The sequence below is a fragment of the Callorhinchus milii genome, unplaced genomic scaffold (genome assembly GCF_018977255.1).
Source record: "Callorhinchus milii isolate IMCB2004 unplaced genomic scaffold, IMCB_Cmil_1.0 Scaffold14, whole genome shotgun sequence".
In the NCBI taxonomy this organism is placed as follows: Eukaryota; Metazoa; Chordata; class Chondrichthyes; order Chimaeriformes; family Callorhinchidae; genus Callorhinchus; species Callorhinchus milii.
This window is the reverse complement of record NW_024704755.1, coordinates 17,884,182-17,956,270: the sequence shown is the minus strand read 5'-3', so window position 1 is coordinate 17,956,270 and position 72,089 is coordinate 17,884,182. Positions and strand designations below refer to the sequence as shown.

General features: G+C 50.0%; 2 protein-coding genes across 2 annotated transcripts in view; one reads left to right on the top strand and one right to left on the bottom strand.

The window, feature by feature from the left end:
* The window catches only part of ccdc102a (coiled-coil domain containing 102A), a 75,853-nt gene extending 57,587 nt beyond the window's left edge, over positions 1-18,266 (bottom strand). Inside the window, exon 1 of the mRNA XM_042340436.1 lies at positions 18,105-18,266. Coding sequence (XP_042196370.1) covers positions 18,105-18,221 — 117 coding nt within the window. The 5' untranslated portion in view covers positions 18,222-18,266. The remainder of the gene's footprint in view (positions 1-18,104) is intronic.
* Positions 18,267-32,702: 14,436 nt separating this feature from the next.
* LOC103190640 (adhesion G-protein coupled receptor G5-like) lies at positions 32,703-54,455 on the top strand. Its single transcript, XM_007911497.1, has 13 exons — positions 32,703-32,808; positions 36,684-37,115; positions 37,796-37,952; positions 39,135-39,300; positions 41,873-41,998; positions 46,921-47,034; positions 47,116-47,155; positions 47,296-47,402; positions 47,855-47,973; positions 50,178-50,449; positions 50,574-50,661; positions 53,013-53,296; positions 54,120-54,455. Exons 1-13 carry the CDS (start codon positions 32,703-32,705, stop codon positions 54,197-54,199), a joined length of 2,091 nt encoding a protein of 696 aa, XP_007909688.1. The 3' UTR covers positions 54,200-54,455.
* Positions 54,456-72,089: the final 17,634 nt, after the last annotated feature.

The following is a 72,089-nucleotide window of genomic DNA, read 5'->3' as shown; positions in this document are numbered from 1 at the left end:
TGGAGCTTTTCTACACCAGGACTCAGAAAACACGAAGCCAGCATAGGCTTCAACAAAATTATGGCCTGGAACATCTGCTGGCATTTTTCACAACTGCACTAAGCAACAAGTAGGAAAGGAATTAACAATAATACACTTCTCAAACTAGTCTGTGATAGCTGGCGAGATGGAAACATAAGGTTTTCATCAGTTTGAAACAATGAACTCTCCAAACTTGTCAGCTGTGTGGGGGCCAGCAGGCCCACTAACCAGAAAGAGAACGGAAATGTTGAAACGGCACAGCTGTAAAATCTATTTATGAACGTGAATCTGGTTCCTTTTTCTTTTGTGGGGCTTTTTCACATAATTTATCACAAACCCTTATTTAAATGATCAGAAATCAGATCCAAATCCTGCTTTCCAGCTCCTGGGAGAGGAGTGTGACAAACATTTTGCTCTATCCTCAGGGAAAGCCAGTGTCTGCTCAGCAAGAAACAATTTCCAATTAGGATCTGAGACCAGAAAATTCTCAATTTGAATCCAAGTGGGTCCATTCATGTCAATAAGTATGTTCCACATGTAAAAGCACATCCTGCTGCGGCAGAGGGCACAGAGGCAACCCGCAGTAATCCAAAGTTTAACTGCTCATCAATTGGCAGTGCACACACACACTTCCTCAAATCGGTAAGCCAAAGTCAGTGATCCAATAAAAGATCCTGTGGAAATTCATAAACTGTTTCCATTAATTTTAAATAAAAATTATCTCACTAAGATGCACTAAGAGGTTATCAGGCAGTTTCTGTAATTTTTCAGTTCCCAGATTTGGAAATAATAATTCTTTGATTTGTTACAGTGCTTTCCATGTTGGCGGACATCTGATAGCGCTTCACACAATTTCACAAGGTATACTCACCTATTTGTGGGTGAACACAGAAGCCAATTTGCACAGAGCGATGTCCCCACAATGACCATAAATGTAGTGACCGACTTTATCTGGGGGATTGTTGGCGTAGACATCGGGAAAGAGAAACTCTAGAACACCGGGAGAAACTCCCTTATCTTTTTGAATAGTACCATGGTGTTTTTAATGCCCATCTGAACAGGCAGATGGAATAATATCTCTTCCAAAGAACAGCCTCCAATAACACAGTGACTTCCCAGCACTGTGCTGGACTGTCACCTTGACATGGGGCTTGAACCCAAACCTTCCGGAGGTGAGAGTGCCACTGACTGAGTGAGGCTGAGCTCTAAATTTTCCAGAGGTAAGAATCCTTTAAACATTTTTAAAAAAATAATAATAATTTGGTCATTCAACCTATGACTGTGGTACACTGTTGTGCGCAATTGGCTGCCACATTTCATCCACAAAATACACAGTCAATTCACTTTTGAATATACTCTTGAAGCACTTTGAGATGGCTTGAAGACGTGATAAGCAAATATTATTATAAAATTCCATGAAATCAGCTCCTATCAAGAGACTTGACACTACACAGCATTTGGTGGACAATTCTTCACTCTACTAGAAGAGAAGGTAATTCTACAGTTTTGCAAGGACAGTTAAAAGTTAGATCAGAAATTATTTCATACAAAAGAGGGTTCCTTTGAATGAGATGTTAAACCAAGATCCCGTCTGCCTGTGCAGGTGGCTGTTAAACATTCCATGGCACTATTCGAAAAGAGAAGAGTTTCTCTTTCCCGATGTCTACACCAACAGTCCCCCAAATAAAATTGGTCACTCACTTTTTGGCTGGCTTGTGGGACATTGCTGTGTGCAAAATTGTCTGGCGCACTCATGCACAATACACACAATCACCACACGTTATAGTATATCCTGTGCAGTGCTTTGGGATGTCATGGCAGAAATATATACATATATATGTTTAAGAGAGAGATAGTTAGATAGAGGTTAAGACAAATGGGGATCAGGTAAAGTAGCGGAATAAGTTAGACAGGCTAAATGGCCTTCTTTTTCCTGTAACAATGCTTCATTTTTTTTTAAAAATGAGAGTTTGTGAGTAATTTTTTTCCCCACACAAATCGAGGATTGAGCCATTTACGTTCAAATCCTGAGTACCATCCTTTAAACATCCTTCACCTCTTATTGTGCACCTCTTTCTTGACATATATCCCTTTTCAACATACATCGCTTGTATACTTTCTGTCACCTCCCACCTCAACTATTCCCTCCTCGCCGGGCTCCCCAGTTTACTATCCACAAAATCCAGTTAATCCAGAACTCTGCCACTCTGAACTCCATACCCTCATCACCCCAGTCTTCGCCAGGCTCCACTGACTGCCTATAACAGTACGGTCCGGCTTCAAGATCCTCACACTCATCCACAAATCTCTTCACGCCTTGGCATCTTCCTACTTCTCCGACCTGCTTACTCCCCACTCCACCACCCACCCGTCTTCGCTTGGCTGGCACCAGCCTCCTGCTTGTCCCTCATCCCCTCTGCTCCATCATCTTTAGAATTCTCTCCCTCAATCCCTCTGCCTGCCCCTGCCCCCTCTTTCCCCATTATCAGTTCACCCCAGAATACATTCCTCTTCGACCGTGCCTATGATCACCTCCCTCTCTCCCCGGATAGGTGTCAGACTCTGCCACTGTTAAGCTCTCCAAGACGCCACCCCGCGAAAGAGACGCGAGATAAATGCAAGCTGTTGTTATCGCTTGTACTTTCCTATGCCATCACTTTAGAATGTTCCAGTCCTGTACATCATCAACAACAAAGCAGCTTTTGCATCAATCAGAATTGCAGCTCTCCCTTCGAAAGCTGCAAATAGATTTTACATGTTAACTGGAATTCTGGACCCAGTTGTATTTTGAAATTCCAATGGCAAACATGCTCATCTAAATTGAGTAAATAAAGAGGAAATGATGGCTCATTACAACAGGAAATGGCAGAAATATGACAGCTAGTAATAAGAAGAATCTGTGAATATGGTTTAGTGCCCAAAGCGTTCACAGGATATACTGTAAATTGTAGTGACTGTGTATTCATAGGCAAAAATGGCAGCCAATTTTCCCACAAATAGCCATGAAGTGAAAGACCAATTTTATTTGAGGGATTGTTGGACAGGTCACCAGGAGAAACTCCTTTCTCTTTTTGAGTACTATCATGACATCTTTAAAGACCACCTGAACACGGAGATGGGACCTCGGTTTAATAACTATTCATAGATCTAACAAGGGAGTTTAGAAGGAACTGCTTCATGTAGAAGGTAGTGAGATTGTGCTCCTCGATATTGGAAGTTGTGGTTGAAGCAAAAAAGCGTAATTACATTAAAGAGAAAACTTGATGCAAACATGAGGGAGAAGAAGGGATATGGATGAGGATGGGACTAGTATATAGTATAAACACCAACATGGACTAGTTGAGCTAAATCTCCTGCTTCCTGCCACACCACTCCATACAACTACAAAAGTACTTCAAGGGAAAGTGACATTCAGTACAAATAAATCATCCATATGGACCATTGTACAAAATCATTTGAACCATATATTTGTTTGGGGATATTTCTGTGCATGTGGTTTAATTTGTCAAACACCTTTTTGATGTTGAGATATAGAATCTTGCAGCACAGGAGGCCATCCGGTCCATTGCGCCTGTGCCAGCTCTTTGAAATTAGGTAACAATCAGTCCCATTCCCACGCTCTTACATAGCCGACCAAATTTTTATTTTTCAAATACCTAACCAATTACTTTTGTAAAGCTCCTATCCAATCTGATTCCACCACCCTTCAGGGAGTGCATTCCAGATCATAACAACTCTTTGGGTAAAAAAATGTTTCTTTGTCTCCTATCTGGTTCTTTTGCCAATTAGCTTAATTCTGTGTCCTCTGGTTATTGATACACCTGCCAGTGGAAATAGTTTCTGCTGATCTACTTAAAACCTCTCATAACTTTGAATAACTCTATATAACCTTCTCTGCTCCTCCACGGTATCATACCAGCCTCTCTAGTCTCTCCACATAACTGACATCCCTCATCCCTAGTATACATAACGTGTAGGAGCAGGAGTAGGCCATTCAGCCCTTCGAGCCTGCCCGGCCATTCAATCATGGCTGATCTTCTAATCCAACTCCAGCTAATAACCTGACGCTGCCTTATCCCCATATCCCTTAATCCCTTTTGCAATAAGAAATCTATCTATCTATCTCAGTCTTGAATATGTTCAAGGACTGAGCGTCAACAGCCCATTGGGGTAGTGAGTTCCATACATTCACCGCCCTTTGAGTGAAGAAGTTCTTCCTCAACTCAGTGCAAAAGGGCTGCCTCTGATTTTAAGGTTGTGACCCCTGGTTTTAGTTTCTCCAACCGGGAGAAACAATATTTCCACTATCTACTCTATCATTGCCCTTTGATGATCTTATAGATTTCTATAAGATCCCCTCTAATTCTTCTATATTCTAGAGAATATAGGCCCAAATTGGTCAGCCTATCCTCATAACTCAACCCCTTCTTCCCTCGTACTAACCGAGTAAATCTACGCTGCACCCCCTCCAGGGCAAGTACATCCTTCCTTACATAAGGAGACCAAAACTGCACACAGTATTCCAGGTGTGGTCTCACAGGGCCCTATACAGTTGCAGCGAGACTTCCCTACTCTTATACTCTAATCCTTTCATAATGAATGCTAACATACTGTTCCCTTCCTAATTGCTGCTGCACCTACAGACTAACTTTCTGTGATTGGTGTACAAGGACACCCAAGTCCCTCTGGACGCTAACACATTCCAATCTCTCCCCTTCTAAAAAATAACCCGCTCTACTGTTTTTGCTCCCGAGGTGGATGACTTTGCACTTCCCTACATTATACTTCATCTGCCACCTACCTGCCCAATCACCTATCTATGTCTCACTGCATTTTTTTAATGTCGTCCTCTGTGTTGACACTTCCTCCTAGTTCTGTGTCATCCGCGAATTTAGATATATTAACTTCGATGTCCTCATCTAGATTGTTGATGTAGATGGTAAATAGCTGAGGCCCAAGGACTGATCCTTATGGCACTCCACTAGTCACATCCCGCCAATCTGAAAAGGAACCATTTATCCCTACTCTTTGTTTCCTACCCGTTAACCATTCCCCAATCCACGTTAATATGCTCCCCTCAATTCCATGGGCCCCTATCTTTTGGACTAACCTTTTATGTATAATTTTGGCAAATTTCCTCTGCACCCTCTCCAAGGCACTGACATCCTTCCTAAAGTGTGGTGCCCAGAATTGGACACAATACTCCAGTGAGGCCTAACCAGTAACTTGTAAGATTTAATAGAACTTCCTTACTTTTGTACTCTATGCTTCTATTTGTAAAGAAAAGGATCCCATGTGCTTTTTTAAATGGCTTTGTCAACTTGTCCTGCCCCCTTCAATATTCTATATAATTTGGTTTCCCGGTCAATTTCATTCCATTTCATTCGTGGAGTCCTGTAGCTCAGTGGTTAGAGCACTCGCTATGCAAGTGAGAGACCTGAGTTCAATTCCAGGCAGAGGGCGAAACCTTGGGCAAGTTTCCTTACTCCACACAGAGCCTAATAATAATCCCTCCAAAAACCAAAAAAAACAATAATAAATTGGTCATTTTCAATCTACGACTGTTTGTGGGACATTGCTGTGCGCAATTGGCTGCCGCGTTCGCCCACAAATATACAGTCAATTCACTTCACAGTGTGTTCTGTGAAGCGCTTTGGGACGTCCTCCCGACGTGAAAAGTGCTATATCAAATGCAAGGATTATTATTATTATTATAATAGGAAAATGTATTGAGTCAATCATCAGAAAGTAAGCAGAAGATTATGCATTTAAAAATAATGCAAAAAATGTGCAGAGCTATGGGTTAAGAGTGGGGGAGTGGGACTGATTGGGTAACTCTTTCAAAGAGGCAGCACAGGCCCGATGGACCGATCTGCCTCCTTTTGTGCTGTAATATTCTATGAACTGAATTGACTCCCTCATAACGTCCATCAGCTCTGCACAAATCTGACTCGTCTCCCTACCTACCCTGGACACAGTTCATCCGTCCTGGAAATTAGTTGGTTTGAAGCCCCTTGAGGTTACTCTTAATCTCAGCCACGCTTACGTTTTGGTCAGCTACGTGTCTGACACATACGAAAACCCATCACAATGCTTAAGAGGATCCAAATCAAACAGAGTTCCACGCATCCCAGCTACACATGAAAACCCCAGAGATAGATTGTTGGAATGGAATGCTCTCTCTCTCCCTGGAGGGACGTATCCTGCTTACTTAATTCCGGAAAGTATTAGGTGCAGGTTGGCAAGAGCCAAGGCTTGGGGGACCTCAGCGTGAGTTTTGTGGTAACTGCTGGAGTCTAACCAGCTAAAACCGCATAGCTCATCATTGCTATTGCTGTCTGGCAAGCTTTCCTGCTGCTTGTCCAGTTAGGACCACCCCACCTATTAGGGCTTTAGATTGCAGGGTTAATGGTTTCTGAGTGGGAAGAGTCACCCCTCACCGCCCCAGGAAGATCCTCACCAGTTGGTCATTTAACATCTGATAAGCACAGGTTTGATCCTCGCTAAGTGGAACTGTGCTGTTACCAGCAGTGCCCTGGAATACTGCAGACCCGCCTGGCTCAAAAATTGAACTGCCAAGTTAGACTCCACAGAGGGCTGGCTCGATTCTGATATTCTGTTGCCAAACACATCACCTTGGTGTTAGGTCAGCTCCAGAGAGACCCACTTACCTCCCCCCCAAGAGGATAGTCACCAGTTTGGTATTTGTCATCCGACAAGCACGAGTTTGAACCCTCACTTGGTGGATGGTAGGTATCCACCATCTTCTTGTCTGCAGCTCGGGGACACAGTAACTGTCCAATGGAGCGATGGTCTCACCAGTTGGAGGTACGTAGTTTAAGTGGAAGCTGCTTCTCTACAGGCCAAATAAGCTGGGTTCCTTATGCTGGATGTACAAACATGTGTCATGAACTTGGACTCCAGCTAACACCTTCCAGCAGCTGTTGCCTCAAGCTTCAGAGTTTCCTCATCAACTGTCTGCCTTCAACATCATGGGAGAACTTTTAGAGGACAACAACAACAACAATGCATTTATATAGCTCCCTAAACAAGGGGCGTTTAACAGTGCCGAAGACTGACGGGGGGTGGGGGGGAGGTGATCATAAGCACAGTCAAATAGAAAGGTCTTCACAGTTGCTCTAAAAGAGGGGAAGGAGGAGGAAAGGCGAAGGGATTGGGGGAGAGTTCCAAAGCTTTGGGGCATAGTGGCTGAAAGAGCGGCCACCAATGGTGGAGCAGAGGGGAAGATGGACAAACTAAAGTCCTAGATGGACAAGCAGCAGGCCATCTTGATGTTCTTGAGGTCCAAGTCCAATGCCGTATACCAGGCTGACTCAACACCAGCTGCTTAATTAATTCAGGTACTCATTTGAGGGACCTTGGCAAATAGATGTTGCAAATAGTCCTCTGTGAACCGACTACCTCCAGGGTGCTTAAACGTGCTTGCCACACGTTTCCACACAAATCTTTTGGAACAATTCCCCCAAACTTTGGAAGTTTCGGAACATCAGGAGCAATAACAAATCCTCTGCTCCCTCAGATCATTTTTGTAACAAGTTAGTTTTAAGCACTACCTTCAACACTACCTTCGGTGAAGGGCGCTATATAAATGCAAGTTGTTTTTTTTTCTCTCCAGAAAAGATTCCAATGATCGTATCAATGCATTTTGTTTGTTTAAAAAAATTGCCATACTTTTGAAAATTCTTACTGAAAGCCAATAACTTGCATGACTGGAATTAATTTGAACAGAATACTTGCTTTACTATAATGTAATCATTCAAGATAATCTGCAATAATGGTCAGAATAAAACTATAGCTGAGGATACAGGTCTCCGTATAAAGCTGGGCCAGTGCTCGCCACACCCACATTGAATTTCATTGTCATCTTGAGTTTCACATAAGAAATAGAATATAGACTGCAAAATCAGTTGCTTAGTGTGATCCGACGTACACGTTTTCTGCACGTTATATGTAGCTTTATTGTCATATATCGTGCATATGTTGCATGTACTCTTTCACTTTAGGCTGTGTGCCATTATGGGAGGAGATCTTTAATTCAGTATTACCATTTCAGTTCATTGATAGAAGTAACATTTTGTTGCTGAAAATGTATTGTTGGTGTAGATTTGCAGTGCTAAAAGAACATACGTTGTGCATAAAATATGCAAAATAGTATATCGGCATAGTTGTTCTTCAGGTACTGTATCTCGGCCGAATCCTTTCCTATTAGAGTGGCCATTTCTGTCGCTTAGTGATCACTTATCAATTTGGGTTGGACAGCACTGAGCTTGGCTAATAAAGTAACCATAATAATCCTTGCATTTAATACAATGCCTTTCACATCATCGAGATGTCTTAAAGCGCTTCACAGATTTTACTCTGAAGTTTAGTGACTGTATTTATAGGCAAATGTGCCAGCCAATTTGCAACATCAACCAGTGAACGACCAATTTTATTTGGGGAATTGTTAGCCAGGCATTGAGAGAAACTTCCTTCATTTTTCATTTACAGGCAGACGGGACACTGGTTTAACATCTAATCCAAAGGACAGCACCTCCAATAACACAACGCATCCCTAGTACTGAAATGGAGTGTCAACCTTGACTACATAAGTTCAAAACATCTATATGGGGCTTGAACCCACAACCCTCTGAATCAGAGGTGAGGGTTCTATCAACTAAGTGAGGTTGACACAACAAGGACAGACAAGTACTGCTCACAGCACAATACTATGAACATCTTATTCTTTAGAGAACATACAACATCTATCTGACTGACTTGGTGATCTTGTGTGATGCACTCACCATCTTGAACACTGGGTCACCAGTCCAAAATCATGGTTCTTCACAGCTCACGAGGAGGCATCGAGGGAACTGACTGTAAGATACAAGCGGCATCATTCTCGCTTGTTGATCCTTATCAGTAATTGAAGGTTGTGATGGACACGATCCTGCGGGATTGCACTAAGAAAGGGAGAAGGACACTCTGGTCCTTTTCAACTCTTTTCAAGGATGCAGGTTAAGCTTATGGCATTCAAGACCAAGCAGTTTTTCTTCATAGTTCTGAGCTAGTGCCACACAGTGCTTTCAACCAGTTTTAGCTGGTTAAACTCTAGCAGTTACCCCAAAACACATTCTGGAGTCCCCAAGCCTTGGCTTTTACCAATCTGCACTTAATTCTCTCTGGAATTAGGATGCATCCCTCGGGGAACAGGGTACATATTTTGTTCCAAACACAAGAATTTTCAATGCGTAGGTGGAACACATGGTACTGTTTGGTTTGGATACTGTTATTCAGTGATGCATTGTCACATGTGTCAGAAACCCAGCTAACCAAACTTAGATCTTGGAATTGAAACTATTGCTGAAAAGAACAAGGTCTCCATAATTCATCTGAATTTAGAGTTGCAGGGGGAAAAAACTGCCAATCTTCAAATTCCAAAGAACTCCACAACATGAAGCCGAAATATATAGGAAATGAGAGATGAGAGTATAGGTCAGACAAAACTAAGGAATAAGGAGAACATAAATGGTCAGGGAATTAATACAATTATAGAAGTGTGAAAAGACTGTCAAAAATAAAGTGAGAGGACCAATTAATAAAAATGAATTAACGTGTCTGTACAGCAATGTGCACAGCATCCAAAATAAAACAGGTAAATTAGAGGCAATAACTTGGAGTGAGGAACCAGATATAGTAGGGATTACTGAAACATGGCCACAGAAAGAATAGGATGGCAATTAAACATTGCAGGTATAACATATAATATATTTATCATATAACATATTTAGACTGGAAAAAGGGTGGCGGAGTAGCTGTACTTATTAGGGATAACATCATGGCAGTGGAAAAAAATGACAAAGCCATCAGTAAGATAGAAAATAATCTGTGTGGATAGAGATAAAAGATAAGAAGGGATTAATCACACAAATAGGGGTACTCTACAGACCACCTAATAATGGAAAGGAGGTAGAGGAAGAAATATGCAAGCAAATTAGGGAAATGAGTAAAAGACATGGGGTAATAATTGTAGGGGAATTCAACTACCCCCAAATAAATTGGCTAGAAGAAGTCGATAAAGGGGAATGGATTCCTTCAATGTGTAGAGGACTCCTTTCTTACCCAGTATGTAAGAGGCCCAACAAGGGAGGAATCCCTGCTGGATTTAGTAATGGAAAATGAACCAGAGCAGATAAGGGAAGTAAGAGTAGGGAACATCAATAGCGATAGCAATCATAACTTAATAAGGTTTAAGATAAAGATGACGAAGGACATGAGTATGACAAAGACCAGGGAAATAGTTTGGAAAAAAAGCTGATTTTGAGGCAATGAGAATGGAACGTTGGAAAATAAACTGGAAAACAATATTGGCAAACAAAGAGATAGAGCAGCAGTGAGAAACATTTAAAACGGTGATCAATAGAGGCCAAGATAAATATATTCCGCTAAAAAACAAGACAAAGCTAAATAATAATGAGACACCGTGGACAAATAAAGACATGAAGGCAAAGTTGAGACCGAGGAAAGAGGCGTTCACTAAGTACATAAACAACAAGGGAGAGCATGACAAAAAATACAAAGAGGTCAGGAAAGAAGCCAAAAAAACAATTATGAAGGCAAAGAGGAATTATGAAATTAAATTATCAAGAAATAGTCAAATATAATAGACAGGAAACAGAGAGTAGGGGTAAAGAGTAGCTACTCAGACTGGCAGAGGATGGGCAGTGATCCACAAGGATCTGCATTAGGACCCACTGTTGTTCACAATTTACATTAAAGATATGGACTCCGGGATCGAAAGTACAATTTCAAAATTTGCAGACGACACCAAATTGGGGGGAATAGTTAATACTGAGGAGGACAGAAACAAATTACAAGACATTAATGAACTTGATGAATAGGCATTTAATTGGCAAGTGAATTTCAATATATACCAGACTACACTTGGGAGTACTGTGTACAGTTCTGGTCCCCATATTATAGAAAGGATATAGAGACATTGGAGGTGGTGCAAAGGAGATTTACAAGGATAATACTGGAACTGCGAGGTTATATCTATCAGGAAAGGCTGAACAAGCTTGAAAAGAGGAGAGTAAGTGGTGACCTAATAAAGGTCTTTCAAATTATGAAACGTTTTGATAGGGTAGACATAGAGATGATGTTTCCACTTGTGGGGGAGACCAGAACCAGGGGCCACAGATATAAAATAGTCACCAATAAATCAAACAGGGAAATAGGAAGAAACTTCTTTACCCAGAGAATGGTGGGAATGTGGAACTTGCTACCACAAGGGTTGTTGAGGAGAATAACATAGATGTATTTAAGGGGAAGCTAGCTAAGTAAATGAGGGAGAAAGGAATAGAAGGTTATACTGATCAGCTTAGTTGAGGAAAGGCAGGAGGAAACTCAAGTGGAGCATAAACCAGTTGGGCTGAATCGCCTGTTTCTGTGCTGTATATTCTATGTAAAAGCCAGTTGAGCATGCCACACTTCAGTGAAAAAGGAAATTCACCTCTTGCACCTCAAGAGGCCTCAGCACAGACAAGGGGAGAGCAGTAATTTACATATGGCCACTTTTCAAAAAATTGATAATTGATTACTAGTCCAATCACAGTGGATTTTAAATCACTGAATCCTCAGTAGCGAACCACAGGTTCTGTAGGTCTATTACTGCTTATCATTTGTCAAATAATACAATTATTACAATACTATTCTTCCTTCACTAAAGAACTTTTAATATTCAAACATCTGCAAAAATGGTCAGAACAAGATACACTTGATGCCTCCTTCACCCAGGTTGGAAGTGTTCACAATTCTGGATGGTTACAACAGGTAAATAATAAATGATTATGTCATCTGGTTCAACGAGTAAGTAGAACAAGGGCACAAATTGAACTCATGTAGTCTATATTGATAATCCAGTGCTGTGGAAAAGGAAAGGTCGAGGTGTATTGTTGAAGGTGCCGTCCTTCCAGTAAACTGAGGTCCTGTCTGTCGGTGAATTTGAAGAACCTGTTGCACTATTCTGGTGTCCTATAGCTTAATGGTTAAAGCACTCATCTCGCAACTGAGACCTGGGTTCAATTCTCAGGCAGGGCGAAACCTAAGGTAAGTTTCCTTACTCCCTATGCCTCTGTTTACCTAGCAGCAAGTTGGAACCCCATTGTTAGTCGATTGGCAGATCGCTTTTCCGGGGGTAATAATTCCTTAAAACAAATTTGGCCACGATTGTTTGTGGCACATCACATGAAAGTCACCATAGTATACCAACCACCTCCACTCCCTAAAAGCACAGGTGCGTGCCACTGAACACACCTGGTTTAAATCGAACTTAACGGTCTATAGGCAGATCTGGCTGGACCTTATGAAATCTTACTGCTCTGCCCTTGCCTCCACTAAATCAGCATTCTTCACTAAGACAATCTTGGAGGCCAAGGACAACCCCAGGCTCCTCTTCTCCATCGCCAACCGGCTCCTCCGCCCATCCGCTCACACCTCACCCATCCTCACCTCCAATGCCAAGTGCGAGGCTGAACTTCCTCGAATCCAAAGTCGAGGGGATCTGCTCAGCTGCCTCTGCCCTTCCGTCTATTACCCCCTCCCTCCCTCTCACCCTGGCTCCTACCCATCCCATTGTGTAGAGAGCTACACAACTTCAAACCTGTCTCCCACTCCTCTCTCATCACCACTATAACCCGCATGAAACCAACCACCTGCTCCTTCGATCCCATCCCTACCCCTCTCCTTACCTCCCAGTTCTATCTCCTTGCCCCTTTACTCACAGACATCACAAACCTCTCCCTGTCCACTAGTACCATTCCTAGCCCTTTAAAAATGGCCATCCCTATCCTTAAAAAGCCCTCGCTTGTCGCATTCCTGCTCTCAAACTACCACCCCATTCCCAACCTCCCTTTCCTCTCCAAGATCCTGGAATGAGTCGTGGCTTCCCAGCTTTGCTCCTTCCTCTCCCGCCACTCCCTTCATGAACCCCTCCAATCGGATTTCCATGCCGCCCACAGCACAGAAACCGCCCTGGTCAAAGTGACAAATGACATTCTGTCCATCTGCGACCAGGGCTCTCTGTCTCCTTGTCCTCCTTGACGTCTCTGCTACCTTCGACACCGTTGACCACTCTATGCTTATCTACCGCCTCTCCTCTCACCTGTACCCGTACCTCTCACACCGCTTCCACTTTATCTCCACAGACGGCTTCTCCTCCAGCCCCCGCACCGTCTCGTGCGGCGTTCCTCAGGGTTCTGTCCTTGGTCCCCTCCTCTTCAACATCTATATGCTCCCTCTGGGTGTCATCATCCGCAGACATGGATCAACTTCCACATGTATGCGGATGACACCCAACTGTACCTCCCTGCCCCCATCCTTTACTCCAGGACCCACTGTTGTCATGACAGAATGTCTGTCAGAAATCTAGTCCTGGATGAGAGCTAACTTTCTTCAGTTCAAAGTCAACAAGACTGAGCCTCTCCTGATTGGCTCCCGTCAGCGCCTCAACACCTAAAGGCGCTGACAGCATCACCATCCATGGATGCACATTTCACCTTACTAAGCCAGTCTGGAACTTTGGCATCTTGTTTCACCCTCAACTATTGTTTCTACCTCACATCAGCGCCATGACCCGCTGTGCCTTCCCCACCTCTGCAACATCACCCAGCTCCGACACTGTCTCACACCACAGACCGCCGAAACCTTCACACATGCTTTCATTACATCGAGGCTCGACTTGCTTGTCAGCCTCCCCAACTCCTCCCTTCACAGGCTGCAGATCATCCAGAGCTCCACCCTCCCAATCGCGAACCCCAGCTCGGTTCCGAAACACTGAATGTCCAGCGCCTTGGGACATCAGCCCAACGTGAAAAGTGCTATACAAAAGTAATTTGTTGTTGTTGAAACTGCTGTGCTCAATTGGTTGCTGCATTTCGCCCATAAAATACACAGTCAATGCACTTTACAGTGTATTCTGTGAAACGTTTTGAGACGTCTTGAAGATATGATAAGGCACAATATCAAATGCAAGGATTATTATTATTGTATTAGCAAAGGGAGTTTTTCCCAGTGTCCTGGCCAACAATCTCCCAGATCAAATTTGGTCATTCACTCCATGGTGGGACACTGCTGTGCACAAATTGGCTGCCGCGTTCACTTACAAAATACAGTCACTACATATCACAGTATAACCTTAAAGTGCTTGCACACATTTTCCCAACATGAAAGGCACGCCATCAAATGTAAAGATTATTTAGTATAAATTTACTGTAACCACAACAAGTATTAAGTATTAAGTATTAAAGGCGAGATTCTAAAACATTTCTTTACACAAAGAGTGGTTCGAAAGTGGGATGTGGGAAAGTGGAGTTCATCAATTCTTTAAAACGTCAATAAGATTGAGACGCCTGAAAAACAGGAATATTAAAGTGTTTGGAAGGTGAACAGATTAGAATTATATCAGGCATCTTATGTGGAGTGAAAGATGATAGGTTAAATAGCCCCTTTCTGTGCTTTTCTTTTCTCTTGAAAACAGGAGGGTAAGGAGTGACCTGATAGAGGTCTTTAAAATGATGAAAGGTTTTGATGGGGTTGACATAGGGAAAATGTGTCCACTTGTGGGGGAGACCAAAACCTGGGCCATCAATATCAAATAGTCACAAATAGATCAAATAGGGAAGTTAGAAGAAGTTTCTTTACACAGAGAGTGGTGGGAATGAGGAACATTCTACCATAAGGAGTTGTTGAGGCAAATAGCAAAGATGTACTTAAGGGAAAGCTGGAGAGGTACATGAGGGAGAAAGGAATAGGAGGTTCTGCTTGAAGGCTTAGTTGAGGAAGGGCAGGAGGAGGCTCATGTGGAGCATAAACACCGGCACAGACCAGTTGGGCCGAATGGCCTGTTTCTTACTGTATATTCTAATGTATACGGGTCTGAAATGCTGCACTCTGTCCAGCGCCTCCCGACCTGAAAGGCGCTATACAAATGTAATCTTGTTGTTTTTGTATACCTCTGGGAAATTCTTGTGTGCAAAATTGCTGCTGTGTTTGCCCACAAACATAGTCACTATACTTGATTAAGATACTTCAATATGACAAGCTGCTATATAAAACAAATTCTTTTTCTGCTATGAAAAACAGAATTAGCAGCAATCAGACTTAGGCCAGTTTTTCTGAGGATGGAATATGCTAGGCTGCCTACCTGGGAGCATTTGCAGTTGGGGGTTTCTCTTCCCCAATACCAACCTCCCTCCTTAAAGGAATAAACAGCAGGAAACCCAAGCATCATAAACAATTGTCTTGTAGTTCATTTGATAGCAACAAATATGCAAATACAGTACTTCAATTTTAAAAAAATGCAGTTTTGATGACAAAGTAAGTACATTCTGCAGACAAATACAGCGGATTATTTTCAAATCCTCTGTATTTTATGTTCTGTGACGCTACTCTCTTGCTCAAAATGTTAACTGCAGGACACAGTAAATCATTTTACAGTAAAAAGTGGCGCCAGCTTGGCCACAGCCACAAAACATCTGCTGAGTGTATAACCTGGAGCTCCTCCCATTCCATATCCTGAATCACAATCTTCATTCACACACATTACCTTTTCTTCAACATACCTTGGTAAATGTCAATGTAAGATTAAAAACAATTGAAAAGCAGCTGTATCAAGTAACATGTAGAACTCTTAAAGGAGCCGACATAAATACACTGACCTTCTTCTGTACTGTACATCCTTTTGTATTATTCTACAGTTCTAACTGCATGAAATGTAACACTGCAAGAAACCCTATGGACAAGATTGTGAAACAAAAACATATTATAAAGTCATGTGTACTTCAGGCTTTGACAAATCAATTCCCGGAAACTGTCACAGACTGAAAGAATTCCTTTCTACAGTCAGCTACTGATCCAGCATCAACTTTCCATTACTCAAAACATTAAACAGACTTGAGATACAGTGTCACGCTGGCTGCCTTTCAGCAATACACACCAAATTAACACAGTAGAAAATGATGATCCATCTTCGTCAGACCAGAGTATATTATTTTACCTTGTCCCAGATCCCACTGAACTTTGTTCAACATTTCACTCAGTTTTAATCAGTCAAGCACCAGCATAAGTTGCTGATTAATTTTGCAAATACATAGTCATCTACAGTGATAATCTTCATTGACAATAGCAGTAATTTCAGAAGAATCTGTTTGCAATTTCAGACAACCACAGATGTTGTTTGCAATCCAAGCCAATCATCTTCCTTCCATGCATATATGCCAAATGACATCACTGAAGAATTGTTCAATGTGGTGCTAAGAGTAGGGTCATTTATACAAATGTGCTCATGTAAATCCAAGTTAGAAATAGGTTGATTGTGAGCACCAAGATCATTTGGACAGTTATGGGGCAGTAAATTCCTTCACTTGTCACCCAAAGGCGGAATGCTGCAATTTCCAACATTTTTCATCAGCAGTGAACCATGATATCACTCCAAAGTCATCTTGTATTATTCACTTCACATACAGAACAACTACAATTTGCATTTATACAGCGACCTTTACATCTGAGCGTCTCAGAGTGCTTAAATTAAATATATGGCAATTAAGCTGCAAAACAGGATTCAAAAAAAGAAAAATTTAATGTCGAATTTGGACCTGCATTGTTGCTTTTAATAAAAGATGTTTTTCTCTCTAAACCTCATTTTTCTCCTCTCCATCAGGCACACACACTTCACTCATACACTGAGTATGGTTTCATTGGTACCTCGCCCAAGTAGGGATTTTTCCACAAACAAATGTTGACAAACTTCATCTGACATAAATATGCAAAGAAACATGCAATGAAACACAAAAGCTGGCACAACACGCACATAGAAATAGGAGTAGGCCATTCCGCTCCTCGAGCATGTTCCGCCATTCTATAAAATCATGGCCAATTTTGTTGCTGTTGTTTGATCTCACACACATAAACAGACTGGTACAGCACATACACACCACGGCCTCCTGGCTCAGTTGATTGCACTATTGCCTCTAAGTCAGAGGTTGTCAGTTCAAGCCCCACGTCGGGAATTGGAACCCATATGGTTTACACTGACACAACAATGTAGTACTGGAAGATCGGAGGTGATGACCTTTGGATGAGACAATAAATTGAGGTCCCATCTGCCTGTCCAGGAGGATGTTAAAGATCCCATTGAGCTGCATAAAAAGGGGAGTTTCTCAAGACATCCTGGCTAACAATCCTCTACATACAGCCATCATAAGAACATAAGAATTTGCTGGCGAAAGAAGACCAAGGTTCGCCTTCCACCATCCTCTCCTGGCAGTCGCTTGACATGTCTTGTCCCAATCTATACACTGTATTAGCCCCAGATATTATTTTCCAGCAGAAACCTATCTAATCTGTTCTTTTCTGTCTCCACGGTCTGTCTCCCTCGGGAGCCTGTTCCTGTTACTCCTCGCTCAGTGATGTAGTGTCTCCGCAGATTTGTTCTGAATTTACCTTCAACCATTTACCTGAAGGCTGTTTACCTTCGAGACCCTCCAGTCTTGCTGCCCCCCACCTCTCCGACCTCATAACCCCATCTCAGCCGGTCCGCGCCCTCCGCCAGACCCGCACCTCCTGCCCCATCATTGTCGTTTGGGCATTCACTATCTCTGCCCCCACTCTGAAGCTGTACCCCGCAATCCCTCCGCCTCACGCGCTCTCTTGCCGCCTTCAAGTCTTTGACTGTGCCTTCGTCCACCCTCCCACCCCGGGTCCGACACCCCTGAACGCCCAGCGCCCCGGGACGCCTTCCCGACATGAATCGCGGCGCTGCACAAATGTAATTTGTTGTTGTTTATTGGCTTTCCAGCGGCCGCCTGTCAATCATTGCCGATGAGACGCGTAACCCCGCCCCTTCCTGACACCTATTGGTCAAACACGAACCAGGCCCCACCCCATCTGTGCTGCCATTGGTCGCACTAGGTGTCAGTCACTGAGCCCGGCCTCAGCAGGTTAGGCTGAGGCCAGTTAGTAAAGTTAGTGAGAGCGCGTACCCCCTCCCCCCGCCGCGGCCCCCCGCTCCCCCGCCCCGCACTCACTCCTTCCGCAGCTGCGCCGCAGTCCAGGCAGCTGCCAGTCTCTCCTCTGCTCACACGGACAGTCACTCCATCACCCCGCAACTCCCAGGCCGCGGCCTCCCGCGCTCCAACTGTCATCGCGCGCAGCGCCGAAGCCAATCAGCGCCCGTCCCACTGCCAGCCAATCAGCGCCCGTCCCACTGCCAGCCAATCAGAGCCCGTCCCACTGCCAGCCAATCAGAGCCCGTCCCACTGCCAGCCAATCAGAGCCCGTCCCACTGCCAGCCAATCAGCACACGCTTCGCCCGCCAGCCGATCAGTGAGGCGGAGTGACGGGGGGGATGGAGTTCCAGAGGTTGGGGGCAGAGTGGCTGAAGGCTCTCCCACCAATGGTGGGGCGGGTGGGTCGGGGGGTGTGGAGCAGCCGGAGCGGCTGAGCGGAGGGAGCGGGTGGGTTGGGAGGGGGTTAGGAGGTCACCGAGGTGGGGTGGGGTGGGGCGAGGCCATGGAGGGCTTTGTATGTGAGGACCAGGATCTGGAACTGGATCCTCTGTGTGATGGGAAACCCGTGGAGTCGGGCGAGGATGGGGGTGATAGGGTCATGGAGTTTGGTGCGGGAGAGGACACGGGCTGCAGAGTTCTGGATGATCTGCAGCTGTGGGGGGAGGAGTTGGAGGCCGACACGCACGGAGTGCATAGTCAAGCCTGGATGTAATGAAGGTGTGTATGAGGGATTAGGTGGCCTACAGTGTGAGACAGTGGCAGAGCCTGGACAACGTTGCTGAGGTGGGGAAAGGCACAGCGGGTCATGGCGCTGATGTGAGGTAGAAACAATAGTTGAGGGTCAAACAAGATGCCAAAGTTCCAGACTGGCTCAGTGAGGTGGAGTGTGCATCCATGGATGGCAATGCTGTCAGCGCCTGAGGGGACACTGTGTGCAGTTCTGGTCACTGCAATATAAAAAGGATAGTGTAGTAATTGAGAGGATACAGAGGAGCGCAACCAAAATGATTCAGGGGAATAAGAGTAGTAAATGTATGGAACAAACTCCCCAGGGAACAAATTAGATAGATTTCTGTTAGGAAATAATATTTCAGGATACGCTATATAGTTTGGGACACAACATGCACACGCTACTACCAGGATGGTGGAAGGCAGGGTTAGGATCTTAAAGTCGATCCTCTATGGGACAGGCAACCAGTGCAGTCTGGCAAGGACTGGGGTAATTGGGGAGCGGCGTTTGGTACGGGTAGCAGAATTTTTTATGACCTGGATTTTATGAATGGTAGTGGAGGGGAGACCAGCGAGGAGGGCATTTGAATAGTCCAGCCGAGAGGTGACAAAGGCATGGACCAGGGTTTCAGTGGCTTTCGGAGAGAGGTATTGGCGGAGACGGGCGATGCGTCAGAGGTGGAAGAAAGCGGTGCTGGTGAGGGACAAGATGTCGGGGAGGAAGGATAATTGGGGGTCGAACCTGACGCCTGGGTTGTGTTCGGGTTTGAAGAGTTCCAGGGAGACTTTGGGTAGGTGGAGGAGGTGAGAACTATGTGATTTTAGATGTTGACGAGAGCCAAAGAATATGGCTTCCGTGTTGTCAACATTTAGCTGAAGGAAATTTGCGCTCATCCAGCCCCTGAGATCTGACAAGCAGAACAGAACATCAGGGGACTGGGGGGGTTCACACAGAGAGGTGGAAAATAGAGTTGCGTGTCGTCCACGTACATGTGGAAATGTACCCCATGTCTGCGGATGACATCCCCAAGAGGGGATAGATCAGAAAGAGGAGGGGGCCAAGGATGGATCCTTGGGGTACCCGCAGGTAACCCGGTGAGAGCGGGAGGAGAAGCCGTTTGTGCAGATGTACTGCTGGTGGTTTGTGAGATAGGACTCGAACCGGGCGAGTGCGGTCCCACTGAGGTGGATAATGGAGGAAAGGCGGTGGAGGAGGATGGTGTGATCGACTGTGTCAAACGCCGCGGAGAGGTCCAGGAGGACAAGGAGGCAGAGGGAGCGCTGGTTACAGATAGAGCGGATGTCGTGTGTGACTTTCACAAGTGCAGTCTCTACTGTGGGCGGAAACCGGACTGGAGGGGTTTGAAGAGGGAGTGAGAGGAGAGGTGTGCGCGGAGTTGGTTGACAACGACGCATTCTAGGACTTTTGTGAGGAAGGGCCGGTTAGAAATAGGGCGGTAGTGGCTGGGGTTTGAGGGATCCAGGGAAGGTTTTTTGAGTGAGGGGAGAGGAGGAGGGAGGAGTTGGAGCGAAGAGTAATGGGAGAGGAGTTTGTTACAGATAAACAAGATACTCCATAGAATAGAAATAATAAATTTGGTATAGCCTCTTAAAAAAAATCAATAATCATTTGGTTACTTAATCCACGACTGTGTTGTTCACTATTGTGTGCAATTGGCTGCTGCATTTTGCCCACAAAACATACAGTTAATCAAACAAAAACAACTTGGATTTATATAATAATAATAATCCTTGCATTTGATATAGCGCTTTTCACGTCGGGAGGACGTCCCAAAGCGCTTCACAGAACACACTGTAAAGTGAATTGACTGTATATTTGTGGGCGAACGCGGCAGCCAATTGCGCACAGCAATGTCCCACAAACAGTCGTAGATTGAAAATGACCAATTTATTATTGTTTTTGGTTTTGGAGGGAATATTATTAGGCTCTGTGTGGAGTAAGGAAACTTGCCCAAGGTTTCGCCCTCTGCCTGGAATTGAACTCAGGTCTCTCACTTGCAAAGCGAGTGCTCTAACCAGTGAGCTACAGGACTCCACGAATATAGCGCCCTCCATGCCGGATTTATTTACTCCACACGCCTCTGTTTACCTAGCAGCAGAAACTGCTTATCCGTCGATTGATGAATCATAATCACTTTAAAAAAATCAATAATCATTTGGTTACTTAATCCACGACTGTGTCAGCTGCCTGTCAGACCTCAGGGGTTGGATGAGCGCAGATTACCTTCAGCTGAACGTTGACAAGACGGAAGCCATACTCTTTGGCTCTCGTCAACGTCTAAAATCTCACGGTTCTCACCTCCTCCACCTACCTGACCTCCCCCTAAAAACTCTCTGAATCCATAGGCATCAGGTGCTTGAGAAGATATCCTGGGACAAGAGGTGACTGGGAACGAGCTCCAGTACCTCGCTGGCTTCTTGTACTGGCTCTGGAGTCAACGACCTCTCCCCTCATCCTCAACCCTCCAGACACGCAAGGTCCAGGCAGAAACCTGGCCATTAGGCACGGCGGGCACCCAGCAAGAGCTTCCCTCACATGTCCTGCTCGTAGAAGCTGAGATGTTGTTGGTGTTAGGATTAAGTCAGACACCGCTCTGCCTATCCTCACCTCCCTAATATCACCCGACTCCACCACTACCTCACCCCTCAGGCCACTGAAACTCTTATTCATGCCTTCATCACTTCCAGGCTCGACTATGCAAACTCCCTGCTTGTCGGCCTTCCCAACTCCTCCCTCCACAGCTGCAGATAATCCAGAACTCTGCAGCCCGTGTCCTCTTCCGCACCAAACTCTGTAACCCCATCTCCCCCATTCTCGCCTGACTCCATTGGCTCCCTATCCTTCAGAGGATCCAGTTCAAGATCCTGGTCCCTACATACAAAGCCCTCCATGGCCTCGGCCCACCCTACCTCTGTCACCTCCTAATCCCCTCCCAACCCGCCTACTCCCTCTGCTCAGCCGCTCTGGCTGCTCCACACCCCCCGACGCACCCACTCCACCATTGGCAGGAAAGCCTTCAGCCACTCTGTCCCCAACCTCTGGAATTCCATCCCCCAGTCACTCTACCTCGCCCCCTCCTTAGCCTCCTTCAAGTCCTGCCTCAAAAACCCTCCTCTTCGACTATGCCATCGGCCACCCTGCTTCTCTTTCCCCACCCAACCCGGGTCTGAAATACTGTATTGTCCAGCCCTTTGGGACATCCTCCGGACGTGAAAGGCGTTATACACTTGTAATCTTGTTGATGAGTGAAGACTCACCACCCAGGGACACAATTACTCCTTGCACCTCAGTGATGAGAGCCGAGCACATCCACCAGGTCATCTCAGCAAAGTCACTGCCCTCCCTCCTCACCACATGTCACTGTGGGGACAGAGCCTGGAGGACAGGCACAGGGTGCGGCCAGCAGGTGAGGGCACAGTTCAGCTGCTCACTAAAATGGCTTTGACCTGAACGAGCAGCTCACCTCCATGGCTTGTGAGAGGCAGCCCCACTGTTAGTATAAGAAAAGGTTAACAAAATAGATGGCTCATATTCAGCGACCTGTGAGTAGAGAGCCTGACTAGAGACCACGGGAATGTAAGGTTATGAAAACATACTGATTGAGGAAGAACAGGGAGTCGGACAAGGAGCTAAATAAGGAGGAAAACTAGTCTCAGCAAGCAAGAGGGACATACACGAGGGCAAATAGGCTAGTGGAAAAGTAACAACACAAGTAGATCGTAGTACACCAACTAGCGGTATAATTACAACAAAGAAAAGTTGAGCTCCACAGAGCAAGAAGTACAAGTTGCTGAGCCGAATGCTGGTCATCAGGCAAGACTGCTTGTCTGGTAGTATATTTCTGTTATATTGTTGAATAAACTGTCTTGATTGTATAACTCTGTGTTCAGACCTTTATTGGTTAATGGCAAGGATCCAATTAAGGTAGAAATAACCCAACACGGCCCTGGGGGAAGGGTGAGTTGTCGAGGCTGGAGTCAGCAATTCAATGAATCATCATAAAGCAGAAAGACCTCAGTCAGGTGTGACTCTGTGCCCCTTCTCCCTGGTATGGGCAGACTGGCAGACAAGGTGAGCTCTCAGTGGCTGGTGTTGGGCTGTTCCTGAATGAGCTTATGTCTGTAACTGAGGTAATGACCTAGGCTGACACTGCTATGCAGTACTGGGGGGGCACTGCGTTGTTGGAGGTGCCATCCTTCAGATGAAACGTTGAACCAAATTCCAGAAAGGAATGGCACAGTCTGACCAGGTGCATGTTAAAGATCCCATGGCTCTTTCGACAAAGAGAAGGGAGTTTCTCCTGGTGACCTGGCCATCAATCCCCCAAAATAAAATTGGTCATTTGTTTCATGCCTGTGTGGGACTTTGTTGTGTGCAAATTGGCTGCCGTGTTCACCTACGATTACAGCCACTACCCCCTTCCCTCCCTCCACACCCTCGATCCTGTCTCCACCTCCTTTATCATTACCATTGTTGGGATTTCCAATCCCTGAGTTTGAAATTATGACCTGACAATCCAAAGTGGTGTAACAAAATTTTATTGAACATTAGTCAAATATAAGTATTTACAGAATCAAAGCATAATATCTGTTCCGATGAATCCGAGGAACGACGGTCTGACCTGTATCCTTGTCTTTCCTCTGGCTGCTGCTGACCACTCCTCTCACTTTCTTACTGGAGGTAAATTTCCTCACCCCTGTGCATATACATAGATATAGTAGAATTGATATCGATCCCACTGGGAAGTGCTGACCCTCTGCACAACTCCCAACTATTCCAAAGTTACATCTTTCTTTTATGTGTTCCTAACTCCACCTCCCCTGGTCACAGAGATAGCCCCCACCCTTCGCAGCTGCTTTGTACAGAGAGAGATGAGGACAACTTCTGGGCAGCCTTCCAAAGCCTGCTTGCTTCTCAGCTTTGAGATAGGCAGGTATTAAGAGTGTAGACGTTCAATCAGAAGCTGACCTCAACCAGTCCAGCAAAGCTACTTTTAACTATTTAACTATCAAACTTTCTGGAATATACGTTGCTATTTGAAATATACCAATCTATCCCAAGGTCAATACATTTCAACAAATAATCCCTCATGGTCAATTTAAACAAAGACTGCATACAAACCTACCATTATTTTATCTAGATGATGCAGTTAAAGTTCTTAAAAGTTCTTCTATATACTTAATTGATTACATGTAAAAACCTATATTTTCTAACACCATTATCATGCTCCCTCTCCTTACCTACCAGCGTCACCTCTTTGTCCCCTTACTCACAGATCTCCTGGGGGAGAAAGGACAGTTGAGGGTTGAACAAGATACTCAGGTTCCTGACTGGCTTGGTGAGTTGAAGTGTACATCCTTGGAAGCTGATGCTGCCAGTGCCTGAGGTGCAGATGTGCTAGCGTGAGCAAATCAGGAGGGCCTCAATCTTGCTGACGTTCAACTGTAAAAAATTGGCTCTCATCCAGAACTTGATGTCTAACAGACAGTCTGTCAGGTCATCAGTGATCTTGGGCTCAGAACGGTGGAGGCACAGAAATAGTTGGGTGTCATGTGCATACGTGTGGAAGTTGACCCCATGTCTGGAATGATGTCACCAAGAGGGACCATGTGCAGATTAAAGAGGAGAGGAGCAAGAACAGAGCACAAGATGGTGTAGGGGTTCGTAAAGGGAGTGGCAGGAAAGGAAGCAGTGAAGCAGGGCAGCAACAACTCTTTCAAGGACCTTGGAAAGGAAAGGGAGGTTGGAGATGGGGCGGTAGTTAGTGAGCAGGGATCGGTCCAGGGAAGGTTTTTTGTTAAAATAGAGTTTTAAGGGGATGAGAATAGTGTCAGTTGACAGGCAGAAGTTGATGAGGTCAGAAAGCAAAGGAGCGAGGAGGTGGAGCTAGGAGGTAAGGAGAGTAGGGATGGGGTCAAGGGAGCAGGTGGGGAACTTTATGCAGGTTAGAGTGGTGGTGAGAGAGGAGGGGGAGACAGGTTCAATGGTGTGGAGAGAGGGATGAGTAGGGGCCAGAGTGTGAGGGAGAGATGAAGTGTGGGTGGTGGTTGGGAGGGTGGGAAATCTCCCCTTAACCTTGTTTCCAAGGAGAACAATCCCAGTTTCTCTAGTCTCTCCACATCACTAAAGACCCTCATCCCTGGTACCATTCTGGTAAATCTCCTCTGCACCTTCTCCAAGGCCTTGATATCCTTCCTAAAGTGTGGTGCGCAGATTTGGATACAGTACTCCAGCTGAAGCCTAACCAGTGGCAACAATAACTTGCATTTATATAACAGCCTTCATGTGGGTTAGTATCCCGGAGCTCTTCACATATAAAGGTTTAGCAGAACTTTGTTACTTTTGCACTCTATATTTGTATTTATAAAGCAAGGATTATTATTATTATTATTAGGAGCTTTGACCTCACAGTCCAGGTTGACACCAGTGAGCTGGGGATGATTGTGAGGATTATAGTTAGAACACCAGCATACTATGTTATGCCTCACATGACATATGAAACAAGGTGACCCTCTCCCATTAGATGCCAGCAGGCGCACACATGCCAGCAGGCGCCAGACCAGTCACTGGGGGCAGTGAACTGTTAACCTGCAGCCAAAGCCCTAACGGGGAGGGTGATCCTGGCTGGACAAGCAGCAGGAAAGGTTGGCCAGACAGCAATATCAATAGCAAGCTGTGTGGGTTTAACTGGTTAAACTCCAGCAGTTGCCCCAAACCACACTCTGGGGTCCCCAAGCCTCGGCTCTTGTCAAATTGCGTCTAATACTTTCCGGAATTAGGTAAACAGGATACATCCCTCCAGGGAGAGAGAGAGAGCGCATTCCATTCCATCAATCTATCTCTAGATTTCCATGTGTAGGTGGGATGTGGGGAAATCTCAGCTTAGTTTGGAGTTTCTTAAGTACAGTGATGAGTTTCCAGACCTGGGTGGGCAAAACTTCTCAAAGTTCTTGGTATCATCCTAGGAAATCTCTCATGACCTCTTTAGCCCTGATATTCTACACTTACTATTAAAGGGTGGAAATCATGCATATTGATATTCACATGCAAAGACTCAGAACTCAATCAAATTAGATTTGTTCCTCAAAATATAATGGAACAGGAACTAAAATAAACTATATCAGAGTGTGAGCAGAGCAGAGTGTGAGCAGAGCAGAGTGTGAGCAGAGCAGAGTGTGAGCAGAGCAGAGTGTGAGCAGAGCAGAGTGTGAGCAGAGCAGACAAGGTAAGAACTATTTCGAACCTGACCTTATTAAGCTGGGGCAACTACATGAGTCTGGCTTCTGCACTGTTCTTTACATCATAGAATTATACAACAACCAACACCACCACAGATTTGTATTGCGCCTTTCACATTGGGAGGATGTCCCAAGGGTTCGATTCCTGGCAGGGTGAAACCTTAGGCAAATTTCCTTACTCCACACACCTGATAATAATCCCTCAAAAAAAAATACTAAATTGGTCATTTCAATCCCTGACTGTCTGTGGGACACTGCTGTGCAGAATTGGCTGCTGTATTTCACCCATAACTATGCAGTCAATTCACTTTACAGTATATTTTGTGAAGCACTTTGAGACGTCTCAAAGACATGAAAATCACTATAATAATAATAATAATTATTGTTGTTATTATAGTGGGGAGCAAAACCATGGAGGGCTTCAAAGGTTAGAATCAGGATCTTGAACTGTATCCTCTGTGTGATGGGAAGCCAGTGGAGTCGGGCGAGGATGGGGGTGATAGGGCCACGGAGCCTGGTGCGGGAGAGGACACGAGCTGCAGAGTTCTGGATGATCTGCAGCTTGTGCAGGGAGGAGTTGGGGAGGCCGACAAGCAGTGAGTTTGCATAGTCAAGCCTTAGATAGATCACAGAAAATCATAGAAAGAAGCCCTTCAGCCCATTGTGTCTGTGCTGGCTCCAAAAAGAGCAATCCAGCTCAATCCCACTGGCCGCTTCGTCCCCATAGCCCTGCATTGTTGTCCTCCCCAAATAGTCATCTACTTCTCTCTTAAAAGTTGTTATTGAATTGGCTTCCACTACCCTTTCAGATAATCCATTCCAGTTTCTAACAACTCGCTGTATGAAAAGTTTTTTCCTAACCTCCCCTCTGTTTCTTTTAACAACTATTTTAAATCGGTGTCCTCGGGTTACCGACCCACCCGCCAGTGGGAATAGTTTCTCTTTGTTCACCCTATCGAATCCCCTCATAACTTTGCAAATTTCTATTAAGTCTCCCCTTAACCATCTCTGCTCCAAGGAGAATAATCCCAGCTTCTCTCGCCTCTCCTGATATCTGAAGTCCCTCATTCCTGGTACCATCCTGGTCAATCTCCTTTGCACCCTCTCCAATGCCTTGACATCCTTCCTAAAGTGTGGGGCGCAGAACTGAACCCAGTCTCTCGCTGAGGCCTAACCCGTGTTTTATATAAAGGTTCATCATAACTTCCTGACTTGTGTACTCTATGCCCCTATTTATAAAGCACAGTGTCCCATATGCTCTTTTAACAGCTGTATCTGCCTGTGCTGCCACCTTCAGAGATTTACTGATATGAACCCCAGGTCTCTCTGTCCCTTCACCCCCTTTAAGACTGTACCATCAGCTTATATTGCCTCTCCTCATTCTTCCTCACAAAATGCATCACTTTGCATTTCTCCACATTAAACTTCATCTGCCCCGTGTCTGCCCATGTTACCAGTCTGTCTATGTCCTCTTGCAGTCTGTTACTATCTTCCTCACTGTTTATTACTTTTCCAGCTTCGTATCATCTGCAAACTTGGGAATTGTCCTCCCTGTACCCGAGTCCAGGTCATTTATATAGATCACAAACAGCAGTGGCCCCAATACCGACATCACTGCACACTTCCCTCCAGTCAGAAAAACAACCGTTCACCACCACTCTCTGCTCTCTGTCTCTCAGACAGTTCTGTATCCGCTGACACTGTCCCTTTAATACCGGGGCTTCTATTTTGCTACAAGTCTCTTATGTGGTATTTTATCAAAAGCCTTTTGAAAATCCATATAAACGACATCAACTGCACTACTTTCATCCACTCTCTCCGTTACTTCATCAAAAAACTCTATCAGGTTTGTTAGACTTGATTTACCTTTAACAAATCCATGTTGACTGTCCTTTATTAACCCATATTTTTCTGAGTGAAAATTTATTTTGTCCTGAATTATAGTCTCTAGATGTTTCCCCACTACTGGCGTTAGGCCGACTGGCCTGTAGTTCCCGGGTTTATCCTTCTGCCCCTTTTTGTACAGTGGAGTAACATTTCCAACTACCGTGGTGTCCAAGGAGGATTGAAAGACTGTGGCCGGAGGCTCCGTTATTTCCACCTTTACTTCCCTCGGTAACCTAGGATGCTTCCGTCCAACAGGGTGACTTATCTACCTTGAGCACTGACAGTCTTTTTAGTACCTCCTCTCAGTTTATTCTTATCTAATCCAATTTCTCTCCCCTCTCCTCCAATACTGTGGCATTAGCTGCATCCTCTTGTTTTGTGAAGACAGCTGCAAAGTCCTCATTCAGTACATCAGCCACTCCCTCTGCCTCCACAAGAAGATTTCCTCTTTGGTCCCTAATTTGACATTTATCACAAACCTCTTTTTTCTGTTTTATTTTCATCCCAATTTCCTTACTCATCCAGGGAGGTTTGGTTGCCCTCCCCTTTGTGGGAATGTATTTGTTCTGTCCCCGAACTATCTCCTGCTTGAAGGTTTTCCATTGCTCGTTAGCTATTTTATCTGCCAATCTTTCTTTCCAGTCCACCTTGGCTAGGTCCCTTTTTAACTCACTAAAATTAGCCTCTTCTGGTTGAGAATCTTCACCTTTGATTGTTCCTTGTCCCTTTCCATAAGTACTCTAAACCTAATGAACCCTGTTGTCCAGATGCTCTCCTATTGAAACCTCCTCCACTTGCCCCACTCCATTCACCAGAACTAGACCCAGCACTCCTTCCTTGCCTCGCCAGTACCTGGACGAGGGACAACTTTCTCCAACTCAACATCAGCAAGATCGAGGCCCTCCTGATTGGCTCGCGCCAGCGCCTCCGCACCTCGGGCGCTGGCAGCATCAGCCTCCATGCTGCACACTCAACCTCACTAAGCCAGTCAGGGACCTGGGGATCTTGATAATAATAATAATATAATAATCCTTGCATTTGATATAGCGCTTTTCACGTCGGGAGGACGTCCCAAAGCGCTTCACAGAACACACTGTAAAGTGAATTGACTGTATATTTGTGGGCGAACGCGGCAGCTAATTGCGCACAGCAATGTCCCACAAACAGTCGTAGATTGAAAATGACCAATTTATTATTGTTTTTGGTTTTGGAGGGATTATTATTAGGCTCTGTGTGGAGTAAGGAAACTTGCCCAAGGTTTCGCCCTCTGCCTGGAATTGAACTCAGGTCTCTCACTTGCAAAGCGAGTGCTCTAACCACTGAGCTACAGGACCCTGAACTGTCCTTTCTCCCCCACATCTGCACCATGACTGGCACTGCCTTCCACCAGCTCCGCAGCATTGCCAGACTCCGCCACTGCCTCACCCCTCAGGCCCCCAAACCCTCACCCACACATTCATCACATCAAGGCTCAATTATGGAAATTCCCTCCTTATCGGCCTTCCCAACTCTTCCCTTCACAAGCTGAAGATCATCCAAAACTCTGCAGCTCATCTCCTCTTGCGCACCAGGCTCCATGACCCCATCACCCCCACTCAACCGACTACACTGGCTCCCCATCCACCAGGGGATCAAGTTCAAGATCCTCGTCCTCACCTTTAAGGCCATCCATGGCCTTGCCCCCTCCTACCTCTCTGACCTGCTGCCTCTCTACCAACCTGCCCGCTCCCTCCGCTCATCAGGCTCCAGCCTGCTCCATGTCTCCCGCCCGACCCGCCCTACCATTGGTGGCCGGGCTTTTAGCCTCTCTGTCTCTACACTCTGGAATTCCATCCCACGGTCCTTTTGCCTCGCTTCTTCCCTTGCCTCCTTCAAGGCCGGTCTCAAGACCCTCCTCTTGGATCATGCCTTTGGTTACTCTCACACCTCTCTGCCTTCCCTCACCAATAATAATAAATTGGTCATTTTCAATCTACGACTGTTTGTGGGACATTGCTGTGCGCAATTGGCTGCCGCGTTCGCCCACAAATATACAGTCAATTCACTTTACAGTGTGTTCTGTGAAGCGCTTTGGGACGTCCTCCCGACGTGAAAAGCGCTATATCAAATGCAAGGATTATTATTATTATATAAATCCAAGTTGTTTTTGTTTGATTAACTGTATGTTTTGTGGGCAAAATGCAGCAGCCAATTGCACACAATAGTGAACAACACAGTCGTGGATTAAGTAACCAAATGATTATTGATTTTTTTTAAGAGGCTATACCAAATTTATTATTTCTATTCTATGGAGTATCTTGTTTATCTGTAACAAACTCCTCTCCCATTACTCTTCGCTCCAACTCCTCCCTCCTCCTCTCCCCTCACTCAAAAAACCTTCCCTGGATCCCTCAAACCCCAGCCACTACCGCCCTATTTCTAACCGGCCCTTCCTCACAAAAGTCCTAGAATGCGTCGTTGTCAACCAACTCCGCGCACACCTCTCCTCTCACTCCCTCTTCAAACCCCTCCAGTCCGGTTTCCGCCCACAGTAGAGACTGCACTTGTGAAAGTCACACACGACATCCGCTCTATCTGTAACCAGCGCTCCCTCTGCCTCCTTGTCCTCCTGGACCTCTCCGCGGCGTTTGACACAGTCGATCACACCATCCTCCTCCACCGCCTTTCCTCCATTATCCACCTCAGTGGGACCGCACTCGCCCGGTTCGAGTCCTATCTCACAAACCACCAGCAGTACATCTGCACAAACGGCTTCTCCTCCCGCTCTCACCGGGTTACCTGCGGGTACCCCAAGGATCCATCCTTGGCCCCCTCCTCTTTCTGATCTATCCCCTCTTGGGGATGTCATCCGCAGACATGGGGTACATTTCCACATGTACGTGGACGACACGCAACTCTATTTTCCACCTCTCTGTGTGACCCCCCCAGTCCCCTGATGTTCTGTTCTGCTTGTCAGATCTCAGGGGCTGGATGAGCGCAAATTTCCTTCAGCTAAATGTTGACAACACGGAAGCCATATTCTTTGGCTCTCGTCAACATCTAAAATCACATAGTTCTCACCTCCTCCACCTACCCAAAGTCTCCCTGGAACTCTTCAAACCCGAACACAACCCAGGCGTCAGGTTCGACCCCCAATTATCCTTCCTCCCCGACATCTTGTCCCTCACCAGCACCGCTTTCTTCCACCTCTGACGCATCGCCCGTCTCCGCCAATACCTCTCTCCGAAATCCACTGAAACCCTGGTCCATGCCTTTGCCACCTCTCGGCTGGACTATTCAAATGCCCTCCTCGCTGGTCTCCCCTCCACTACCATTCATAAAATCCAGGTCATAAAAAATTCTGCTACCCGTACCAAACGCCGCTCCCCAATTACCCCAGTCCTTGCCAGACTGCACTGGTTGCCTGTCCCATAGAGGATCGACTTTAAGATCCTAACCCTGCCTTCCACCATCCTGGTAGTAGCGTGTGCATGTTGTGTCCCAAACTATATAGCGTATCCTGAAATATTATTTCCTAACAGAAATCTATCTAATTTGTTCCCTGGGGAGTTTGTTCCATACATTTACTACTCTTATTCCCCTGAATCATTTTGGTTGCCCTCCTCTGTATCCTCTCAATTACTACACTATCCTTTTTATATTGCAGTGACCAGAACTGCACACAGTGTCCCCTCAGGCGCTGACAGCATTGCCATCCATGGATGCACACTCCACCTCACTGAGCCAGTCTGGAACTTTGGCATCTTGTTTGACCCTCAACTATTGTTTCTACCTCACATCAGCGCCATGACCCGTTGTGCCTTTCCCCACCTTAGCAACGTTGTCCAGGCTCTGCCACTGTCTCACACTGTAGGCCACCTAATCCCTCATACACACCTTCATTACATCCAGGCTTGACTATGCACTCCCTGTGTGTCGGCCTCCAACTCCTCCCTCCTCCTTTCCCCTCACTCTCCTCTCCCCTCACTCTCCTCTCCCCTGACTCTCAAGTCGTGGATTGAGTTACCAAATTATTTTTTTTTGAAGGGATTATTATTGCCGGAAAAGTGATCTGCGAATCAACTAAAAACTGAGTTCCTACTTACTGCTAGGTAAACAGACTCATGTGGAGTAAGGAAACTTGCCCAACGTTTCACCCTATCTAAGAAACTATAAGACTCCATGATATATAATACCTTGCAGTATATATCAACCCTTAGGTCCTCTGGCACCACCCCGGTATCCAAGGAGGATTGAAAGATTGTGGCCACAGCCTCTGTCATTGCCACCCTTACTTCCATCAGTAACCCAGGATGTATCCCTTTTTAATTCACTGAAATTAACTCGACTTCAGTCAGTTAAAAAAAATGACCTAGCCAAGGTGGACTAGAAAGAAAATTGGCAGGTAAAAACAGCTAACAAGCAATGGAATGTCTTCAAGGAGATAGTTCGGGGGCAAAACAAATACATTCCCACAAAACCACAGTCTCACAAGATTAATGCTCTCAGGATTTCATACTCGCTCTCCTCTCCCTCCACTCTCTTCTCTACTCATTCCCCTCATTCTCCTCTCCCCCTTCTCTCAATGCCTGCTTTTCGGATGTTGGTGCGTGCAAATTGATTGCCGCATTTGCCTACAAAGTACACGGTCACTACATTTACAGCAGCTTTCTGGAGTGATTTGAGTGTTGTTGGCATTAAGAGAATTATCCCAATGCTCTATAAATATGATGTGTACCATTTGTTGTGCTTGAATTGCAGATGGCGAGTGCTGTCAGGATGGGGCCTGGAGCTTCGTGTGTGAGCAGGATGTTACTGTGGAGTGTGCTCCTTTTCTGCTTTTCATTTCATTTCAAGACAGAAATGGGTAATTGTCATTTGAAACTTTTTACATACATTTTGCACAGACCGTACAGCACAATCCAACCTCTAGTCCCAACCAGTTCACACAAGCCCCCACATGCTGGTTACTCCCTCTCGCAACCTTCTACTCCCCTCTCCCTCATCTGAAGGTCTAGCTTCCTCTTAAATGCATCTGCACTATCTGATTCAACTACCACTTCAGACAGCAAGTTGCACAATCTCATATAGTCTGCATGAACTAGTTCCTCCTAAATTCTCTTTCAGATTCTCTTGTCATCTAATCAATACTGCTACCCCACTTCCTCTTTCCCCTCTATGTCCTTTAAAAATAATAAAAAGAATAATCCTTGCCTTATCATGTCTTCAAGCCGTCTCAAAACGCTTCACAAAATCTACTGGGAATTGAATTGACTGTAGATTTTGGGTGTAAAACGCAGCAACCAATTGCGCATAGCAGTGTCTCACAAACAGTTGTGGATTGAGTTACCAAATTATTACTGTTTTTTTGAAGGGATTATTATTGCCAGAAAAGTGATTCGCGAATCAACTAAAAACTGGGTTCCTACTTACTGCTGGGTAGACAGACGTGTGTGGAGTAAGGAAACGTTTCTAACTTTTCACCCTGCCTGAGAATCGAACCTAGGTCGTCTCACTTACAAGATGAATGCTCTAACCATTGAGCTATAGGACTCCAGAGTATATAGTACTCTGCAGTATTTAGTTGCCAATCATGTCCAGGTTGTAACCATGTTTCTGTTGATGTAATTTCATCCAATTCCTCTGTTGATTATGGCCTGCAGTTTCCAGGTTGTTCCCTTTGCTTTGTGCATTGCATTACAGCCATGAAACACATTGCTATTGTTACTGTCTTGCTAAGTTTCGCTAACACCTCCTGCTTTTCATTTTTATTATTCTCTTCATGTTTAAATTCTGCTGCCTTGTTCAGGTGTGGTCCGTCCATTTAATACAGTTAATGCCTGCCACAGGAAAGTCCTAAAATCTAAACCTTCCCTCCTGCACCATCTCTCCAGCATGCCATGTCTTCCTGATTTCACTATTACCTTCCCCAACATCTCCACTTCATCTCTGCCAACGGCTTCTCCTCCTGCCCTCATATTGTTATGTGCAGCATTCCTCAGGGCTCAGTCCTCTCCTCTTTAATATCGATGTGTTCCCGCTCGATGATGTCATCTGCAGGTATAACATCCACATGTATGTGAATGCTGGTAACACCCAATTCTATCTCTCTGCCTCCACCCTCGACCCCAGCATCACTGGTTGTCCTCATTGGTTGCTTGTCAAGTTCTGATTGACAGCTGTCTTTCTCCAGTTGAAGATTGGCAAGAATGAAACACTTCTGTTTGGTTCCTGTCATCGCCTTCTCATCTCAAGTGCTGACAGCAACGCTCTACATAGATGCACTCTTCACCTGACTGAGCTAGTACAGAACCTTGGCATTTTGTTCAACTTTCAACTGTCCTTTAAACCTCAAATCTGTGCCCATTCAGCTTTTGCCCACCTTCACAACATTCCTCCTCCACTATACATTAATGATTTGGACTCGGGAATCAGCAGTACAATTGCAAAATTTGCGGACAATACCAAATTGGAGGGAGCAGTTAATCCAGAGGAGGACAGCAACAAATTACAACAAGGCATTAATAAACTTGCTGAGTGGGCATTTAATGGCAAATGCATTTCAATGTAGAAAAGTGTGAGGTGGTACATTTTGGTAGAAGGAATAAGGAAATCGCATATATCCTGGAAAATAAAAACCTAATGGGGTAGAGGTGCAAAGGGACCTAGGGGTGTGTACAATTCACTAACAGTAGTAACACAGGTTAATAAGGCCATAAAAAAGGCAAACCAGAGGGATAGAAATGAAAAGCAGGGAAGTTATGGTAAACTTCTATAGAACCTTGATCAGACCACACTTAGAATACTGTGTGCAGTTCTGGTCCCCATATTATAGAAGGGTTGTAGAGGCCCTGGAGAGGGTGCAAAGGAGATTCACAAGGATGATCCCAGAACTGAGAGGTTATACCTATCAGGAAAGGCTGAACATACTTGGACTCTTTTCTCTTGAAAGGAGAAGGATAAGAGGTGACCTGATAGAGGTCTTTAAAATGATGAAAGGTTTTGATAGGGTCGACATAGGGAAAATGTTTCCACTTGTGGGGGAGACCAAAACCAGGGCCATCAATATAAAATACACCAATAGATCAAATAGGGAAGTTAGAAGAAATTTCTTCACACAGAGAGTGGTGGGAATGAGGAACATTCTACCACAAGGAGTTGTTGAGGCAAATAGCATATTTAAGGGGAAGTTAGAGAGATACATGAGGGAGAAAGGAATAGAAGATTCTGCTTGAAGGCTTAGTTGAGGAAGTGCAGGAGGAGGCTCATGTGGAGCATATACACCGGCACAGACCAGTTGGGCCGAATAGCCTGTTTCTGTGCTGTATATTCTAATGTATACTATCTTTCTCTGCTCAGGCTGCCAAAACTCTCATCCATGCTTTCATCACATCTAGACTACACCAACTCACCAGATTTCTCAACTATTCGCTCCACAACAATAAATTACATTTGTATAGCGCTTTTCATGTTGGGAGGAGTCTATAACCCTATCATCCCCACCCTCGCCCAGTTCCATTGGTTCCCCATCCCCCAGAGGATGCAGTTGAAGATCCTCATCCTCACTTTTAAATCCTTCCAGTCTTGCCTTACTGGGACCTTCTAAACCACCAACTTACTCTGATGGGTGGGCACTGGCCTATTTCAGCCTCTGCCCCCAACCGCTGCAATTCCATCCCACAGTCCCTTTGTCTCGCCCCTTCCCTCACCTCTTTCAAGGTTCATCTTGAGACCTTCGACTGCACCTTCACCTTCAGTCCCCCTGAGACTTCTGTATGTGATGGAATGTCCCCAGCTGCTCCTCAAGCTCAAGTGCATGCGGCTGGGTATTCATCACACGTCAGGCATTTCCTGTCCAAAACATGGAAGAGCTCTCCCTCCATTACTCTAATAAAAGGTCACAACTTCAACATGTCTTCTCTAGCCAAAAAAGGGCTAACATAAGAACATACAAATTTGCTAGGCGAAAGAAGACCAAGGTCCATCTTGTTTCGCCCACAAAATATACAGTCGATTCACTTTACAGTATTTTCTGTGAAGAGCTTTGAGACATCTTGGAAGACGTGATAAGGTATGGTATCAAATGGAAGTATTTTTTAATTTTATTTAGGTTCGCCTTCCATCATCCTGGCAATTGCGTGACATGTCATGTTCCAAACTATACACTGTATCCCAAGATATTATTTTCTAGCGGAAATCTCTCTCATTTGTTTTTGAAACATATGACATTTTTTTGCTTCTACCGTCTTCCTAGGAAGTCTGTTCCATAAGTTACCACTCGTTCACTGAAGTAGTGTTTCCCCAGATTTGTTTTGCATTTACTGCCCTTCAATCCCAATCTTCTGGTTCTAACCCCTCCTTAACCTATCCAGTCTATTTTGATAGCAATAATCTACCAGCCCTGGTATCTTCTCAGTAAACTCAGGCTCTACTCTTTCCATTAAAGCCTTCAGCTCCCCTCTCGACTCTCTTCCCCCTCCTCGCTCCCTCCCTTCCCTCCCCTCATCCTGACCATTTCCCCCCTCCTTGCTCCCTCCCTTCCCTCCCCTCACCCTGACCATTTCCCCAATGCTCGGGTCATGACCCAACTGTGCAGCGCCTTGGGACGTCCTCCTGACGTGAAAGGCGCTTTATAAATGGAATCTTGTTGTTGTTGTTGTTTGTGGAGATGTTTTTGTCCTGATTTTCAGGCTGTCGCCGGGTGTGGTGGAGCTGATGATCTTTGTGATGTTCTATTGACAGTTGTTTCTGGGAGTGATTTCACAGTTTGTGGAAGGTTATCGAACAGCATGAAAACATTCCATCTATGCACTAGAGGACCTTCATGCACAATCAATCTGACGTTATCAGAAAACAAGGTTAATGTATACATTGGTGATGGCAACAATTACTCAAATACCGAAACAATCATTACCAAAAACCCTTTAAGCAACTTCTGCTTCACTTGGTCTGCAAACATGAAGAACTACACCATCAGCTCAGAGAATATCCTGAATGTGACAGGCTCCTTAGATAATATGTCAGTGTACAGGAGGTGTGAGAATTTCACCCTCACAAACAGCTTCAACAACAGCGTTGGCAACTTCAGCTACATGAGAATGTTCAATCTGAATTCCATTAAGTTTTTAAAAGCAAGTAGCTTGACATTTCAAGGATCTAACACCTCCTCAGGTGGTAAGTATAATATTCAAGGCCTGATTTGAATCTCATTATCTGAGTGCTGTGGATAAGCTCTTTCTAACATCCAATAAACATAAATAAATAAATAAACAATAAACACTTGGTAAAATCCTTTCTGTTGTAAGATGGAGAGTGCCAGGTTTCCTGGCTGCTCAATGGACCCAGTAACGTAATAATAATAATCTTGCTTGTGATACAACGCCTTATCACGTCTTCTAGACGTCTCAAAGTGTTTCACAGAATATACTGTAAAGTGAATTGTATATTTGTGGGCAAAATGTGGCACTAATTGCACACAGCACCGTCCCACAACCAGTCGTGTATTGAAGTAACCGATTTATTATTATTTTTGAAAGAATTACTACGCCAGGAAAAGTGATCCACTAGTCGCCTAACAATTGGGTTCCTACTAACTGCTGGTAAACAGAGACGCGTGGAGTAAGGAAACTTGCCTAACATTTCTCCCTGCCGGGAATCGATCCCAGTTCTCTCACTTGCGAGGCGAGAGCTCCAACCATTAAGCTTCAGGACTCCAGGATGTCAGAATCAAGCCGGTGACAGTCTCTAGTGATGGGTTCCACATATGTCAGACACCTGGCAGACAAAAAAAAACTTTGTGTTTGTGTTGAATGAAATGAATCTTTGGCAATCATTAACCACCTTTTTCTGTTTAGATGCAGATCCAGATGAGTGTGAGCAAATGGCAAACAGGATAAAGGATGCTGCTGAAGCATTTGTGGGAAACTTGAATGAACCTAATTACATTTCTCAGTTTATGATATTAATGCTCAGCAACATGGTGAACAGATGTGGAGATCAGATTTCTAACATGTAGGTACAGCACAACCAGTCCCCACCAATACTAGAGAAGCTTTCAAGCTTCACCATCATTCTCCAAGCGCTGGCTTTACACCAAGAGTCCACATTCAGCACTTACCAACAACTTGAAGAATTTCAGTGGGAGTTAGAGTAAGGTCAGGGCTGAAGAGTTAAAGTGTCGGTCAGTGAATGGTGTGAGGGAGAGCCATAATGTCATGGAATGGCAGAACAGGCTCGAGGGGCTGAATGGCCTTCTCCTGTTCCTATGTTCCTGTGAGAGCTTAAGGTCAAACCAAATGCGCAGGTAAGCAGTGGTTTTGTGAGTTTGAGAGAGGCCGATTTTGACAGGGCTTTGACATTGTGCATAGGAAAATCCTATTCCCACTGTGGTGTGGGGAGGGGGGGTGGTTCCAGGGGTGGGGAGGTGGGGAAAGAAGGAGGCAACATTACCGAGAGCAGCAATTATGTAATCTGAGTCTTCTCTGCTTTAAAGAAACATCTCACGGGGTAATTTATAGACATAAATTATTATTATTATAAAAAAGATGCCGAGAGGGACTGAAAAAGTAAGGTAGGACACTAGTGTCAAGAAAGGCAGCAGGACAAGAGGACAGGGGTGTGAAGGACAAAGTTAGGACAGGCACCAGGAAGCATTTCTTTCCAAATTAATTACTTGGGTCGGGAGGCAGGAGGACAGCGAGATGGTATTCTGAGATCAATGGGATTCAAATGCGTTTCTGAGATCAATGGGATTCAAATGCTTTTTGTCAGGTCATCGCGGATATTTGGATTTGTTGCAACAAGCTTCCCGCTACCTGTCCAGTGCGGAGGACCTGCCAGAGGGGCTTTGGCTCCACGGGAGCTGAGTGGGAAGGTAACTTCTCCCAGGGATTCCACTCCAAATCCTGGAGTGATCCAGGCTCTGAGTCAGACTGGCTGGTCTTTCCTGTACTCGAGAGCACGGCAAAGGGTTGACTCAATTCTGACACTCTTGGCAAGCACATCACCTTCGAGCTCGGTCAATCCAGACCCTGTTTCTTACCCTACCCCCCCAGTACCATATTACATTGAAACTTGGATGCAGAGCTTTGTGTACAGCATTGGTTTTATTCACAGTTTAAGTTAAAAGTACCACATTAGTGGTTTGTTTACAATGTGTACACGACTAACTGTGTTCTGTGTGCTGTCACACAGCTCCTTCTATTCCAGGATCCCCTTGTTTCTTAATCAGGTCACGAGGAAGGATCTTAACCGATTCAATAGAAGACAAGTCATTATTAACAATAATGTAACAAGTTTAATAATGTTATTTCCTCTTCATGGGTTTTATGGAGTCAGCATTGAAAGCAACAGCAGCTTGGTAAGTAAAAGACAAAATGTAGGAGGGTGTGACGGGGAGTGTGACGGGGAGTGTGATGGGGAATGTTGAGGGGGGGGAGTGTGGGGGCAAGTTTGGGGGAGAGTGTGGGGGGAAGTTTGGGGGGAGTATGGGGGGAGTGTGGGGGGAAGTTTGGGGGGGAGTGTGGGGGATGTGATGGGGAGTGAGATGGGGAGTGTGAGAGTTGTAATGGGGAGTGTGGGAGGGTGTGAAGGGGAGTGTGACGGGGTAAGTGTGACGGGGGAAGTGTGATGGGGAGTGTGACGAGGAGTGTGATGGGGTGTGTGTGGGGGGGGGGGAGCGTGGAGGGAAGTTTAGTGGGGAGTTTGTGGGGAGTGTGGGGGAAGTTTGGGGGGAGTGTGGGGGATGTGATGGGGAGTGAGATGGGGAGTGTGGGGGGGTGTGTGTGGGGGGGAGCGTGGAGGGAAGTTTAGTGGGGAGTTTGTGGGGAGTGTGGGGGGAAGTTTGGGGGGGAGTGTGGGGGATGTGATGGGGAGTGAGATGGGGAGTGTGAGAGTTGTAATGGGGAGTGTGGGAGGGTGTGAAGGGGAGTGTGACGGGGTAAGTGTGACGGGGGAAGTGTGATGGGGAGTGTGACGAGGAGTGTGATGGGGTGTGTGATGGGGTGTGTGGTGGGGGAGGAGTGTGGGGGGAAGTTTGGGGGGGAGTGTGGGGGGATGTTTGGGGGGAGTGTGGGGGGAAGTTTGGGGGGGGAGTGTGGGGGATGTGATGTGGAGTGTGACGGGGAGTGTGGGAGTTGTGATAGGGCATGTGAGGGTGTGACGGGGAGTGGACGGGGAGTGTGACGGTGGAAGTGTGACGGGGGAAGTGTGACGGGGAGGGTGGGAGGGTGTGACGGGGACTGTGATGAAGTGTGTAATGGGGAATGTGGGGGGGTTAATGGGGAGTGTGACGGTGAGTGTGTGGGGATGTGTGTGGGGGGAGAGTGTGGGGGATGTGATGGGGAGTGTGACGGGGAGTGTGGGGGTTTGATTGGGAGTGTGACGGGGAGTGTGACGGGGAGTGTGAAGGGGAGTGTGAGGGGGAGTGTGACAGGGAGTGTGACACGGAGTGTGTGAGGGTTGTGATGGGGAGTGTGACGGGGAGTGTGACGGGGAATGTGAGGGGGAGTGTGATGGGAAGTTTGACGGGGAATGTGGAGGTTGTGACGGGGAGTGTGACGGGGACTGTGATGGGGAGTGTGGGGGTTTGATCGGGAGTGTGACGGGGAGTGTGACGGGGAGTGTGACATGGCATGTGATGGGGAGTGTGATGGGGTGTGTGACGGGGAATGTGAGGGGGAGTGTGATGGGAAGTTTGACGGGGAATGTGGAGGTTGTGACGGGGAGTGTGACGGGGACTGTGATGAGGTGTGTGATGGGGAGTGTGGGGGTTTGATCGGGAGTGTGACGGGGAGTGTGACGGGGAGTGTGACATGGCATGTGATGGGGAGTGTGATGGGGAGTGTGACGGGGAGTGTGGGAGTTTGATCAGGAGTGTGACGGGGAGTGTGATAGGGTAGGTGACAGGGAGTGTGATGGGGAGTGTGACGGAGAGTGTGATTGGGAGTGTGACAGTGTGATGTGCTGTGTGATGGGGAGTGTGTGCTCTCTCTGACGATGGGGAGTGCGAGTGCTTTCTGGAGAGACTTCTTTTCTTTGGACTTCAGTGAGTCCTCAGTTTAATATCTTGCTCAGAAATTTTGAAAGCAATGTACTGGTGTCAGCCTTGATGATGAGCTCAAGTATTCCTATCACAACATCACAGGGTTGTTTCAAATGAAGAAAGCCTTCGCCCATTAGATTTAATGCTTCCGTTACATCCACCCCATATCCTCCCATTACAGCTGTGATGTTTGAGGCCAGGACACTGGACTCATTTGAGAAATCCACTCGATGCTGTGATTGGAGGAAGGGCGGGGATTTTCGAAAGATGAGATCAGATGGGCCGAAGGATCTTTTTCACATGAACTCATCTTGTGATCTGTATATTTAAAATCAGTCTGGGGTCTAGAGCTATAAATAATAATCCTTGCATTTGAAATAGTGCCTTATCATGTCTTCAAGACGTCTCAAAGCAATACTGTAAATTTAATTGACTGTATATATTGTGGGCGAAACACAGTAGCCAATTATGGACAGCAGTGACCCACAAACAGTCATAGATTAAGTGACCAAATGTTATTTTTTTTGAAGGAATTATTCCCCCAGGAAAAGCGATCCTCTAATTGACTAACAACCAGGTTTCTTCTTACTGCTGGTTAACAGAGGCGTGTGGAGTAAGGAAACTTGCTCAACTTTTCGCCCTGTGCTGGAATCTAACCCAGATCTCTTGCTTGCAAGGCGAGTGCTCTAACCACTGAACTACAGGAATTCACTGTGTCAGCCGAGACTGTGAGCTCAAATATTCCCATGTTGAGACATTTCAGAGGAAAGCTACATAATTAATCTCTGTAATGTTCCAAGCTTTATCGAACAGTTTAAGTGAGAAGAAGGAACATTTGTAGTGAATTTTCTGTGGAGAAGAAAACTGAACTGATCTTTATTGTTGATAGATAACTTTCAATCGAACAGAAACAGTGAAGAATCCAACAATTGAGATTACCATTAATAAAGATGTCCAGATGAATGAACCGTTTAACATTGTGTCAACCCTTTACAAAGGAACAGCTTTTTTCCAGGTAATCATTCGACCGTTACTGTAACCAATATAAACACAGAAGTGTTGGGAACCCTCAGCAGGTCAGGCAGCATCTATGGAGAGAGGAAAGTGAGTTAACGTTTCAGGTCGATGACCTTTGGTCCACATCCCCTCCCTCCCTGTCAATCCTCCCCCACCCCACCCTCGTCTCACACATTCCTCCACCACAATCGTCCCCTCCGCATTGGCTTACAAAATGTCCGCTCCCACTCCAGTAAAACGCTCACCATCCAAGACCTCATTGTCGAGGAAATCATCAACATTCTCACCCTCACTGAAACCTGGATAACACCAGGCAACACCTTCCCCCTGACAGAGACCACACCACCCGGCTACACCTTCCACCATACCTAACTGCCGTGGTGGCAGCTTGGCTCTAATCTCCCGGTCTCCTTATTCCTCTGGAATCTTCCCCTCCCTTGAGCACCTTACCCTCTAGCAACCCTCCTCCACCTTCCTCTCAGACATCTCCACCTTCCTAGCTTCCCTCTCCCTCTGCTCTGAACACCCCAGGTTCCTTTTCTCTACCACTAATCACATCCTCTGTCCACCTTCCAATCCTTGCCTGTACTCTCCTCCAATTCTAACTGCAAGGAGATGTTGGACTTCCTTGAGTCGAAAATCAAGCCAATTTGTTTGGCTACCTCTCCCCCGTCTACTGCTACCCCCTCCCCACCTCCCCGTCACTCCCGGCCCCTACCCATCCCTTCCTACACACCTTCGACCCCGTCTCCTCCTCTACCTTCACCTCCATCATCTCAAAAATGAAGCCAACCATATGCTCCCTCGATCCCATCCCCACCCCTCTCCTCACTTCCCACTCCATCTCCTATCCCCTCTTTGAACTGACATCATCAACCTTTCCTTATCCACTGGCATTGTTTCCACCCCCATAAAAACAGCTGTCATCACGCTCAGCCTCAAAAAACCTTCCCTGGACCCAACAACAACAACAAGATTCCATTTATAGAGCACCTTTCACGTCAGGAGGACGTCCCAAGGCGCTGTACAGTTGGGTCAGGACCCGAGCAGGGGGGAGATGGTCAGGGTGAAGGGAGGGAAGGGAAGGAGCGAGGAGGGGGTAGAGAGTCGAGAGGGCAGCTGAAGGCTCAGTCAAAGAGAAAGGTCTTGAGACCGGCCTTGAAGGAGGAAAGGGAGGAAGCGGCGAAGGCACTGGGGGATAGAGTTCCAGAGCCTCAGGGCTGAGAGTGCCAGATTTCACACAGGTGCATTCAGTGGCCAACACCTGGCTCTTCAGTGAGCGGAGGTGCATGGTGAACCAGGGGGAGGAGTGAGAGTAGAAGACAGTACGGGAGGTGATGGGGGCAAGAATGTCGAGTGTGGAGGAGAGGGTGTTGTGGAGGAGGGTGAGAGCAGAAGAGGGGTCAGTGAGGGTTGAAGGCCAGAGGGAGAGGAGTTCAGAGGACTCCAAGGCAGCGGTTAGGGATTGTGGGGGTAACTTCTTCCAGGGGCGGTAGAAGATGGTGGTGGGTCTGGTGGAGGTGGGGAGGGGGTGGAGGTGGTGAAGGAGATGAAGTGGTGGTCAGAGATGGCCTTGTCGGTAATAGTGACATCCGAGACACTGAGGCCCCGGGTGATCACCAAGTCGAGTGGGTGGCCGTGACTGTGAGTGGGGGAGTTGATGTGGAGGGAGAGGTTGAGCGAGGAGAGCAGGGAAGAGAAGTCTGAGGAGATGGAGCAGGAGGGGGTGAAGTGCAGGTTGAAGTCGCCCAGGATGATGAGGCGATCAGAGCAGAGGCAGAGAGATGTAAGGAGTGTCGAAATATCGGAGATGAAGGTGGGAGAGGTTTTAGGGGGCCGGTAGAGGAGGAGGATTTTAAGGGAGAGGAATGAGGGGTGGGAGAGGGTGAGGTGCTCGAAAGAGGGGAAAGAGCCAGAGGAGTAGGGGGATAGGGCAAGTGGTGTCCTTGAGATAAGGGCTACACCACCGCCACGGCGGTTGGGGCGAGGGATGTGGTGGGAGGTGTAGCCGGGTGGTGTGGCCTCCGTGAGGGGGAAGGTGTCGCCTGGGGTGAGCCAGGTTTCCGTTAAGGCCATGATATCAACGCTCTCATCAAGGATGAGATCGTTGATGACCAGGGCCTTGTTACAGAGGGAGCGGACGTTTTGTAGTCCGATGTGGAGGGAGCGGTTGACAGAAGGGTGTGTGGGAGGGGAGGGGGGTCCAGGTTGTGAGGCAGGGGTGGGGGAAATGGGGATGAGGGAGGAGAGGTTGGCTCCCCGGGTCTGTGTCCGGGGTGGGTGGCGAGTGTGGTGGGGAATGGGGCAGTCGGTGTGGCTGCTGCTGGACAGCCAACGCCGAGTGCCGCGGTGAGCCCGGCGGAGGATTCCCAGACTGGAGCAGAGGGAGGTTGTGGGAGGGTCAAGTGGGGATAGAAGGCGAGAGGGACGGAGAGAGAGGAGGATAGAGCGGAAGAGATGCAGAAGGGGGAGGGTTTGGGGGTAGACGAGGTGGGGGGGGGGTGAGGGGGCTTGGGTCAAAGCGGCAGCCATAGTGCGCACGTGGGGACCGGGAGCGAGCGGTCAGGTTGATGGCATTATCCCATAGGCTGGGGCTGGGGCAGCCAACCCAACAGGACCATTGTGGGCTCTGAGCTCTGGGGGGGAGGGGGGGGGTGCAGAGGGTTTTTTTTTTGTTGCGCGCGCACACTCCTGAAAACTAAACTATGACGTCAGCGGTTCCCCCGCTCCGCCCCCACCTGTTCCCTCCTCAGCCCCACACCCCCCCCCCAGCTGGACTCCCTGCCGCGTCGAGTTTAAATACCTGAGAGGTAGGCCCAGGCTCCTCCCCGCGCTGTCCTGCTGCCGCTCCCCGACCCATCTCTATTCTCCAGTTATCGCCCCATCTCCAACCTCCCATTCTTCTCCAAGGCCCTGGAATGTGTTGTCGCATCCCAGCTTCACTCTTTCCTCTCCCGCTATTCCTTCTATAAACCCCTCCAATTGGGTTTCCGTGCTGCCCACAGCCCTGGTCAAAGTCACTAACGACATTCTGAACATCTGCGACCAGGGCTCCCTCTGTCCACGACCTTCGCAACCACATCATTCCCACCCTCGCTCAGCTTCGCGACCACATCACTCCCACCCTCGCTCACCTCCACTGGCTCCCCATCCCCCAGAGGATCGAATTCAAGATCCTCATCCTCACCTACAAGCCCATTCACGGCCTCGCTCCCTCCTACCTCTCCGACCTACTATCCCCCTACTTACCTGCCCATACCCTCCGTTCCTCTGGCTCCGATCTGCTCCACATCCCCCGTCCCAACCGCCCTACCATCTGTGGTCGGGCCTTCAGCCTCTCAGCCTCGAGGCTCTGGAACTCTATCCCCCAGTGCCTTCGCCGCTTCCTCCTTTTCCTCCTTCAAGGCCGGTCTCAAGACCTTTCTCTTTGACCGTGCCTTCAGCTCCCCTCTCGACTCTCTACCCCCTCCTCGCTCCCTCCCTTCCCTCCCTTCACCCTGACCATTTCCCCCTCCTCGCTCCCTCCCTTCCCTCCCCTCACCCTGACCATTTCCCCCCTCCTCGCTCCCTCCCTTCCCTCCCCTCACCTTGACCATTTCCCCCCTCCTCACTCCCTCTCTTCCCTCCCCTCACCATTTCCCCCCAATGCTCGGGTCCTGACCCAACTGTACAGCTCCTTGGGACGTCCTCCCGACGTGAAAGGCGCTCTATAAATGGAATCTTATTGTTGTCCCCTTGTCCTCCTCGACCTCTCTGCTGCCTTCGACACTGTTGACCATTCTATCCTCCTCTATTGCCTTTTCTCTCAGCTCAACCTTCAAGGAGTTGTGTTTTCACTAATGGCTTCTCCTCCAGCCCCCGCACCATCATGTGTGGCATTCCTCAGGGCTCTGTCCTTGGTTCCCTCCTCTTCAACATCTATATAGTCCCTCTTAATGACATCATCCGTAGACATGGGGTCAACTTCCACAAGTATGCGGATGACACCCAACTCTCCCTCTCTGCCTCCACCCGCAACTCCAGGACCACTGCTGTCCTCATAGAATGTCCTACATCCCCCACATCCATACCATGACCCGCTCACCTTTCCCCACCTCCGCAACATTACCCAGCTCTGCCACTGTCTCTCACCCCAGGCCGCCTCATCTACGCATTCATCAGATCCAGGCACGACCAAGCAAACTCCCTGCTTGTTGATCTCCCCAACGTCTCCATCCACAGGCTGAGGTTATCCAGAATGTTGCAGCCCGTGTCCTCTCCCGCACAAGGATGCGCGAACTGGTGTGGGAGAGGATACGGACATCACCTCCATCCTCATCCGACTCCATTGACTTTCCATCACACAGAGGATACAGATCAACATCCTGGTCCTCACCTTCAAAGCTCTCCATGGCCTTGCTCTTCCCTACCTGTGTGGCCTCCTAACCAACCTATCCATTCCCTCTGCTCAATGGGCTCCAGCCTGCTTCACGTCCCCCACCTTGCCCACCGCACCATTGGCAAGTGGGCCTTCAGCCTCTCTGACCCCACTCTCTGGAACTCCATCCTACAGTCCCTCTGCCTCACCCCCTTCTTTGCTTCCTTCAAGACATGTCTCAAGTCCCTCATCTTCGACTGTGCCTTCAGTTACCTTTTTACCTCTGCCCTCTCTGCCCTCTACCCCTCCAGCTCGGGTGTGGATCCCTGACTGTCCTGCACCTTGGGACATCCTCCCGACATGAAAGGCTCTGTACAAATGTAATTTGTTGTTTGCTGTTGCTGTTGTTATTGATGTGTGTGGGGGGCTGCTGGGGGTGATGCAGTGAGCTGGGGATAATAACGGTAATTTGTTATTTGTTGTTGTTTGCTGTTGAGCCATTGCGCACATCGATAAATTGAGTTTGGTGGATTTTCCTGAAATGAACTTTGCTCTGTTTCCAGGATGAATATAATACCTCTATTTTAAACAATCTTGTTGTTGACATTACTGTTGGGATTAGCAGCATTCATCTGAGAAACATCGTCAATATTACATTCCATCACCCTTTTAATGTGGTAAGATACATTTCTGTACATCATCAGATCCTCTTCCACTGAAATCAAACCCAATAATGTGTCCATTTATTTCTATTTCAGGGAAATCGTAATTGTGCTTTCTGGGAATTTAGTCCAACAGGTAAATGCCGTTTGTTTTAAAAAAATGCTTCATTAATCAGCTCCTGTTGAGTGAAAATGAGAGTAACTATTAAAGCATTAACACAGACTATTAAAATATTAATAAGACTAATACAATATAAACAATACCTTGTGTTGCAGGCTCCAGGGAGCAGGGCAACTGGAATATTTCGGGCTGCACCACACACAACTCCGAGTACACAACACAATGTCTCTGTGATCACCTGAGCTTCTTTGCAGTGTTGCTGGTGAGAGTACAATGCACAACATGGGACCTGATTGGCTCACAGAATGATCCACTGATTCCCTAATACACATTAAAATAACAATAATAGTCCTTGCATTTGATATAGCACCTTATTACCATCTTTTAGACATCTCAAAGTGCTTCACAGAATATACTGTAGTGTAATGCCTGTATATTTTATGGGCGAAACGCGGCAGAGCCAATTGCGCACAACACATCCTGCACATTAATAAACTGTTACACAATATTAGAGAATTAATCAGTAATAGTTATAAATACATTCATACATCAATGCAGCAATTTGAACAATATTAGTGAGCAATTTACAAAGATTATTCACTTCAATTTGGCTTGTTTTGAACCAATCTTCAGTGTGTTTGTGGTTGGGGTGGGTTGTGTGTTGGGATGGAAGCAGTTTGCTGCCACTTCTCACTGACTCTGTCTCTCCCCCAGGATGTTGGCCTGCCTCTGGACCCCAGTGTCGTCATCTCTTTGGAATTTATAACACTGATTGGCTGCACAATCTCTGCCGTGTTCCTGACCATTACCATCATCCACTACATCTACTTGAGGTCAGGTCATTTTACACCATCTCATCCCTCACACAGCTCCCAGCAACACTAACCTGATGTGTATAACATCCCTCATGTTGTATAATGTCATGGGGCCCTTTACAAAGATGGCATCTGACACCAAACGGGGAGGGGGGAGCTGACCATAGGTACGGTTCGATTTTGTGTGGTTCTGAAATCCTATTGGCACAGTGTGGCTTCCTGGATCTAAAAGGCATAAGATTATAACAGCAACAACAAGGAATGCTTGCCTTCAAGTATAAAGCCTCATCACATTATTTAGAGTCTCAAAGTGCTTTCCAGGATTTTTACTCTAAACATTTTTAGGTAAATGCAGCAAACAATTTGCACACAGCAATGTGGACAAAAAGTGAATACATTTTATCTGGAGGATTGTTGGCCAGGAAACTGGGAGAGAGAAACTCCTTTCTCTTTATTCCGGGATCTCTAATAGCTGCCTGAACAGGCACAGTTGGGATCTCGGTTTAACATGGCCCGAGAAGGATGGCACATCTCAAAATGTAACACTCACTCTTGCTATGCATTGGAGTCAGCTTCGTGGGCACTGAATTTACAACCTCCTGACAGAGAGGCCAGAGTCTTGCTGCTCAGTGTTAGAACACTCATCTCGCAAGCGAGAGGACACAGGTTTGATTCCTGGGAAGGGCAAAACCTTAGGCAAGGTTTCCTTACTCCACACTCCTCTGTTTACCTAGCAGTGAAGAGGGATTGGAGGATCGCTTTCCAGGGTTAATAATCCCACCCCACAATTTTTTTTAAAATAATAATTTGGTTATTCAATCCATGACTGTTTGTGTGACTCTGCTGTGAGCAATTGGCTGTTGCATTACACTATATTCTGTGAAGCACTTTGAGACGTCTTGAAGACACGATAACAACAACAAAATGACATTTATAGAGCACCTTTCACGTCAGGAGGATGTCCCAAATCACTGAACAGTCAGGGGTTGAGGCCTGAGAATGGGGGAGGGGTGGGGTAGGGTTGAGGGAAGGCAGAGAGGTTGGGAGGGCGATCAAAGGCACGATCAAAGAGAAGGGTCTTGAGGCTGGCCTTGAAGGAGGCAAGGGAGGAAAAGAGGCAAAGGGACCATGGGATGGTGGTGCTATACCACATGCGAGGATTATTTGGGATTATATATAGAGGCGAGAGTGCTACCAACTGAGTCAGCCTGATACCTAAAGGGTAATAAGGCAGCCTAATGTCAGGAGGAGAGGGGTCTGATGAACATGACAGCCTGGCACCTGTTATTCTCTAAACTTAAAAAAAAAGGGGGAGGTAATCGAGGTTCATGGATCTGAGCTGGCTTCGAGACAACATGCTTGTCAACAAACTGCTGTAATCAAGTCTACTCTTGGTGAAGGTCTAATCTGGTTCCTGAGCCAGCCAGGTCCACAGAACTCCAGGTAGTCCGAGCAGCACACAAAGCGGGCTCTCAGTAGTTGGGGGAGGGGGGGCACTAAACTTGGGGGGTTCATTGTGGTGGATGGGGCAGGCAGGGGGTTGTGTTTAACCTCACAAACAGGGACCAAACTGTTTAGAAACAAGAATACAGAATCTAACATGTGTCACCCGGAGTAGGGGATGGGTTTCAAAGAATCATTGAATCATAGAATTATACAGCACAGAAGGAGGCCATTCAGCCCATCGTGTCTGTTTCGGCTCTTTGAAAAGAGCTTCCAAATCAACCCCACTCCCCCGCGCTCTCCCCATAGCCCTGATCAACCCCACTCCCCCACTCTCTCTCCATAGCCCTGATCAACCCCACTCCCCCACTCTCTCTCCATAGCCCTGATCAACCCCACTCCCCCGCGCTCTCCCCATAGCCCTGATCAACCCCACTCCCCCGCGCTCTCCCCATAGCCCTGATCAACCCCACTCCCCCGCTCTCACTCCCCATAGCCCTGATCAACCCCACTCCCCGCGCTCTCCCCATAGCCCTGATCAACCCCACTCCCCGCTCTCTCTCCCCATAGCCCTGATCAACCCCACTCCCCCGCTCTCTCCCCATAGCCCTGATCAACCCCACTCCCCCGCTCTCTCTCCCCATAGCCCTGCAAACTTGTCCTCCACAAATAATTATCTAAGATCTCAAAGATGATCCAGTCAACCTGTTCCTTTCGCTGTGCTAAAAAGTTTTGTGTTCTGTGTTCTTTTGAAAGATAATGCTAAATTGTCTTTTTAGCTTGAAGAAACAAATTGATTCATTCAATAAGATCCACCTAAATCTGTGCATCTCTCTGCTCTTCCTGAACATCGACTTTCTGCTGATTAAGAAGCTGTCCTCATTACACATTGACTGGCTCTGCAAGGCTCTGGCCATCAGTCTGCACTACTTCTTCCTCAGCAGCTTTGTGTGGATGGGGGTTGAAGGCTTCCACCTCTACCTGCTCATCATCAAAGTGTTCCACACTCAAATAAACTGGTACTTGCTAAAGGCATCGCTCATTGCTTGGGGTGAGTGGACACATTCCCTGTGTTGTTCGCGCGGTACACATTCTGTCACAGTAAAACACTCAGTGATTGTCAGCCACTATTGTCAAGATGCCTCTGGTAACAGCTGCTCTCTTTCTTCTGACAGGTTTCCCAGCTATTGTCGAGGGTATTTCATTTGCTGTGAACCAGGAGATGTATGGTTACTACAACATCAGCAGCACCAACTCTGAGATGTGAGGGTGGGCGTGAGGGTATGGGTATGGATGAGAGTGTGGGTGGGAGTGAAGGTATGGTGCGGGTGTGGATGGGTGTGAGGGTGGGGGTGGGGGTGTGGGTGAGGGGGAATGTGTGGGTGGGGGAGTGGGTGCGGGCGGGGGTGCAGGTGCCGGTGAGGGTGGGGGTGTTGGGGTGGTTGGGGCTGGGTGTGGGGGTGAGCATGTGGTTGTGGGTGGAGGTGAGGGTGTGGGTGGGACTGAGGGTGAAGGTGGGGGTGAGAGTTGTGATAGGTGAGGTTGAGGGTGTGGGTGAAGGTATCGATGGGGGAGTGGGTGTAGGTGGGGCAACAACAACAACAACAAGATTCCATTTATAAAGCGCCTTTCACGTCAGGAGGACGTCCCAAGGCGCTGCACAGTTGGGTCAAGACCCGAGCAGGGGGGAAATGGTCAGGGTGAGGGAGGGAAGGGAGGGAGCAAGGAGGGGGGAAATGGTCAGGGTGAGGGGAGGGAAGGGAGGGAGCGAGGAGGGGGAAGAGAGTCGAGAGGGGAGCTGAAGGCACGGTCAAAGAGAAAGGTTTTGAGACCGGCCTTGAAGGAGGAAAGGGAGGAAGCGGCGAAGGCACTGGGGGATGGAGTTCCAGAGCCTGGGGGCTGAGAGGCTGAAGGCCCGACCACCGATGGTAGGGCGGTTGGGGCGGGGGACGTGGAGCAGACCAGAGCCAGAGGAACGGAGGGTACGGGCAGGTAGGTAGGGGGATAGTAGGTTGGAGAGGTAGGAGGGAGCAAGGCCGTGAATGGCCTTGTAGGTGAGGATGAGGATCTTGAAATCAATCCTCTGGGGGATGGGGAGCCAGTGGAGGCGAGCGAGGGTGGGAGTGATGTGGTCCCGAAGTCTGGTGCGGGACAGTACACGAGCTGCAGAGTTCTGAATGACCTGCAGCTTGTGGAGGGAGGTGGCGGGAAGGCCGACGAGGAGAGAGTTCCCATAGTCCAGCCTTGAGGTGACAAAGGCGTGAACCAGGGTTTCAGCAGCGTGAGGGGTGAGGTAGTGCCGTAGTCTGGCGATGTTCCGGAGGTGATGGAAGGCGGTGCCAGTTATGGCGCGGATGTGAGGGAGAAAGGACAGCTCAGGGTCGAACAAAACGCCGAGGTTCCTGACTGGCTTTGAAAGGTGGAGAGTGCAGCCTTGGATGCTGATGGTGTCGGTGCCTGAGGTGCGGAGGCGCTGACGTGAGCCAATCAGGAGGGCCTCAGTTTTTCGCACGTTGAGCTGAAGAAAGTTGTCTCTTGTCCAGGACTCGATGTCGGACAGACAGCTGTCAGGACATCGGTGGTCGTGGAGTTGAGAGTAGAGGAGGAAAGGTAGAGTTGGGTGTCATCCGCATACATGTGGAAGTTAACTCCATGTCTGCGGATGATGTCACCACAGGGGGAGCATATAGAGGGTGAAGAGGAGGGGACCGAGGACAGAGCCCTGAGGGACACCACATGAGACAGTGCAGGGGGTGGAGGAGAAGCCATTCGTCGAGACAAAGTGAAGACGGTGAGAAAGGTACGACCTAAACCATTCAAGGACAGTGCCTTGAAGGTTGAGGTGGGAGGACAAGCGGTGGAGTAGGATAGCGTGGTCGACCGTATCGAATGCTGCCGATAGGTCGAGGAGCACGAGGAGACAGAGGGAGCCCTGGTCACAGATGGTCAGGATATCATTGGTGACCTTGACCAGGGCAGTTTCTGTGCTATGGGCAGCACGGAAACCCGACTGAAGGGGTTCGAAAAGTGAATGGGTGGAAAGGAAAGAGCGCAGTTGGGAGGCGATGGGGCAGGGGGTGTGGTTGAGGATTGTGGTGGGTGGGGTTGAAGGTGTGGATATGGGTGAGGGTGGGGGTGAGGATGTGGGTGAGGATGTAGATGGCGTTTGGTGTGGAGGGGGTGTGATGGATGCAGAGGGTGTGGGTGGGGGTGTGGGTGGGGTGGGAGGGGGTGTGGGTGGGGTGGGAGGGGGTGTGGGTGGGGTGGGGCTGAGGGTATAGGTGGGGGTGAGGTTGTGTTTGGGGGTGAGGGTGAAGGTGTGGCTGTGCGTGAGGGGGAGGGTTGTGGTGGGTGGAGTCAAGGGTGAGGGTAGGAGTGAGTATGTGGGTGAGAGTGAGGATGTGGGTGTGGGTGGCGTGAGAGTTTGGGCGAGGGTGGGGGTGCAGGTGTGGGTAAGGGTGAGGGTGTGGTTTTGGATGGGAGTAAGGGTGGGAGTGTGGTTGGGTGTGAGGGTGGGGCTGAGGGTGAGGGGGGGGTGGGGGGGTGGATGGGGGTGTGGATGGGGGTGAGGGTTGGGGTGAGGGTGAGGATGTGATCTTTGCTGCTCTCTGCAGATGCTGGATAACCGATCACCTGGTGCAACACATCACTAACTGGGGCACGTTTGGTCTGGTTTTCCTGGGGAACACGATGATCCTGACGGTCACTCTGGTCAAGGTGTTGCAGTTGAAACGAGCAGATGCTCAGTACAAACAGGACTCTGGTAACTGCAAGTCCTTGTGCTCGGTGCTGAGCCTGAGTGTGCTGTTGGGCCTGACCTATGGAGTGGCCTTCTTCCAGTTCGGCTCCGGTCGAGTCTTCATTCTCTTCCTCTTCACCATCCTGAACTCCCTGCAGGGTTAGTCACTGTCACCGCTAACTGTACCCCCCTCCTCTAACCCCCACCAACTTGCACTTGCATGTCTCAGAGCGCTTAACATTGGCGTAGCCTGACTCTGAGCTGACTTGGTGAGGGGGTGTAGGATGGTGGTGGTGGGGGGAGAATGGAGGTGGCCATAAGCACAGTCAAAGAGAAGAGAGGAAGGTTTACAACCGGGACTTGAAAAAGGGGAGAGAGGGACCAAGGTGGAGGGATTGAGGGAGAGCGTTCCAGCATTTCGGGGCATAGTGGCTGAAAGCATAGCCTCTGATGGTGGAGTGGAGGGTGCAAACAACAACCAGTAAGATAAGGCAAAATACTGCAGATACTGGAAATCTGAAATAGAAACCAAAGTCGTTGGGAACCCTCAGCAGGTCAGGCAGCATCTATGAAGAGAAGGGACCCCGGAAGGGTCCTTACATTCAAATCCCTTCTCTCCATAGATGCTGCCTGACCTGCTGAATGTTCCCAGCGACTTCATTTTTTTAGAACCAGGAAGATACCAGCACAACAACTGATGAGATCAGGCCTCCACGTGGCCTTCTCCTTCTATCCCTTTCTCTCCCTCTCCCTTCCTCTGTCCCTCCCTCTCTCCATTCCTCCCTCTCCTTGTTGCTTTCTCACTCCGACGCTCTCTCCCTCCCTCCTTCCCTCCCTCTTCTCCCTGTAGTGCTCTGGGATTCCGCCCAGCGAGGAGAGCGCTATATAAATGCATTTGTTGTAGTTGTTGTAGGTGTTTAATCACAAACTTAAGGCCATCAGTTCGACCTGATCTTATTCTGATTCCTTTATCTGGTTCCAGGGTTTTTCATCTTCCTGTGGCATTGCTTGCTGACCATTCAAGCCAGAAAGTCCAAGAAGCAAAACTCATCAACGTCATAGAGGAAATCCCGGAATGTAGTGGCCCTCGTACACTCCGAGGCACCACAACCAGTGAAACTCACCCAGCAAAGCTCTTAACAGCATAATAATAATAATAATAATAATAATAATAATAATGCTTGTTGTGGCATCAACACACCTCAGCTCTCCTCTGCTATTTCCTCCCCACGCTTGACCAATCCCAATACGTTGACAGTTCCCCACTGCACCATCCTAGCAGTCGCTTGACATATCGTGTCCCAAACTATACAGTGTATCCCCAGATATTATTTTCCAGCAGAAATCTGTTTAATTTGTTCTTGAAACAAACAGCAGTTTCTGCTCCTACCGTCTGTCTCCCTCGGGAGCCTGTTCCATAAGTTTACTACTCGATCACTGAAGTAGCATTTCCACATCAATGCCATAACCTGCTCTGCCTTCCACCACCTCCGAAACATTGCCCTGAGTCCGCCAGTGCCTCAGGCCGCCGAAACCCTCATCCATGCATTTGTTACATCTAGGCTCAACTACGCCAATTCCCTGCTCGTCGGTTTTCCCAACTCTTCCCTCCACAAACTGCAGATCATCCAGAACTCTGCAGCTCGTGTCCTCTCCCGCACCAGGCTCCATGACCTCCTCATCCATTTCCTTGCCCGACTCCACTGGCTCCCCATCCCCCAGAGGATAGAGTTCAAAATCCTTCCGTTGATCCCTCATCCCCGTGTGAAAGGTGCTGTTTATTTAAGTTGTTGTTTTTGTTCTACCCTGAAGGAACTCTGTTTGAACTTCACCCTCCGCAATGTCCTTTCGCTCTAATACTGTATGGGAGTCTCTGATTAATGGTGCCGCCTCTCTGCCCCTGATCTGCACTGTGAGAGAGCTGTACCTGCCCGCCCTCAAGCCACATGGCAGTTAATGCTATAAGATTGCCATGAGTTTTCCCATTTTATTTTTGATGCTGTGTTTGCAGATAAACACTGGCCTGAACGGCTGCTCTGTCATATCTGTTCACTTTTCCTGCTCTCTCTGCTTTCTCTCTTTTTATATATCAGTTCATCGCCATGTATTAATCTCCAGATTTGCCCTGGCACATGGCACTCAGAGTAACGAGACATTTCAAAGTACTTCACTGTGAAGTGTTGTAATTGTGTGTTACATAGATATACGCAGCAACCAATTTGCGCAGAGTGATGTCTCACAAATAGCCATGGAATCAATGACTAATATGATGTGGGGGGAATTGTTGACCAGACACCGGGAGAAGGAAACTCCTTTCTCTTTTCCAATAGCGCTGCAGGATCTTAAATGTCTGCCTGAACAGGCAGACAGGATCTTGGCCATCCAAAGGACAGCGACACTTCCCCAGCGCTGCACTAGAATATCAGCTTAGTCTAAACTGAGTTCCAAGTCTCGACCTGGGGCTTTGTATTGGATACTAATTAATAAATAAGCACCGATTGACGAGGACCAATGGAAGGAGATCAGAAGGGAGAGAAAGCAGGCAGCAGGGAGAACTGAGCAGAGGATGTTTGGTGTGACTTGGAGACCTAAAATAAGAGTGTTCTACACACTTTGTTGAGAACGTGACACTGAACACACAACTATTAACTCAGATATGAGAGTGCTACCAACTGAGCCGGGCTGACACTTCCTCACTCCCTGAGAACTCAAGTTTGCTCCTGATTGTTCAATGTCAGATGCACTGGGCTGCACTGCTCTGAGCTATTGCTGTGTGGCCGCTTTCTCCTCGAGTGAGGGGTGACCACCTTGTGGAATAGAGCATTTAGGAGCTCCTCCCTTCTCTAATGGAGCAGAGCAATTGCAATCTTCTCTCAGGCTCTGGTTCTCACAAATGTCCAACCTGAGACACTTGGTGTTCTGGCCACTGGCTGCCTGTGCTGACCTGCCATTGGTGCTTAATTTACACACTATTGCCACCCCTTATGTTGCTAATCCCCACTGTCACAGAGCACGTGATTTGTGTTTACCAAAAAAAATAAACTGCAGAAAAGGGATTACAGAATAACAGCGTAAATAGTTGATTAAATATACTTAGTCCTTTGTAGTTGGTTAATTGCATGATAAAAGTAGAAAAATAAAATGATAAAAATACTCTGCCTTTTTTATTTATTTTCTCCTGACGTCACACAAGCCTTTTTTCTCGCACAGTATCTGTCCACACTGCTCCACTTCAACTTTGTCTCCCACAAAACAGTCACTACACTACACCACAGGACTGCTGATCTGAGGACTGTGATCCATTCCAATGCAGGTCAGGCTTGTGACATACAAGCCCTGTGTACAGCTGTCCTGCTTTATGGATCCTTTATAGATCTGAGCTCCCGGGGACCCAGGGAGAGGCTTCCACTGACCCATCTGCGAAGTCCAGGCCAAGCAGTGAGGTGGGTTTGTGACAAACACGGAAAGTGGCTATAGGGAGGGAAGGCTCCAGCTACACTGACCTGTCACTGAGCCTCTGGAGGTGGAGTTGGCTTCACAGTGGCCCCTCTATTTTCCAATGGATTAAGCAGCTGGTGCTGAGGCAGCCTGGTACATGGCACTGGACTTGGACCTCGAGAACATTAAGGCGACCGGCACATACTGTAAAGGTCCTCCCACCACCCTGAAGGCAGATGCCCGTCAGATAGCTGATGAGGAAACTCTGAGGCTTGGGCCACAGCTGCTGGAGGGTGTTACTTGGATCCCAGTTTGTGACATACGTTCGTACATCCAGCACCTGGAATCCATCTTGATTGGCTGCAGAGAGACCAGCAGCTGCTGCTTAAACTCCACACCTCCAACAGATGGCACTATTGCTCAATGGGAAGCCTGAGCTGCGGACTGGAAGATGGTGGCAATGCTCTCATGCATTTCTACAGGAACCGGGAGGCATCAGAGAACAGGATGAGAGCCGAGCAACCTGCCCTGTGCCGAGGCTGCAAGTGGTAAGTGGCCAGAGCCAAGGCCGTGGGTGAACAAACAGTCAGTGACCGGTGAGAGGAGGGGGCCAAGGATGGAGCCCTGGGGTACACCACAGGTGACCAGGCAGGTGTAGGAGGAGAAACCATTTGAACAGACAAAGCGTCAAACTCAGCAGAGAAGTCCAGGAGGACACAGAGATAGGACGTCATTTGTGACATTGACAAGCGCCATCTTGTCAAGGTCACTGCGAGCAGCCGAGTGAGAGGCCAAGGCAGTAGCTGGCGAGAGGCCAAGGGCTCAGTGTCTCCAGGTGAGGAGGTTCCAGGTGAGGAGGTTCCAGGTGTGGCAAAGCCATTTCAAAATTTCCCACCTGTACCACGTGTTTATTTCACAGTAAGAATATATTCACAGCAGATTGAAACAGTAAACAATGGCAAGAAGATCAATGCATATTGTTCCCCACAAAAAGAGAATTCTGTCCGGCACTCCTGATAATTTAAACACAATTTATACTTAACATATTTGTGAATTGATGTGGTGATCGTATCCCCATGGAGTGTGTTCAGGCACAATGTTTGGTGATTGTGTGGTTGGAAGACCAATAGATTTCATCTGAGGAGTGACACATACATCTATTGAGAAAGCTGACTCTAGCGCCACACCCCGAGTGACGCATCCCAGAGGGGGAGTGGGACACACATCGACTGTCAATGTGCCAATAGCCAACACATTCACTGTCTATCCGGGACCGCGGTTTAACGTTGTTAAACACAAAATACCTTCAACAGAGAGCAAAAGGGTTGAAAAGAACACGTTTCTGGCTCAGCTTAATGGCAATTCTGAATTTGTTTCAACTACTTCAGGAATAATAAAATATTTAAAGCTGAAATCAGTATCAGAGCGGCAGTGCCGGAGGGGAACTGTCCAGAGCAGCAGTGACACGTGGCCACCACAGGGCAGCACCGACCACGAGGGCTCTCATCACAGCGTCAAAACATCGTCCCACTGACCACCACACAACGCACTCCGGGACCCTCCCCCTCACTCCGGGACCCTCCCCCTCACTCCGGGACCCTCCCCCTCACTCCGGGACCCTCCCCCTCACTCCGGGACCCTCCCCCTCACTCCGGGACCCTCCCCTCACTCCGGGACCCTCCCCTCACTCCGGGACCCTCCCCCTCACTCCGGACTCTACCCCTCACTCCGGGACCCTCCCCCTCACTCCGGGACCCTCCCCCTCACTCCGGGACTCTACCCCTCACTCCGGGACCCTCCCCCTCACTCCGGTACCCTCCCCCTCACTCCGGGACTCTACCCCTCACTCCGGGACCCTACCCCTCACTCCGGGACTCTACCCCTCACTCCGGGACCCTCCCCCTCACTCCGGGACCCTCCCCCTCACTCCGGGACCCTCCCCCTCACTCCGGGACTCTACCCCTCACTCCGGGACCCTCCCCCTCACTCCGGGACTCTACCCCTCACTCCGGGACCCTCCCCCTCACTCCGGGACCCTCCCCCTCACTCCGGGACCCTCCCCCTCACTCCGGGACCCTCCCCCTCACTCCGGGACCCTCCCCCTCACTCCGGGACTCTACCCCTCACTCCGGGACTCTACCCCTCACTCCGGGACTCTACCCTCACTCCGGGACCCTCCCCCTCACTCCGGGACTCTACCCCTCACTCCGGGACCTTCCCCCTCACTCCGGGACTCTACCCCTCACTCCGGGACGCTCCCCCTCACTCCGGGACTCTACCCCTCACTCCGGGACCCTCCCCCTCACTCCGGGACTCTAGCCCTCACTCCGGGACCCTCCCCCTCACTCCGGGACTCTAGCCCTCACTCCGGGACCCTCCCCCTCACTCCGGGACTCTACCCCTCACTCCGGGACCTTCCCCCTCACTCCGGGACCCTACCCCTCACTCCGGGACCCTCCCCCTCACTCCGGGACTCTACCCCTCACTCCGGGACCCTCCCCCTCACTCCGGGACTCTACCCCTCACTCCGGGACCCTACCCCTCACTCCGGGACTCTACCCCTCACTCCGGGACCCTCCCCCTCACTCCGGGACTCTACCCCTCACTCCGGGACCCTCCCCCTCACTCTGGGACTCTACCCCTCACTCCGGGACCCTCCCCCTCACTCCGGGACCCTCCCCCTCACTCCGGGACCCTCCCCCTCACTCCGGGACTCTACCCCTCACTCCGGGACCCTCCCCCTCACTCCGGGACCCTCCCCCTCACTCCGGGACCCTCCCCCTCACTCCGGGACCCTCCCCCTCACTCCGGGACCCTCCCCCTCACTCCGGGACCCTCCCCCTCACTCCGGGACTCTACCCCTCCACTCCGGGACCTCCCCCTCACTCCGGGACCCTCCCCCTCACTCCGGGACTCTACCCCTCACTCCGGGACCCTCCCCCTCACTCCGGGACTCTACCCCTCACTCCGGGACCCTCCCCCTCACTCCGGGACCCTCCCCCTCACTCCGGGACTCTACCCTCACTCCGGGACCCTCCCCTCACTCCGGGACTCTACCCCTCACTCCGGGACCCTCCCCCTCACTCCGGGACCCTCCCCCTCACTCCGGGACCCTCCCCCTCACTCCGGGACTCTCCCCCTCACTCCGGGACCCTCCCCCTCACTCCGGGACTCTACCCCTCACTTCGGGACCCTCCCCCTCACTCCGGGACCCTCCCCCTCACTCCGGGACTCTACCCCTCACTCCGGAACCCTCCCCCTCACTCCGGGACCCTCCCCCTCACTCCGGGACTCTACCCCTCACTCCGGGACCCTACCCCTCACTCCGGGACTCTACCCCTCACTCCGGGACCCTCCCCCTCACTCCGGGACCCTCCCCCTCACTCCGGGACCCTCCCCCTCACTCCGGGACTCTACCCCTCACTCCGGGACCCTCCCCCTCACTCCGGGACTCTACCCCTCACTCCGGGACCCTCCCCCTCACTCCGGGACCCTCCCCCTCACTCCGGGACCCTCCCCCTCACTCCGGGACCCTCCCCCTCACTCCGGGACCCTCCCCCTCACTCCGGGACTCTACCCCTCACTCCGGGACTCTACCCCTCACTCCGGGACCCTCCCCCTCACTCCGGGACTCTACCCCTCACTCCGGGACCTTCCCCCTCACTCCGGGACTCTACCCCTCACTCCGGGATCCTCCCCCTCACTCCGGGACTCTACCCCTCACTCCGGGACCCTCCCCCTCACTCCGGGACTCTAGCCCTCACTCCGGGACCCCCCCTCACTCCGGGACTCTACCCCTCACTCCGGGACCCTCCCCCTCACTCCGGGACTCTACCCCTCACTCCGGGACCTTCCCCTCACTCCGGGACCCTACCCCTCACTCCGGGACCCTCCCCCTCACTCCGGGACTCTACCCCTCACTCCGGACCCTCCCCTCACTCCGGGACTCTACCCCTCACTCCGGGACCCTACCCCTCACTCCGGGACTCTACCCCTCACTCCGGGACCCTCCCCCTCACTCCGGGACTCTACCCTCACTCCGGGACCCTACCCCTCACTCCGGGACTCTACCCCTCACTCCGGGACCCTCCCCCTCACTCCGGGACTCTACCCCTCACTCCGGGACCCTACCCCTCACTCCGGGACTCTACCCCTCACTCCGGGACACTAGCCCTCACTCTGGGACCCGACCCTTCACTCCGGGACTCTACCTCTCACTCCGGGACTCTACCCCTCACTCCGGGAACCTACCCCTCACTCCGGGACCCTACCACTCACTCCGGGACCCTCCCCCTCACTCCGCGACCCTCCCCCTCACTTCACGACCCTCCCCTTCACTCCGCGACCCTCCCCCTCACTCCAGGACCCTCCCCCTCACTCCGGACCCTCCCCCTCACTCCGGGAACCTACCACTCACGCCGGGACTCTACCCCTCACTCCGGGACCCTGCCCCTCAATCCGGGACTCTGCCCCTCACTCCGGGACCCTACCCCTCACTCCGGGACCCTGCCCCTCACTCCAGGACTCTACCCCTCACTCCGGGACCCTGCCCCTCACTCCGGGACTCTACCCCTCACTCCGGGACCCTCCCCCTCACTCCGGGACTCTACCCCTCACTCCGGGACCCTGCCCTCAATCCGGGACTCTGCCCCACTCCGGGACCTTCCCCCTCACTCCGGGACCCTACCCCTCACTCCGGGACCCTCCCCCTCACTCCGGGACTCTACCCCCTCACTCCGGGACCCTCCCCCTCACTCCGGGACTCTACCCCTCACTCCGGGACCCTACCCCTCACTCCGGGACTCTACCCCTCACTCCGGGACCCTCCCCCTCACTCCGGGACTCTACCCCTCACTCCGGGACCCTACCCCTCACTCCGGGACTCTACCCCTCACTCCGGGACCCTCCCCCTCACTCCGGGACTCTACCCCTCACTCCGGGACCCTACCCCTCACTCCGGGACTCTACCCCTCACTCCGGGACACTAGCCCTCACTCTGGGACCCGACCCTTCACTCCGGGACTCTACCTCTCACTCCGGGACTCTACCCTCACTCCGGGAACCTACCCCTCACTCCGGGACCCTACCACTCACTCCGGGACCCTCCCCCTCACTCCGCGACCCTCCCCCTCACTCCACGACCCTCCCCTTCACTCCGCGACCCTCCCCCTCACTCCAGGACCCTCCCCCTCACTCCGGGACCCTCCCCCTCACTCCGGGAACCTACCACTCACGCCGGGACTCTACCCCTCACTCCGGGACCCTGCCCCTCAATCCGGGACTCTGCCCCTCACTCCGGGACCCTACCCCTCACTCCGGGACCCTGCCCCTCACTCCAGGACTCTACCCCTCACTCCGGGACCCTGCCCCTCACTCCGGGACTCTACCCCTCACTCCGGACCCTCCCCCTCACTCCGGGACTCTACCCCTCACTCCGGGACCCTGCCCCTCAATCCGGGACTCTGCCCCTCACTCCGGGACCCTACCCCTCACTCCGGGACTCTACCCCTCATTCCGGGACCCTCCCCCTCACTCCGGGACTCTACCCCTCACTCCGGGACCCTGCCCCTCAATCCGGGACTCTACCCTTCACTCCGGGACCCTACCCCTCACTCCGGGACTCTACCCCTCACTCCGGGACCCTACCCCTCACTCCGGGATACTAGCCCTCACTCCGGGACCCTACCCCTCACTCCGGGACCCTCCCGCTCACTCCGGGACACTAGCCCTCACTCTGGGACCCGACCCTTCACTCCGGGACTCTACCTCTCACTCTGGGACTCTACCCCTCACTCCGGGACCCTACCCCTCACTCCGGGACTCTACCACTCACTCCCGGACTCTACCCCTCACTCCGGGACCCTACCCCTCAGTCTGGGACTCTACCCCTCACTCCGGGACAATACCCCTCAGTCCGGGACACAACCACTCACTCCAGGACTCTACCCCTCACTCCGGGAAGCTACCCCTCACTCTGGGACATTACCGCTCACTCCGGGACACTACCGTTCACTCCGGGACTCTACCACTCACTCCAGGAATCTACCGCTCAATCCGGGACACTACCCCTCACTCCAGAACACTGCCCTTCACTCCGGGACTCTACCCCTCACTCCGGGATTCTACCCCTTACTCCGGGACACAAACTCTCACTCCGGGATGCTACTCCTCAATCCAGGATTCTACCCCTCACTCCGGGACACTACTCGTCACTCCGGGACTCTACCCCTCACTGCGGGATTCTACCCCTCTCTCCGGGACACTACTCCTCACTCCGGGTCTCTACCCCTCACTCCGGGATTCTACCCCTCTCTCCGGGACTCGACCGCTCACTCCAGAAATCTACCACTCCCTCCGGGACTCAACCCATCTCTCCGGGACTCTACCCCTCACTCCACGACGCTACCCCTCACTCCGGGATGCTAACCCTTGATGCGGGACTCTATCCCTCACTTCAGGACCATACCCCTCACTCCGGGTCTCTACCCCTCACTCCGGGATTCTACCCCTCCCTCCGGGACTCTACCGCTCACTCCAGGACTTTACCGCTCACTGCGGGACTCTACCCCTCACTGCGGGACTCGACCCCTCACTCCGGGACTCTAACCCTCACTCCGGGACTCTAACTCTCACTCCGGGACTCTACCCCGCACTCCGGGACTCTACCCCTCACTCCGGGACTCTAACCCTCACTCCGGGACTCTAACCCTCACTCTGGAATCTACCCCTAACTGCAGGACTCTAACCCTCACTCCGGGACACTATCCCTCACTCCGGGACTCTACCTCTCATTCCGGGACCCTAGCTCTCACTCCGGGACTCTACCACTCATTCCGGGATTCTACCCCTCACTCTGAGACTCTACCCCTCAATCCGGGAATCTACCCTTCACTCCGGGACCCTAACCCTCACTCCGAGACGCTAACCCTCACTCCGGGACTCTACCCCTCAATCTGAGACTCTACCCCTCAATCTGGGAATCTACCCCACACTCCGGGATCCTAACCCTCACTCCGAGACGCTAACCCTCACTGCGGGACTCTACCCCTCACTCTGGGACATTACCCCTCACTCCGGGACACTACCGCTCAATCCGGGACTCTACCGCTCACTCTGGGAATCTACCGCTCACTCCTGGACACTCCCCCTCACTCCGGGAGACTACCCTTCATTTTGGGACTCTACCCCTCACTCCGGGACACTACCCCTCAGTTCGGGACACAACCCCTCACGCCGGGTCTCTGCCCCTCACTCCGGAACATTGCCCCTCACTCCGGAACTTTTCGCCTCGCTCCGGGACTCTACCCCTCACTCCGGTACGCTACCCCTCACTCCAGTACACTACCCTCACTCCGGGACACTACTCCTCTCTCCGGGACTCTACCCCTCACTCCGGGACACTGCCACTCTCTCCGGGATCCTACCCCTCACTCCGGGACTTTACCCCTCACTCTGGGACGTTACCCCTCACTCCTGGACTCTACCGCTCACTCTGGGACGTTACCCCTCACTCCGGGATCCTACCCCTCACTCCGGGACTTTACCCCTCACTCTGGGACGTTACCCCTCACTCCTGGACTCTACCGCTCACTCTGGGACGTTACCCCTCACTCCGGGAATCTACCGCTCACTCTGGGACACTACCGCTCACTCCGGGACACAACCCTTCACTCCGGGACGCTATTCCTCTCTCCGGGACTCTACCCCTCACTCCGGGACTCTACCCCTCACTCTGGGACGTTACCCCTCACTCCGCGACACTACCGCTCAATCCGGTAGTGTACCACTCATTCCGGGAATCTACCACTCACTCCGGGACACTACCCCTCACTCCGGGACACAACTCTTCTCTCCTGGACACTCCCCCTCACTCCGGGAGACTATCCTTCATTTTGGGACTCTACCCCTCACTCCGGGACACTACCCCTCAGTTCGGGACACAACCACTCACGCCGGGTCTCTGCCCCTCACTCCGGAACATTGCCCCTCACTCCGGAACTTTTCGCCTCGCTCCGGGACTCTACCCCTCACTCCGGGATGCTACCCCTCACTCCGGTACACTACCCTCACTCCGGGACACTACTCTCTCCGGGACTCTACCCCTCACTCCGGGACACTGCCACTCACTCCGGGATCCTACCGCTCACTCCGGGACTCTACCCCTCACTCTGGGACGTTACCCCTCACTCCGGGACTCTACCCCTCACTCCGGGACGCTACCCCTCACTCCGGGACGCTAACCATCACTCCGGGACCCTACCCCTCACTCCGGGACCCTACCCCTCACTCCAGGATTCTACTCCTCACTCTGGGAAACTACCCCTCAGTTCGGGACCCAACCCCTCACGCCGGGTCTCTGCCTCTCACTCCGGAACACTGCCCTTCACTCCAGGACTCTGCCCCTCACTCCGGAACTTTTCGCCTCGCTCCGGGACTCTACCCCTCACTCCGGGATGCTACCCCTCACTCCGGTACACTACCCTCACTCCGGGACACTACTCCTCTCTCCGTGACTCTACCCCTCACTCCGGGACACTGCCACTCACTCCGGGATCCTACCCCTCACTCCAGGACTCTACCCCTCACTCTGGGACGTTACCCCTCACTGCTGGAATCTACCGCTCACTCTGGGACGTTACCCCTCACTCGGGGAATCTACCGCTCACTCCGAGACACTACCCCTCACTCCGGGACACAACCCTTCACTCCTGGACACTCCTCCTCACTCCGGGACGCTACCCCTCACTCCGGGAGACTACCCTTCATTTTGGGACTCTACCCCTCACTCCGGGACCCTACCCCTCACTCCGGGACGCTACCCCTCACTCCGGGACGCTAACCATCACTCCGGGACCCTACCCCTCACTCCGGGACCCTACCCCTCACTCCAGGATTCTACTCCTCACTCTGGGAAACTACCCCTCAGTTCGGGACCCAACCCCTCACGCCGGGTCTCTGCCTCTCACTCCGGAACACTGCCCTTCACTCCAGGACTCTGCCCCTCACTCCGGGACTTTTCACCTCGCTCCGGGACTCTAGTCCTCTCTCCGGGACTCTACCCCTTACTCCGGGACGCTACCCCTGACTCCGGTATTCTACCCCTCACTCCTGAACACTACCCTTCATTTTGGGACTCTACCCCTCACTCCGGGACTCTACCCCTCACTCCGGGACACTCCCGCTCAATCCGGGACCCTACCGCTCACTCTGGGAATCTACCGCTCACTCCGGGACGCTACCCCTCACTCTGGGAGACTACCCTTCATTTTGGGACTCTACCCCTCACACTGGGACGTTACCTCTCACTCCGGGAATCTACCGCTCACTCCGGGACACTACCCCTCACTCCGGGACACAACCCTTCACTCCTGGACACTCCTCCTCACTCCGGGACGCTACCCCTCAATCCGGGAGACTACCCTTCATTTTGGGACTCTACCCCTCACTCCGGGACACTAACCCTCACTCCAGGACTCTACCCCTCACTCCACGACACTACTCCTCACTCCGGGACGCTACCCCTCACTCCGGGACTCAAACCCACACTCCGGCAATCTACCCCTCACTCCGGGACTATACCCCTCATTCCGGGACTCTACCGCTCACTCCGGGACACTACCCCTCACTCCGGGACGCTAATCCTCCGGGACGTTACTCCTCACTCCAGGACTCTACCCCTCACTACGGGAATCTACCGCTCACTCCTGGACACTACCCCTCACTCCGGGACACAACCCTTCACAACTGGACACTCCCTCTCACTCCGGGACACTGCCCCTAACTCGGGGACACTACCCCTCACTCCGGGACTCTACTCCTCACTCCGGGACCCTACCCCTCACTCCGGGACTGTACCGCTCACTCGGGGACACTACCCCTCACTCCGGGACTCTACTCCTCACTCCGGGACTCTACCCCTCACTCCGGGACGCTACCCCTCACTCTGGGACACTACCTTTCATTTTGGGACTCTACCACTCACTCCGGGACCCTATCCCTCACTCCAGGACTCTACCCCTTACTCCAGCACGCTACCCCTCACTCCGGGACGCTACCCCTCACTCCGGGACTCTACCCCTCACTCTGGGACTCTACCCCTCACTCCAGGACTCTACCCCTCACTCTGGTACACTACCCCTCACTCCGGGACGCTACACCTCACTCCGGGACTCTAACCCTCACTCCGGGATTCTACCCCTCACTCCAGGACTCTACCCCTCACTCCGGGACGCTACCCCTCACTCCGGGACGCTATCCCTCACTCTGGGACGCTAACCCTCACTCCAGGACGCTATCCCTCACTCCGGGAAGCTACACCTCACTCCAGGACCCTACCGCTCACTCCGGGACACTACCCCTCACTCCGGGATGCTAACCCTCACTCCGCAACGCTAATCCTCACTCCGGGACTCTACCCCTCACTCCCGGAAGCTGCCCCTCACTCTGGGACACTATTCCTCACTCTGCGACTCTACCACTTACTCTGGGACACCACCCCTCATTGCGGGACACACCCTTTCACTCCTGGACACTCCCCCTCACTCCGGGACACTTCCACTCACTCTGGGAGTCTACCGTTCACTCCAGGAATCTACCGCTCACTCCGGGCCTCTACCCCTCACTCCAGGACACAACCCTTCACTCCGGGACGCTACCCCTCACTCCGACACACTACCCTTCATTTTGAGACTCTACCTCTCACTCCGGGACACTGCCTCTCACTCCGGGAACCTACCCCTCACTCCGGGACCATACCCCTCACTCTGGGACTCTACCCCTCACTCCAGGACAATACCCCTCAGTCCGGGACCCTACCCCTCACTCCAGGACGCTAACCCTCACTCCGGGACCCTACCCCTCACTCCAGGACGCTAACCCTCACTCCAGGACCCTACCCCTCACTCCAGGACGCTAACCCTCACTCCGGGACACTACCCCTCACTCCGGGACACTACTCTTCATTTTGGGACTCTACCCCTCACTCCGGGACTTAAACCCACACTCCGGCAATCTACCCCTCACTCCGGGACTATACCCCTCATTCCGGGACTCTACCACTCACTCCGGGACACTACCCCTCACTCCGGAACGCTAATCATCCGGTACGTTACTCCTCACTCCGGGACTCTACCCCTCACTCCGGGACTCTACCGCTCACTCCGGGACACTAACCCCTCATTCTGGGACACAACCCTTCACACCTGGACACTCCCTCTCACTCTGGGACGCTACCCCTCAATCTGGGACACTACCTTTCATTTTGGGACTCTACCACTCACTCCGTGACCCTATCCCTCACTCCAGGACTCTACCCCTTACTCCGGCACTCTACCCCTCACTCCGGGACTCTACCCCTCACTCCGGGACACTACCCCTCACTCCGGGACGCTACACCTCACTCCAGGACGCTACACCTCATTCCGGGACGCTACACCCCACTCCGGGAATCTACCTCTAGGGGACTCTACCCCTCACTCCGGGACTCTACTCCTCACTAGGGGACTCTACCCCTCACTCCGGGACTCTACCCCTCACTCCGGGATTCTACCCCTCACTCCGGGACTCTACCCCTCACTCCGGGACTCTACCCCTCACTCTGGTACTCTACCCCTCACTCCGGGACTCTACCCCTCACTCTGGGACACTACCCCTCACTCCGGGACGCTACACCTCACTCCAGGACGCTACACCTCATTCCGGGACGCTACACCTCACTCCAGGAATCTACCTCTAGGGGACTCTACCCTTCACTCCGGGACTCTACCCCTCACTAGGGGACTCTACCCCTCACTCTGGGACTCTACCCCTCACTCCGGGATTCTACCCCTCACTCCGGGACTCTACCCCTCACTCCGGGACTCTACCCCTCACTCCGGGACGCTACCCCTCACTCCGGGACGCTATCCCTCACTCCAGGACGCTATCCCTCACTCCGGGAAGCTACACCTCACTCCAGGACCCTACCGCTCACTCCGGGACACTATCCCTCACTCCGGGATGCTAACCCTCACTCCGCGATGCTAATCCTCACTCTGGGACTCTACCCCTCACTCCCGGAAGCTGCCCCTCACTCTGGGACACTATTCCTCACTCTGCGACTCTACCACTTACTCTGGGACACCACCCCTCATTGCGGGACACAACCTTTCACTCCTGGAGACTCCCCCTCACTCCGGGACACTTCCACTCACTCCGGGAGTCTACCGTTCACTCCAGGAATCTACCGCTCACTCCGGGCCTCTACCCCTCACTCCAGGACACAACCCTTCACTCCGGGACGCTACCCCTCACTCCGGCACACTACCCTTCATTTTGAGACTCTACACCTCACTCCAGGACGCTACACCTCATTCCGGGACGCTACACCTCACTCCGGGAATCTACCTCTAGGGGACTCTACCCCTCACTCCGGGACTCTACCCCTCACTAGGGGACTCTACCCCTCACTCCGGGACTCTAACCCTCACTCCGGGATTCTACCCCTCACTCCGGGACTCTACCCCTCACTCCGGGACGCTACCCCTCACTCCGGGACGCTATCCCTCACTCTGGGACGCTAACCCTCACTCCAGGACGCTATCCCTCACTCCGGGAAGCTACACCTCACTCCAGGACCCTACCGCTCACTCTGGGACACTATCCCTCACTCCGGGATGCTAACCCTCACTCCGCGACGCTAATCCTCACTCTGGGACTCTACCCCTCACTCCCGGAAGCTGCCCCTCACTCTGGGACACTATTCCTCACTCTGCGACTCTACCACTTACTCTGGGACACCACCCCTCATTGCAGGACACAACCTTTCACTCCTGGACACTCCCCCTCACTCCGGGACACTTCCACTCACTCCGGGAGTCTACCGTTCACTCCAGGAATCTACCGCTCACTCCGGGCCTCTACCCCTCACTCCAGGACACAACCCTTCACTCCGGGACGCTACCCCTCACTCCGGCACACTACCCTTCATTTTGAGACTCTATCCCTCACTCCGGGACACTGCCTCTCACTCCGGGAACCTACCCCTCAGTCCGGGACCATACCCCTCACTCCAGGACGCTAACCCTCACTCCGGGACACTACCCCTCACTCCAGGACTCTACCCCTTACTCCGGCACTCTACCCCTCACTCCGGGACTCTACCCGTCACTCTGGGAAGCTACCCCTCACTCCGGGACACAATCCTTCACTCCTGGACATTCCCCCTCACTCCGGCATGCTACCCATCACTCCGGGTCACTACCCTTCATTTTGGGACTCTACCCCTCACTCCAGGAATACTACTCCTCACTCCGGGACCCTACCCCTCACTCTGGGATGCTACCCCTCACTCCGGGATGCTAACCCTCACTCCGGGACGCTACTCCTCCGGGACGCTACTCCTCACTCCGGGACTCTACCCCACACTGTCTCCCTGCAGATGGTTACAGTCCTCCTCACTATTTACCACCCGACCTAACTTGGTATCATCTGCTAACTTGGAAATAGTGCTCTCTGTGGCCAAGTCCAGATCATTAATATATATTAGAAACAGCAGTGGTCCCAATATCGATCCCTGGGGGACACCGCTACACACCTCCTTCCATTGCGAGAAACACCCATTAACCACCACCCTCTGCTTTCTGTCACTCAGACAGTTCTTAATCCAAACTGCTACTGTCCCCTTAATACTGTGGGCCTCTCATTTTTGTATTAATCTCTTATGCGGTACTGTGTCAAAAGCCTTTTTGAAATCCATATAAATAATGTCCACCGCATTTCCCTCATCAACCCTCACAGTCACCTCTTCAAAACATTCTATTAGATTTGTTAGGCAAAATTTGCCTTTAACAAATTCATGTTGGGGGTCTCTAATTACCTCATGTTCCGCTAAGTAGTGATTTATTTTGTCCCGGATTATGGTCTCCAGTAGTTTTCCTATTACTAGTTAGGCTGACGGCATGTAATTTCCGGGTTTGTCTTTCTGCCCCTTTTCGTAGAGGGGGTAACATTAGCCACTCTTGGCACCACTCCTGTGGTCCAATGACGATTGAAATATAATGGCCAAAGCCTCCGCCATTTGAACCCGTATCTCCCACAGCAACCGTGGGTGAAACCCATCTGGTCCTGGGGACTTATCAACTTCGAGCCCAGTCAATCTTTTCAGAACTTCCTCTCTATCTATAGTAATCTGAAAGTTGTTATTGATTTCCACCAGCCTTTCAGGCAATGCATTCCAGATCCGAACAACTCACTGTGTGAAAAAATGTCTCATCATCTCCCATCTGGTTCTTTTGACAGATTCATTTATGAACTCACAATTTTGCAGTCAATACACAGATATACATTGGCCATGCAATCAAAAGCAGTTCTCATTTCTCAATACACAATTTTTTTTTTACATGCAATAATACGTTTTTATTGTATTTTATCCCATTATTATGTGTGCTTCCTAATCATACCCACATGAAAATGGTTTGGGCAAATACACAGACACTTTCCCTCAATCTCTCCACCTTGCCCCTGCTCTCCCCTTTGTTGTAGTTGTTGTTGTTGTTATATGTTCATATTAATCTAGAAGCACTAAACGCTGGAAGACATGTTTATACCAGTTGCTGGTGATGTAACTGTTTAGCTGCGTGCGTCTGGCTATCGACGGATTCAGCGAATTCACAATGGCAGTGTGGCTTCAGGCCCATTTCAGAGGATGATTAGTGAGGCTGGGTGGTGGGGAGGAAGGGGACCAACACACACACACACTGTGTTCCCAGCCATCCTGAACCCGCTAAGCCCCACCTTTCTGGCCGCTCCAACATCCCAACCGCTTCCCCCACCGGCCTCAGCACTTCCACAATTGTTGCCCCCTGACTGACTGTCTGAGTAGCCAGCAAGGCAGGGCTGGGGAGTGGGGGGTTGGGGAGTGGGGGTTGTGCGGAATGGGGGAGCACTGAGGAGTGGGGGGAGCCCTGGAGAATGTGTGGTGGGAGCTGTGGAGGGGATCGGGGGAGTGGATGGGGAGTGGGGAGATGGGTGAGGTGGGGAGTCGGGGGTGTAGGGAGTGGGAGGATGGAGAGTGGGGAGGTGGGGAGGCGGGAGTCAGGGAGGGAGGGAGGGAGGGAGGGAGGGGCTGGGGAGTGTGAGAACAACAGTTCAGCTGCCACATCAAGCTGCTTTTTAAATGAGTCTCGTTCCTGGCTTGAACCACCCATCCTGGCAACCTGTTCCAGACATTGATTTCTCTCTTTATAAATAAATACTTCCTTGTGTCTATCCTGAAATTGCTCTTTGCAATTCTAAGCCTGTGTCCTCTTGTTCTACTGTCTTGATACATCCTAACATATTGAATTGAGTTAACTTTCTCAATCCCATTTAAATTTTTATAAATCTCTACGAGGTCTCCTCTGAGTTGTCTTCTCTTAACAGTGAAACAAAAACAGAACACTCAGCAGATCAGGCAGCATCTATGGAGAAAGGAAAGTGAGTCAATGTTTCGGGTCCACGACCCTTTGTCAGAACTGATTTAGATTTCCAGCATCTA

Bases quoted from the DNA above. Each gene is read 5' to 3' on its own strand.
- LOC103190640 (XM_007911497.1), top strand. From the start codon at position 32,703: ATGGCGAGTGCTGTCAGGATGGGGCCTGGAGCTTCGTGTGTGAGCAGG. The intron at 32,809-36,683 runs GTAATTGTCATT...TTCTATTGACAG, and splicing joins TCATTTCAAGACAGAAATGG to TTGTTTCTGGGAGTGATTTC. The intron at 50,450-50,573 runs GTGAGTGGACAC...TTCTTCTGACAG, and splicing joins GGCATCGCTCATTGCTTGGG to GTTTCCCAGCTATTGTCGAG.